This window comes from Scomber scombrus, chromosome 14 (genome assembly GCF_963691925.1).
Source record: "Scomber scombrus chromosome 14, fScoSco1.1, whole genome shotgun sequence".
Taxonomy (NCBI): Eukaryota; Metazoa; Chordata; class Actinopteri; order Scombriformes; family Scombridae; genus Scomber; species Scomber scombrus.
In genome coordinates this window covers 1354408-1413543 of record NC_084983.1, presented here as the reverse complement: position 1 = coordinate 1413543, position 59136 = coordinate 1354408, and the positions used below count along the sequence as shown (strand labels likewise).

The 59136-nt window shown below is 39.3% G+C and overlaps 3 protein-coding genes across 4 annotated transcripts in view; all 3 read left to right on the top strand.

Annotated features, from left to right (window-relative positions):
• The first annotated feature begins 325 nt into the window (after window positions 1-325).
• Window positions 326-10322, top strand: zpld1a (zona pellucida-like domain containing 1a). The gene is made up of 11 exons (XM_062433530.1): window positions 326-382; window positions 961-1074; window positions 1500-1720; window positions 2981-3162; window positions 4033-4105; window positions 4587-4684; window positions 7559-7639; window positions 7746-7917; window positions 8774-8876; window positions 9376-9405; window positions 10147-10322. Exons 2-11 carry the CDS (start codon window positions 969-971, stop codon window positions 10320-10322), a joined length of 1242 nt encoding a protein of 413 aa, XP_062289514.1. The 5' UTR covers window positions 326-382; window positions 961-968.
• Window positions 10323-20301: 9979 nt separating this feature from the next.
• Window positions 20302-24247, top strand: si:ch211-103f14.3 (zona pellucida-like domain-containing protein 1). The gene is made up of 9 exons (XM_062433567.1): window positions 20302-20353; window positions 20643-20863; window positions 20979-21163; window positions 21906-21978; window positions 22415-22512; window positions 22653-22733; window positions 22834-23002; window positions 23110-23209; window positions 24156-24247. The coding sequence occupies exons 1-9, from the start codon at window positions 20302-20304 to the stop codon at window positions 24245-24247; spliced, it is 1071 nt and encodes a 356-aa protein (XP_062289551.1).
• An 11185-nt stretch (window positions 24248-35432) lies between these two features.
• The window catches only part of alcama (activated leukocyte cell adhesion molecule a), a 74799-nt gene continuing 51095 nt past the window's right edge, over window positions 35433-59136 (top strand). For both annotated transcript variants that reach the window (XM_062433731.1, XM_062433732.1), the window contains exon 1: window positions 35433-35657. In XM_062433731.1, coding sequence (XP_062289715.1) covers window positions 35600-35657 — 58 coding nt within the window. In that variant the 5' untranslated portion in view covers window positions 35433-35599. The remainder of the gene's footprint in view (window positions 35658-59136) is intronic.

The following is a 59136-nucleotide window of genomic DNA, read 5'->3' as shown; positions in this document are numbered from 1 at the left end:
GCCACTGGAGCGATGAAAAGATAATTCCCACCCCCCACCGCCACTGGACCTCATGCGGCGTCAAACCATTTGTGAGCAGTGACAGAGCCAGATTGGGCCGAAAGGATATGAGTGGGAAACTTCAAAACCTGCTCATGTTTCTGTGGACGTGAAAGGATTTGTATAACACATTCAGATTTGATGGACTTTCCCATGTTCACTCTGGACAGCCCTTTTTTGTTGACATGTTCAAATAATGAATCTCTTATGTGTAGGATCCCTTTTTCCCCCCCTGCTCCCAAGTCCTGTTTCTAGTTGTCGGGTAGGGATGCTGTGCGGACCATTCCATCGTCTGTCCCAAGCTTATGGAGAACCGCTGACTCGCCGGCTACCAGGAACCAGGGTGAGTGGGTCTCCTGCTCGGTCTACCTTTTTACCTCAAGCTGCCAGGAACAACACCATCTGCTGTCAGAGCTAGAGAGGCTATCTACTAAACTTGGTGCAATTACTCCTTTAATTTAGCAGTTTCCTTTAGGACTGAGTCTTACATCTGTGACTGACAACAATTATGTGATAAGAGGTTTTCACAGGACAATGAGATGAGTACACAGAGATAAGCCATTATACTTTATGAAATGACTGTAGTTATCAGCACATTATGCAGCATCGTTGCTTAGAACTTTGAAGCCAAAGCTGCAGGTGTTCATAGATAATTCAATGTGACATTTGCTTGCTTTGATACTGTTTGGCAGGCATTTGAAAGATGTTCCTCTGAAGTCAGAACTGTTACAAGATAACAGATATCTTTTGGGATAATCTTCCCATGCACACTTGCAGAAGAGAATATCTTGAGTTTTTTCCCTGTAGAATTAATTAAATATATGATGAATTTTCCAACTTTAAAGGTTGCGTTTTGTGAAGTGAAATGAAATACACCGACTGGATTCCTGACATTAAGTGCAAATTCTTACTCTGTTTCAGGTGCTGACATGGAACATATATTTTTGATTCTTTTACTGTTTAGTAAAGCCTTATCAGGTGGAGCTCAATTCAATGGATACAACTGTGATGCCAACTTTCACAGCCGCTTCCCCGGTGAGGAACGACAAAGATTCACACTTATTTCAGAACTACTGGATGGAATTTACAGATGTATATCTTTTTCTTTAAAAAAAAAAAAAAAAAAGAAGTTTTTAAAGGAAGGTTATTCTTAAATTTGATACATTTTCCAAAGGAGAGATGATGGAAAAAAATGTCTACCCACACACCAATTGATAACCACATGTGGATTTGAACAAGATTAGAACTTTAGTCCCTCTAAAACTCAATTTCAGGAACAAAATAACTCATAGTTATATATCACCTAAAATACACAGGATTAGTCAATAAATAAAATTAACTCATTCTTGTGTGTGTGTGTGTGTGTGTGTGTGTGTGTGTGTGTGTGTGTGTGTGTGTGTGTGTGTGTGTGTGTGTGTGTGTGTGTGTGTGCGTGCGTGTGTGTGTGTGTGTGTATGCAGCGGAAAGAGATATCAGTGTGTACTGTGGGGTGCAGACCATCACCCTCAAGATCAACTTCTGCCCCGTCCTCTTCTCTGGCTACACTGACAGTGACCTAGCCCTCAATGGTCGCCACGGAGACGCTCACTGCCGCGGATTCATCAATAACAACACCTTTCCCACCGTGGTCATCTTTAGTATCAGCCTGGCGACACTGGAGTCCTGTGGCAATGCCCTCGTGGTAAGAAGAATGATTTACATGATTGTTATACAGAGTTTACAGAGTCACTGTCAGCATCACTGACACGGCAGTATGTTGATGATGCAGCTGGATTTATTCATGCTTTAACCACCAAACAGGCTATGTTGTTGATAAAGTGTATTAAGACCTACATTAATGCCATCACTTTGAGATTAATATGCTTCACTGTAAACAGAGGATAATGTAAGCTTGTGATTCAGAACAGAGGCATGCAGACAGATGCTGAAAACTGTTCAACAGTGTGTCATTAAGTGACTCACAGTCTTAGGTGACTCTACAATTATTTTTGTAACATTTTATATTCTTACTAATTATAGGCATAGCAGACACTAACTGAAGCTGATATATTTAACCCTTCCATACTGTTTAGGGTCAAATTTGACCTATTTTTAAATTTGAGAGCTATAAAAACACCATATACACATTTATTTTAGCTAGACTTTTCCTAATGTGATCCACATTATACAAAAATAGAAATAAAATGTATTTTTTTTAAATGCATTTAATGTTAAATGTGTGCAGCTGATACAAATTTGAAATATGCAAATGTACAAGTTTGATCTGTGTTTATTTAAATAATCAAATATTAGCATTAAAACATGTTGTTGTATTCATCATATTGTATTAAATGTTCTTGGGACCATAAAATAGTGATTATGAATGTCCATTTTATCAAACAGAAAGATGAATCAAACATGTATTAATGACTGATGGGGATTTTATGAATGTGAATTGGTGCAGAGACTAATTATGAGTGAATAGTATGTAAGGATTAAAAACAGTAAAAAGCCTCCCAAATATTTTGTAAAACAAACAACAACCTGAAAATGATGAGACGGGTCTTTAATTTAAGCCAACTGTCTCCTTCACAGTCTCCATGCTTAGTTGTGTTTACCCTGCATGGGACTTAAATCCAGCGCTGTTGTGGGATCTTAGACGTCCTGTCAGAATGATGAGTGAAAACCAATTCTTAAACAGTTTAGAGCGAAGCGTTGCTGAGCGAGCTGTCTTTCTCACACGGTTAGCTGAGTTGGAGCTGAATGGAATGGGACATTACCTGGAGGGTCTGTTCTCAGATAAGGAGGGATTGAGTTGGGGGATTAGTGAGGTGCATTAGTATGCTCTGTGGTTTGGGTGATGGTATCAAACCCCGGTCCAGTGTGGTCACAGTAAGATAATGCTGGTGGGTTAGTGAGCCAGGATGGTGAATGTTACCCATGCTGATGTTGTTCCCTGCAGGTCTCCACAGCTCAAGGACCCAACGCTTATGGGAACCTGTCGCTGGTGCAGATTGGGAACATATCAGGGTATATTGACACGCCTGATCCCCCCACCATCATCAGCTACCTGCCAGGTCTGCTGTACAAGTTCAGCTGCAGTTACCCACTGGAATACCTGGTCAACAACACACAGCTGGCCTCGTAAGTCTCTCATGATCACTCCCACTGTTACACTGGTTTAAAAGTGTTCTTTAGTTAGTGCAACAAGCCAGTAGGTTACCACAGAAGGCACATGTTTAAATGCAGAACACTAATAATAAAGCAAATGTAACTTTATACTGTTCATATTTTGTTAACTCTGTGTCAGAGAGGCGCTGATTCATCACAGAGTCATTTCTGAGGCTTCTGATATTAATCACAATGCCTACTGGGTGGAGAAAAATAGATTAAAAAATAAATAAATAAAAAAACATGCTACACATAATTAATGCAGTGTAAAGAGTGCAATCTTATCATGTCTCCCAGGATGGACAAAATATAATGTACCTATTAGAATATAATGCAAATGTGATCTCAAAAAGACTTGAATCAACATCTCTCTGACACAGGATCAACTAAACCTGAATATTTAATTCTCACTGAGGACCTATGTGTTGGAGGTTATTGCTTTAAATGTCATCATATTTATAAAAGTAGATCTAGTTGAAGGAAGAAAACCGAGCGTATGCAGCAAGGTCAAACTCAGACGCCTGCCATTTGATAATGTGTATTCATAAGTTTGTTTCACATGGATATAAAAATAGAGATTTTTCATCTGAATTTACGGTTGAAGATGATAAAAATAGTCAACAAGTAGAGGAGGAAAAAAAGGAGAGACAGGGAGATATATGGTTTGAAAGTGCAGCTCACGTTTGCTTTTCTTTATTAATATTGTGCATATTAGCAAATTAAATAACCTCTGTGCTTACTGAATGAAAAAAACATGCAAATGTCAGGAAAATGTCACTTAAACAAAATGTCACCTTTCAAAATGTTTGCAGCAGCTTCGATCTGTTTTTATCTTTATTGAAGGTCAGCAGCTGCAATCTCAGTGAAGGACAGCAATGGTACTTTCATCAGCACGTTGAACCTACTGCTTTACAATGTAAGTTTATAACAATCAAGTCTTGATATTTGTTATTTTGCTGTCATTTTTGGAGCAGAGGCTGTTGCACTGGAGACTAAACTACAGCATAAAACAAAGTCATATTTTCATCAAAGTGTGAGATGCAGCTATATTAAGTTAATCTGCACCTTTTACATCTGTAATTGCCAGAGATTTCTGAGAATAATGATCCATGTATGATACCAGAAGCTCAAAACCCCTTTTATGCAGCTCAAGTAGGCAGCAAATTACCTTTAATCCTGTAATTGGAGAAGATTATACTCAATTTACCCTCAATTCATTTCAAACCTTGTCGATTTGAACCAAACACTGGTAAATGGGATTCTGTGGAAACCAGATGATGGACATGGTGGGATTCAGGAGGCGCAGTGCAAAAAGGACAAATCACTGTCAGTGAGATGAAAGCAGAGAGTCAGGAAATGTAATGACATGCTGACATGTTATTGTGCTTCATGTATAGGACTCATCGTACGTTCAGCAGCTGTCCATCCCCATGGCAGGACTGACCCTGAAGACACGAGTATTCGCAGCTGTCAAAGCCACTAACCTGGATAGAAGGTATTAATCCAGCATCGCACCAGCTGACCATGAACTGACACTGTATATCCCTTTATTTTATCCTTTCTTATTTATTTTCTGCCAGTTTGCATAATTGCATCTTTTAAAATAGAAATAATGCAATCATTTTTAAATAACAAGAAAAAAAACCAATTACTCCATCCCAAAATAAAATCAAGTCCAATGTTAATGCTAACCCAAACCCACAGCCATGCTGGCTACAGAGAACAATACACAGCAATACAACAACCTCTGGTGAAAAGCATTTTTAATATTTCTACATTTGAGACATATTTGAATGAGAAATGCAACGTGGATCACAAAAACCCAGCTACAAATGAGCTTTGAATCAAATATTCTCATGGGACCTGGGAAGGATTACACTGTTAACTGTGTCATTTTGTTCACTTGAGAAGCACCTTTGTGTTTTACAGCCAGTTGCTCCTATTGATGAAGAACAGTGGGCAGAGCCGGTCTTGACTCTGACATGAACTTGTCCCAACATTGATTTAGGAAATGTTTTCCTATTTGATTTTATCATTTTTTACCAAAGCCTCTTAAATACTCACAGACTGCGAAACAGCATGAGAATCCCATGTTGCTCACCTGTTGCTTCACATTTTGATCTAAATTGGATGTAAAATCTCTTCAATGACATTCATAACTAAGACCTTGACATGTTATTCCTGCTTTCCCGAGAGGGCCAGAAATCACCATTTAATATAATGACGGTTGTTGTAAATATATTATGCTCTTCAGGTTTTCAGAGACTTGACCAATTGACCAACACTTTTCACATTTAGTTATTATTTCCACGTGCCATGTTTCTGTGTGAGCTCATTTTGAATACTACTGGACCCATCAGCCGGATACTTTTTGTGCACATTTATCACTGTATGCTCAAGAAGCTGTCATGGTTACAGTGATTCACAGTTGTTGAAACATTTATTTTATAATGTGTTTTGTACTCTTGCACTGTTCTTAGTCGCTAAGGGCCGTGAGATCAACCACTGCAGAAAAAGGCATGTCAAGCATTCAGCTAGGCTAAAATCTTATGATCCACTAAAATGAAGCACGATGCAAGATGAATAAATTCCTGTTTTTGTTATCTTCTCTGCCATTTTGACTGTAAGGGTGCTGGGAGGGATGATTGAGTGAATTCAACTGTTGTTTGTGGGGAGGGCAGAAGGATGTAAGGAGGGGTTTTTAATTTGTTTGGTGTGTTCTAACAAAATGTTCTAAATAATTTAAATTGAGAAGTTTAGACTTATGTTTTAATAATACCTTATTAAGTTTCTACAGTTAGGTTAGGTACCATTACACTACTCTATACACCTTAAAGTAAAGTTACTCTACACACCGGATGGAGATCTGCACTCGACTGCACTCTCCACTCTTCTAGTTATTCTAAATGACTTCTGACCTTCTCCAGTCTAACAGACGTGTCTCTGGTTGGGTTTTGAAAGTGACTCAGAGTGGACTTTGTGAAGTCTTTGTCTTGTGGTCATTCGATCTTGCCTGTAGGACTAATGGTGGGTGGAGGAGTCACTTTGTCTGAGGGGAGGGTATAAACACAAGGACTATTCAAATTTCTTTTGGCAGTTTGGCTCATTGTTTACCTTACCATCCACCGACCAGAAGTCACTTAATGCTAATGTCCAACCCAGTCTCCTCTAAGTTATGTTTATATACTACTAAATTGAAATGGCAACAAAAACATTTTGAAAGTATGCTGACTGAATTACATTTTCTATCAATATTGCAGGATGGTGATAAAGCAGAACACTCTCTGCATATGTAATTGCATTTCCTACAATATCTGCTTTTGCAATACATTTTATATTAGCTCATAGCAACTACAGCATTAGCTTTTCTATAGTTAGATTTAGACGCTTACAGCACTTGATTCATATCACAGAAAGATCCCAGTCTTTGTAAAATATCCCCTCCAGACATGCTTTGAGACATGAAAATACGGCTTTAAATACTCATTTGTCTGATATGGGGTTTTTTTCTCAAAAAAGTTAAAAATTGTAACTAACTGTAAATAACTGTAACTGCATAAGTTGCATATTATTGAATCATGATTTGGCTCAAAACTAGTCGTGATGTCATAAAGTATTTTCACACCTTAAACTGAGATTTAAGAGAAACTTTCCTCCTTCAGCAGATCAGTGTGAAAACAAACTCTTCACATAATTCTGCACAGAGAAGACAACAACACACAGAAAAACACATGTTTGAGTTGAGGTGAACATGATAAATAAGAAACATACAAGTATGTACTTGTACAGCGTATGTTTGCTTTTTAGCATTTAAACAAAACCATGACCTTTCCATTAGCTTAACCTAAGGGCTTTTGTTGTCTTAAACTAAACACTAACAAGAATGTGAAACTCAGTCTCTGGTGTCAAAGGTCTGTGCTTTGTACGCCCATCATCCACTGACCTCCACCTATACACATATAACACTTCTTATAATGGGAAAAAAAACATTGCCAGGGAAGGTAATCCAGGCAGAAATGACATGTAATCGCAACGTCCCTGGTTCGAATCCAGCCAGAGACCTATGCTGCAGGTCATTCCTCTCTCTCTCTCTCTCTCTCTCTCTCTCTCTCTCTCTCTCTCTCTCTCTCTCTCTCTCTCTCTCTCTCTCTCTCTCTCTCTCTCTCTCTCTCTCTTTCTCTCTCTCTCCCTCTCTCTCTCTCTCTCTCTCTCTCTCTCTCTCTCTCTTGTCAGCCTCTCTGCCAGTTACTATATAAATAAAGGCAAAACTATTTTAAACATTTTAAAAGATAATTCAACTTATTTATATATTATGAATAGCCCTTTACATCATTGCACTCTGTATTTACTCATGTTTAATGTTAAATAGATGGAACGTTCTCATGGACTACTGCTACACCACGCCCTCCGGAAACCCTAACGACGACCTCCGCTACGATCTGTTCTTTAGGTAACTTTTGATTAGAAAACAGATCTATGCTCCTGCTCAGTTTTTGATATTTCTCTCACTCTCCTTCATAATGATACTCTCTAATTTTCCCCCTCCTCTGAGCCAGCTGTGAAAAAGATCCCCAGACCGCCGTCTTTGAAAATGGCAAGAGCCAAATGGGCCGCTTCGCCTTTGAAGTATTCCGCTTTGTAAAGCACAAGAACCAGAAGATGTCCACCGTCTTCCTTCACTGCGTCACCAAGCTGTGTCGAGCAGATGACTGTCCGATGCTCATGCCTGTGAGGCCGACAGCACTTCGACACTGACAGGACAAAAAGAACACACATTATATCTCTTCAGTATCTATAATCTATATTTTAAAAGTGAAGCGTGTGACTCTAAATTTCACCTGGTCATCACAAGAGATGAATTTTACATCATTCTTCACAGCATAAAAATAACTTACCTGCTTATTGATTCTGTGTCAGTAGCAGATCAAATTATTAAGGTATTGATTACACCATACATAGTTTCAGGGTCTATATTGTCTTGAGTTCTTTATTAACGGGCTGAACATTAACTATCATCATGTACTTAAGCTACTTGCTCACATTCCCTCGGCTCATGAAGAAAAATATGTCTCCACTCGGAGCAAAACCTGTGATCTTTTTCTGGCAATTAAAAGAAATGTCAGATGTATTTGTCAGATGTTCTAATGAAGAAGGCCATTTATATTCTACCGGCTTCAGCGACAGTCTGATTCCAGCTCTCAACTCCAAACAGTGCTCTACTGGGACCTAACTGACAGGCTTGTAATCTATAAGTGGTCAGAGCGGTTGCATGATATAACAGGTCATCAGGCTGTGCTCCTCTGTCATTCATATTTAAATATGACAAATTGAGGATTAAAACATGTAGTATGTTGTAGAATAATAATTCAAATCAACCATGAGACATCCACAGTGTTTGCTTTTTCAAATTCAAAACTAATGTATTCATATATTACATTTCGTATAAATATGATATAAAATGTAAAAAACAGCATGAATGGAGCATTAAGTATACAGGATGTGTCTACTGAATATCAGGAGGAAGTGGAACACATTACTGGTGTTTCATTCTTCCACCATATCTCTCTTTGCCATGTCTCCATAGATCTGTGGCAGCAGGAAAAAGAGAGACGTCTCAGAGGAAAAGGAATCAAACCAAGCATCTGGAAATGCCGTCCTGACTGCCGGGCCCATCATCACTCGGAGTGGTACAGTTTAATAACACTCCTCCTCCTCCTCTTTTATTCCTTTCTCCTCAGAGTCTGTTTCCTACCAAGCAAGCCTCTCTTCCTGACATTATCCAAACAGCACCGTTAATGTCTGAGCTGCTTTTTCTTCCAGCCTGAAACATAACACTTAGAATACAGTGCCCGTAAACTCTTTCAATTTCTTTAAAGAGTATCATTTTTCTTCTCTGCTGTGATTTCTGACAATCCCACTGGCAATTTAAACGTGCAATGACTTTCAAGTTGCACTGCAGTCTCAGATTTTGCCTCAATGTAAAACCTGAGATTTCAGATGAGGATGTTGATTCATGGTGAGAACTTATCTGAGCAACCTAGACAGTCAGAGAGCACCTGAGGGCATCCTGTTGACTCAAGTACTGTTTCCAAAATCCAGTCATCACATCATCACACAGTAAAGTTTACTGTATTAACTACAATGTCACTGCTGTTACCCTTAAATGCCCTTTGCTGTCTTTCACAGATGAAACGCCAACCAACAACTCTCAGCTGGGTAAGCCTTCTCATTCTGTCTATTGTGTGTAAATGTGGCATTGCCTTTAAATTACATGACATTAAATTTAAAATAGTCCTTCAAATTCATTGTATGGCAGAAGACACATTATTAGCCTTACTTCCACTCAGTCTGCCTCTCCTACAGTTCATTTACTACACAACAAGCACTGACTATTGACAATTGACCCAGAAACTATTGCACTCACACATGTGGAGAGAGCAAGAGCAATTGATTGCAATTAAGAGTAGTTAGATTTGAAAAAAAAAACAATCATTTTTCATGACTGCATGACTAGTTTTTCAGTTGCTCCCATGCTCCTAACGCAGCATGTTATGTGGCTGCTGTTACATTCTGCTCTAATTGACTCTAATATCTGGTGAAATTGCTATCTCTGCTGGTATGATGAATGACTCTCTTCTCCTGATTGTTGAATGTTGATACTGTTTGATTCCAGCTGGGTTTTTTTTTATTTTTTATAGCTGAATCATTTTCTGCTTTCAAACACGATTGTTGCTGAGCCGGAAATATCTCAGCGTGACAATAACAGTTGTGTAATTTTTTCTCAAGAACAAGAAAAATAAACTGTCAAATGAAAATGGACTGAGAAACAGTCAGAGCATCAATAATAGCTGTGTCTTTTATGAGGGATTTTACAGTGACAGTGAATATTAGGGCAAGTATTGTAAAAGTTGTAGAGACACACAGTGATTGTTTCTTTGTGTTTTGTGCTTCCTTTAGCCAACCTGAAAGCTCCAGTGTTTCAGATGAACACAGTGACGAGCGCGCTCATCTCAGGCGTGATCATCCTGGGCGTCATGAGCGTTTGCTTCTTCATCTTCTCCCTCACCCTCCTCAAAGGCAAGAGCCCTCCTGTCAGCACGCTGTCTGGAGTTCGCAACCCAGCTTTCAACTGAACGCCTGAGCGCCGGCTCCCTGCAGACACTCCTCCACAACTGACAACACATGCTGAGCGAGGGGCCAACAACAGATGTGACATGATGTTTGTGCATGTAGTCATTTTACAGAAGAATACGAGCTAAACGTTGATTTAGATAACTGTTATGTACAATGTGCATTAGTGTAGAAGTACAGCATGTTCTCAACTCACTTTTGTGGCAGGTCAGGCTACAACCTGCACGTGATCATCTGTCCCGCAACTTTAACCCACATAGCAGGGACACTCATAACTTAATTCAATACCTCAGCTATACAGCTTTCAATTGCAGGGTATAGGATCATTTACAAGGCTTACAGTACCTTATAATAGTGTATAATCTGCTGGTAAAACTCGCACTGCTTGTTTAGAGAGTGAAATATAACAGTTGTTCATTGAAACTATAACTTGAGTAAATGAGGAAAGCTACTGTAAAAAAAAAAAAAAGAGGAAAAAAAGCAAAACTGAAACCCTTTGATTTGTTGATTAAGTGAGCTAACAGACAGCCTCAGGCTTATAAGCTTAAAGTTTCTTGACGTAAAATCTAACTCTATTGATATCCTAATTGAATAAATCTATAATTTATTAATGTTGCTACATATTAGAGGTCTAGTCATGATTAATCACTTGATAGGCTTGTTTCAGATAAATAGATAGTTTCACTCACTTACTTTAAATATGATATGCAACAGGGTGGCAATACATTTGTTTGTTAAATTTCATTTGTATATGTAACTGTTTATAACTTCCCCAAAATGTATTCCCAAATGCCATTGATGACCTATTTGTAAAATGTACAAATTGTGTACAATTGTGCATATTGCAAATATTGCACTTTGATTAAAACTTGGCCAGTGTCATATTTTGTAAACATACATGAATTTCCTCCAAAAACCTCAACTGGAGATTTTTTGTCAAATGTTCCTCCTTGAAATTTTGTGTTAAAATGGGTTTTTAGTTTTGGATGGCTGAGGGTTAGGGTGGAATGGGACGATCCATTATGGAGACATGCTATTTTATGATAGAGAAATGTTGGGTACAGTAGGTCCAAACAGCATTACCTTCAACATTCTGTCTTTGATTATTCTCCAGTCTTTTTCAGGAGAAGATAACTGTGAATAAGAACAGATTATTTTATCTCTAAGCACAGGAGGTGCTGGTGCTTTTCTCAGCTCAGAGTACTTCTGCCTGTCAGGTTGCATACATTCTGCAACAGGGAAACTGTCACAGTCACAGGTTGTCATTTGGATTATTTTTACGTATGTAGGCCTGGCTCTATCAGCCTGTTAGCTGGAAGCTGCCACAAAGAGAGGAGAAAGAGGAGGAGGCGGGACTCTGAAACACAAGAAAGTTGCTGCAGATAATGGTGTGACTTTTTCTTCAGAACACTCATGGATGACTGATAACCTTCATCCCTATTAGTTTCTGTCTATGTCTGTTAAACTAAAATCTCTTGTACGATGTAAAAGTAAAGTTTGGAACTACTTCTGGTAAAGCATCTATCTCACCTGTGTGTCACTCTGACCTCTGAGCTCGTTCTTCTTTGGCTCTCTGACAGCTGTGGTTCGGGCTCCCTCCAGTGAGCTTATTCTCTGCTTCACTGCTGTGTGCACCCCTCTCAGCATCTGGCTCAGTGTTAACATTTGCATCTGCAACATCACACTTTCACTTGTCTAGGTGGCTGGTTTGTTGTTGTCAGGAGGCTGAGGGGGTTCAGGAGGTGTATGCCGTCTCTCTCTGGAGGGTCATCTAAGGGAATAGTCTCAGTTCCCCATCTGGCAGTGTGTTCCGGACAGCTTTCCACCTCTCTTAACTTGGTTCAGAGCCATTGCTTCAAACTGCTGTGTAGATAGTAGACTCCCATCTTTCAGCTAGTTTTCCTGCTACCATCCTTATTTATCAAAATAACCTGATCTCCCTCCTAAATGTCTGTGCCTTGTCCTCCTGTTATACTAGGTCTTCCTCCATTCTCCTGCCATAGCTGTCATGTTATAGTTTATGCCTGCATTATCATGTGTCCTACAACATTGTAAAACATAACATCCACTGGCAGCCATACATTAGATAATGTAAAGTAAGGTAAGGTAGACTTTATTGATCTGCCTAGGGGAAAATTCAAAATTGACAATTAACAGTAGCCTTGTAATGGTGAAGTGATACAAAATAAAGTAAAACATAAATAAACAATCTCTAAAATAAATGTAAATGAAATTATATAAATCTACAATATACATACATTCCATATACTATATACAAGTGTGCAATGTTCCTGCGATTAAACAGTAAGGACAGCTTCAGTCTTATTAGTGGGAGGTACTGGCAGCTGTGGTGTTGTACAGTCAATTGGCTGATGAGCTGTACAGTTGTGGGCAGAGGCCAATGTCTGCAGCATCTGCAGTCATTTGTACATATCTCTGGGTTTGTATGAAGGTTCTGTTGATAAGGTATTTTTTGATTGTTTTCATAGAAACACTCTGCAACAGCTGTTCAACTGAGTGGCTCTCAAACTTTGCAGTCTAGTCTGAATGGACCCTTTGTGTGAATCTATAGATGCAACTATTCATAGCTTGGCTCCCCAATACACAGGAGGACATATTTATCCCAAACTATAATTGGAAATATGAACACCTGCAAACTTTAGAAACTGGGAACTGGGACATCTTTCAGCTGTTTTTTGTCACCAGTTTAAAATGTATGAATAGATTGTCATAAAATGTAGTGTTGACAAGTGTTGGGAGATGTAAGACAGAATCAGTTTTAGTTATTAATCATATGTCTAATGATGGGGAAAAATAGGGGGAATAACAAAAGGGAAATGAATGTCTCTGTTACTGAGTGTCACTGTAAGATATTGAGCGTTGATGGAGGTTTACACCCCAGAAGCGCCTTCTAGTTTACTCTCATAATTTGAAAGTTCTGAAAATAACTTCCTGCTTCAGAACATTGTCTAAGTCACCTGGAAAAGGAACAGTTCAAAGCAGAGAGCCATGTCTGATGTTTAATTCAAACTGTCTTTTAACTCTGAACCACAGGAAAATGTCTGGGAAAGTAATCTGCAAAATTAGAGGCTTTCTTAGGTAGTGGGGAGAGCAGCTCATGTAGTGAGCCTCAGAAGCACACTGTTGGATATGAGTGTTGTCAAAACCAGATGATGATGCAGCGTCTGATTGCTCTCTCAGTGACACCTGGAATCAGATGGCCTTCAAAGAAATAGTTTGATCTTTAATTGAAATATGCTTCTGTGCTTTCCTGCCAAAAGTGAGATGAAAACATATTTACCACTCTCATGTCTGTGTGTTAACTATTGAACTATGGAGTCTGCAGGTGATTAGCCTAGCTTAGCGTAAAGCATGGCTGCACTGGGAAATGGACTGGCATTGGGAATTGATTCCTCACACCTAACTAAGCCACCTCATAGTCAATAGGCAGACTACAGTCCAGATCCAAACACAAATGAATCTGCACCTAGACTTAAACCTGCATGATTATTACTTATCTTCCACATATGTAAGGTAATTCTTTTTTTTTTTTTAACGCACACAGTTTGGTTTCCACTCAGACAAAGCACATCACAAAGCTGCTCTCATTTTACCAATCACAGCAGCGTAACACCATAACTACAAAAATAAACTGAGTGAAATCATCATATTAGTTACACACAGCAAGAGCAGTGGAGCCCTGAGTGGCAACACAAGAAGCTCTTTTATGATTCTGAGAGGACTACACAGGACAGCAACTGTAGGAAACATGAATGGCTACGTTAGTGTCTGACGTGTGAAGTCAGGGGCCACAGTGAAAATACCCACAGTGTGACAGAGGCTGACCACTCAGTGTAGCGTGAACAGCGATGTAGAGCTGGTAGTCAGAGCTAACCAGCCATGAGCAGCTGCAGTCAGCTGGAAACACAGCTACAGCACACTGATGGCACTTTGTAAATGTTTCTGTGTTGTACCTTTGCTGTAGCTGAGCGAGAGGCTCAACTATAAGAGGCTCAACAGTGTGTATTTGTGGGGGAGTACCTGTGGCCCTGCTGTTCACACTATATATAAATGTTGGGAGCTTCTTTATATTCCCTGAGCACTATGTTCCCTCACTTTTCAGTAACACCTTGACATAATTGTTTCAAATATGGGGTGGGGGGACCATTCCCTAATGCACATAATGTGTATAAGGGAATGGCCATACCTGTGATGTGGGAATGTAGGCCTGAGGGAACATAGGAGCTAATTTTGATGGGAGGAAAATATCTTAGAAATGAGGGAACATAGAGCTGTGGGAACATAAGGATGACCACTAAATGGGGAACGTTTGTCCTCAGGTATAATATGTAAAAGATGGCGGATGATGTAAATAATTATCCAACTGTCAAAATCATTTGTAGGTCTTTAAAGTTCAAAAAGTGGTTGTAATAAAGAAAATATACAGTCATCTGACATAACTGCTTTAATAAATAAAATACATAATAATATTACGCAACATTTTACAGTGGCAGCAGTCGTTGGGCCACAGTAGAGGAGGACACTGAATATTGTTGCCTAATCTGCTGGAAAGGTCACTAACATAAGATTATCAGTCACAGAGCTACACCCAGCCATTATCTTCAGCAAGAGAAATTGAGGGTAAAACCACTCAGTGTGTCTTCTCACGCTTTCCTTTATGTAAACAGAAGCACTCACGTGTCTGACATTTATTGAGATTAAGAAGGTGACACTTCAGTAAACCCTGAGCAAATGACAGCCAAACATTTCAAATACACATTTTTTAAAATGGACTATTCTAAGTAATTTTTTTTGCAATATATTAAGCAATGCAGCAAAAAGAAGCTCTGTTCATTTAACTTTTGATGGAAATAAAACAAAAAAACATTACAAATTATTGTTTTATTAGATTTTTGTTCTATCTGTTATCATCAAGCATATATGAAATGTGTATGTAGATTCACTGTTACACTGTCCTGTGTCCTCCTGAATACCTTGATCAATGTTTTACATTACCGACACTTTATGGTGAATTCTGTGGATAAAATATATTATATGTGTTTAATATCAGGGCACAATGTATGCTGGAAAATTGGATGTCATGAATGCAGCTGGAGTGTTTACTTGAAGTAGCACAGTCATGGATTTGCCTCTAGAAACACTCCTTAGTTTTGCTGTTGATAGTATTTAGCCTGTTATCCCATGTAAAACCTAAAAGGCTTTTCTCAAGTAAGGTTTAGACAGCTTCTGGAGCTGCACACACTGAACTGAAAAGCTAAAGGGAAAGAATATCTGCATAGCAATAGAAGGAGCTTATACAATGGGAAAAAGCTCCTCACGTGTTATGACATCATCAGCTTGGTCACCAGAATCACCTGGAATGAGAATTCTCTCCCAGGTTGGGTGATGGTGATTTCTCTGAAACTCAAAGTATCTCTGACAAGGAGAACCTCTCATTATTATTATTTTGTCCTCTTCCTATCAGTTAAATCCTTAATCCATAAATGCTACAACACTTAACTTAACAGTGTCCACTCATTATGTGCAAGTTTTCACTCCTCAATGTATTTAAAATACCACTGACAAAGGCTTATTGTGCAGTTAGTTAGTAAAATCATAATCAAGTAACATTCAATTTAGTGAAATATTGCAACAACAGTCCAGCTCAGTGTGAGTCCCAGAGCTGGGGAGAGCAGCAGATGAGCCATCTGTCAATCACAGCTGTCAGTCAACACCCACAGAGCAGACTTCAAAGCTACTATAAGTCTTCAGATCTTATTAATGGAGCAATCATTTCCAAAATGACCACCAGCACACTTATTAGAGGGCATGAATGTAGTGATTGAGACCACAATGACTCATAGAAAGAAGTTATCTTTGTATTTCTAGAAAGCAGGTGATGCTCTTTGAATGGGAGTCAGTTGGAGCATTTATTAACATTTGGATTTAGTTTCGATTTTCTCTATTTTGACACAATTAGCCATGTAATCTCACAAATGTACAACTTTATGTAATTTGAAGATTTTTTTAAATCACAAATGTGTTTATCATGAATGCAATGAATTAACAGAAATATCTAGACATTTTATTTGCTCCTGCTGTGGTGACAGGAACAATTACCATCAACAGTCACAAGATCATGAGAAGATTGACATTGTGTGATATTTGTGGTTGACATGCAACAAAGGTTCCATGCCAAAATCAGACCTGTGTAGCAGTGAGTATTTTATGTGTCTCAAACCTAATAACTGCTAGTATTCCCTGGGCTGGACCACCATTTCTTAATGTAACTCAAAACAAACAGTAAATTGTTTTCCAGCCCCTGCTCTCTTTCCCTCCATTACCACTAAGATGTCCTGACGGTGACCACAGTTCTGGGGAAATTTTTTACATCCTCTCATAATTCCCATTTTTAAAGGTGTTGCCAGGCTGCAGTGAAATTATGTGGTTGTAAAAACACATTTGATTATGGAAATATGCTCTAACAAGATTCTTAATGCTCTGGCTACAGATTATGCAGATCCGAATACATCAGCAAGTTCCAAAAATACAGCATGATTGTCTCCCTTCTCTGGTTTAGCTGACAGAATCTGGTGCCAAATGTATGTGCTTTGTAAGCAGCCAGGCAACCCTGGTATTCCAGCTTTTTCCAGCCTTGTGTCTAAGAGCCTATTTGTTAAGTAAGGTAACAGCCGAAGCACCGCCACACTAAAGAATGAAGTATTTAATTTTCTATGTTAAGAAGGCAAAACTGGAGGGTGAAATTGATTGATTCCGCAAGTGTGGAATTTTCCATGTTTGAGATTTGGGATGTAGGAATACATTTATTTGTGAAAGACCCTGCTTACCTCTGTGTGTGACTGGTTGGAAAAGGAAACAATGGAGGAAATCATCCACCCTGATAACACAATTGAAATCCAGGCTTCACATATACTACGACTCTCGGGTGTGCTGGTGTCACTGACAGAAAAAAAAAGAATCTATGAGTCCATACAGGATAGTCATACAGTTCTTTTGAGTGTTCACAGTCTCACAATGCATTTGTTAAAGTATTTTTTAGCTCTTGACTTAATGTATTTTTCTCTGATTTGTATGATGTATTTTCTGAAATGATATGACAAAAACAATCAAAATGAAACAGGCTAATACTAATGTTAATTACTTCAGGGTTATAGTTAAAAGCACTGATGCTTCAATCACTTTAAATAGAGAAGTTCTTAAGCTCTAAATAATTTACAAATTCAGTGATGTCATACAGTTAAATATGAATAAAAACATACAGAAAAACGACTTTTTTATTAAGGCTAAAACAGTTATTGTGAAAATAGAATTTAACAGTCTCACATGCTTTCATTTCAATAAATGTTCAAATGATCCAATATTTCAGCAAAAATCAAAGATTAGAGAAAAAGTCCAAAAACTGAAAACACATTTGTGTATCAGAAACTTAGTTTTTTCTTCTTTCCTCTCCCATTAATCATCTCACCACCCCTCACATTTATCTGCTGACCCTTTGGAGGGGCCCCACCCCTAGGTTGGGAACCACTGGACTAAACTAGCTAACTGTATATAAAGTAGTGTAAACTAGCTCCACCTCCAGCAGCTACAACAGTAACATGCTGCTCTAACACTGATGCTTCACTATTAATAATCTAATGATGTCATAATAATAATATATCAGTCAGAGGACCAAACCACTACTTTTACTGTAATACTGCATACTACATCACTCATAATACTGCAGTACTTTTACTGTAATACTGCATACTACATCACTATAATACTGCAGTACTTTTACTGTAATACTGCATACTACATCACTCATAATACTGCAGTACTTTTACTGTAATACTGTATACTACATCACTCATAATACTGCAGTACTTTTACTGTAATACTGCATACTACATCGCTCATAATACTGCAGTACTTTTACTGTAATACTGCATACTACATCACTCATAATACTGCAGTACTTTTACTGTAATACTGCATACTACATCACTCATAATACTACAGTACTTTTACTGTAATACTGCATACTACATCGCTCATAATACTGTAGTACTTTTACTGTAATACTGCATACTACATCACTCATAATACTGCAGTACTTTTACTGTAATACTGCATACTACATCACTATAATACTGCAGTACTTTTACTGTAATACTGCATACTACATCACTCATAATACTGCAGTACTTTTACTGTAATACTGCATACTACATCACTCATAATACTGCAGTACTTTTACTGTAATACTGCATACTACATCACTATAATACTGCAGTACTTTTACTGTAATACTGCATACTACATCACTCATAATACTGCAGTACTTTTACTGTAGTACTGCATACTACATCGCTCATAATACTGCAGTACTTTTACTGTAATACTGCATACTACATCACTCATAATACTGCAGTACTTTTACTGTAATACTGCATACTACATCACTCATAATACTGCAGTACTTGTACTGTAATACTGCATACTACATCACTATAATACTGCAGTACTTTTACTGTAATACTGCATACTACATCACTCATAATACTGCAGTACTTTACTGTAATACTGCATACTACATCACTATAATACTGCAGTACTTTTACTGTAATACTGCATACTACATCACTCATAATACTGCAGTACTTTTACTGTAATACTGCATACTACATCGCTCATAATACTGCAGTACTTTTACTGTAATACTGCATACTACATCACTCATAATACTGCAGTACTTTTACTGTAATACTGCATACTACATCACTCACAATACTGCAGTACTTTTACTGTAATACTGCATACTACATCACTCATAATACTGCAGTACTTTTACTGTAATACTGCATACTACATCACTATAATACTGCAGTACTTTTACTGTAATACTGCATACTACATCACTCATAATACTGCAGTACTTTTACTGTAATACTGCATACTACATCACTATAATACTGTAGTACTTTTACTGTAATACTACATACTACATCACTCATAATACTGTAGTACTTTTACTGTAATACTGCATACTACATCACTCATAATACTGCAGTACTTTTACTGTAATACTGCATACTACATCACTCATAATACTGCAGTACTTTTACTGTAATACTGCATACTACATCACTCATAATACTGCAGTACTTTTACTGTAATACTGCATACTACATCACTCATAATACTTAAGTACTTTTATTGTAATACTTTAACTACATCATTCATAATACTTAAGTACTTTTAATGTAATACTTGAATTACATCAAGCTCATAATACTTATGTACTTTTACTACATCAAAATAATCCATTACAAGATAAGTATTATGAGCCCATAATACTTATCTTGTAATGGATTATGTACCAGCAGCCTCCTGTGGGATGGTTTCATCTCCCACAGGAGGCTGCTGGTACATAAATCCTCATCTTTGGGTCATGATAATGGATATTGCTCTTATTGTCAATACATAGACTCTCACATAAAAAGGGCATCAAAATGTTTAGTATGATCCCCAGGGATTTAACACCTACTTCATTCTAAAGGCATCTGTATTTTAAAGAAAAGGAATCAGGACATTGTACTGGTCCATCATAAAGACTCTGGCTGTGCTGGGTTGGGTTTCACTAATAACCCTTAAGGTATGGTTCACGGAACAAAAGAATTGTTCCCATACAGTGAAGTTAAGGTAGACACACCAAACTGCATTGACCTTGTTTCTGTCCAATCCTAAGAAAGAGTCATGGCTATAAAAGCATCTCCCACAACTCTATACATTGTTCAAAGCGGAGAAAAGGAAGACAGGAGTGGGACAGTTAAGGTGGGTGCCATGTAAGGTAACAACGATCTTCAATCAAAACATCTACAGGCTATTCGTGTGCATACTTACCTATTTCTTACTGTTACAGATATGTTGACTTCAAGGAAAGCAAAAATGAACCTTCTTAGCTTTCTCTTTTTGGCATCCATGGTGGCCAAAAGCAGTCAGTTAACGTGCCAAAGTGACCTTCGACGTCCAGGTACAGTATGCCTGCTGCTGTGTTCTGATTTGTTTGTCATCTATACTGTATGCAGGTTCTGATAAGACGTTTAAGCTCACTTCCAGCTTATATGTAACTAATAACTTCATTTTAACCTCTGACCTCTGCACAGGTGTAAACACTAAATTATTAACAAAGAAAAAGCACATTTAAAATTGGAATTTGGCTTCCAGGATTTGGTGTTTTTAGCCTCCAGACATAAAAATGTTTTGAATTCAAGTCATAATTGCAGGAAAAGCTTATTAATGGACCTTCCCCTCTCTTATAGAGTACACTGACATCTCAGTTGAATGTGGCACATCCTCGATCAGCCTTGCTATTCTCATCTGCCCGGTAATCTACACTGGCTACAACGAGTCTCTGCTCATAATCAACCAAATGTCTAACAAACCGGAGTGTAAAGGAACCTTGGACGAATCTGTCACCCCACCAGTTGTCCGGTTCACTTTCCCCCTCAACATGACCAACGCTTGTGGCAGCACCTTCGTGGTTAGTACAGTTTTGAGGAGGAGGAGTAAAAATGGGGGAGAATCCATATATTTTCTCAAAGCATCCTCTTTTTTTTGTTCTCTGTGCTTGAACTTACTGTAAATGTTGCCTCCAGACCACCAGTTCACCTGGCACAGGGATCTTTGGTGACTTCTCCAACATCCAGACGGTTAATGTCAGTGGTGTGGTGCGCTCCAATGATCTGACCACGGGGGTAGTCACCTATAATGCTGAGCTGAGCTATTATTACTCCTGTGCTTACCCTCTGGAGTACCTCATCAACAACACCCGGGTGGATGTGTAAGATCTCTTTTTCCCTCCAATTATTTTTTTGACATGGACATGTTGTTACATGGGGACATTTACAGTTTCTTTGACTATTCTCAGGGTAAATATTATGAGGGTAAGTATTCTGTGCTCTTTAAGGTTTTTCCTTCTGAAACAGAGTCAGACAAAGGCATTGTTGCCTTTCAGTGCAGTTCAAAAGCATGTTTAATTGAGATATTAACCTTTTGGCTTATTTCGTCGTGTACAGTCTAGTCATTTATATTAGTAAAGAAATTGGATTGTAACAACATTCTGATACTCGTTTAATTTACATGCAAACACCACAACACACAAAGTTATTAACCTTATTTTAAAACATGCAAAGAATGAAAATTTCACCATTGAAGAAAGTGCATTATTTCTCTGCTTTTGAGACGTGTGACTAAAATAACAATTCCACAAAAAAGATTAACTAGCCATGAACTACATGGGTGTGTTTGGCTGGTATTTGGCATAGTAAATAGAAAAAAAACAACCTCTTTGTGCTCTATGTGTAGCTGTTGTGGTCACCAAAATATAGGAAACTTGCCTTTGGTGATACACATCTGTCCTGATCACAGTCTTTGGGAAAATGAAACTGGTCTCTCAGGCTGTAAATGTATATAGCTTATTCTGTTGTATTGGTGGGGATAATCTCCTGGTGTACAATAACAGGTAACATGCAGTCAGACGTGTTTCATCAGGCAACTCCTCCCTGTTTGCTCTGTTTCTTTAGGTCAGCATCCTCCATTGCAGTGGAGGACAAAAATGGAAGCTTCGTCAGTACGTTGAGCATGGACCTCTTCAGTGTAAGTTAAGACAGGTGTTCTATGGTGAGGTACTGGCTGTCAGGTCAGTATGTCTAACACTGATTTGATTCATTAAAGCTGTTGTATTACAGTTATTCCTTGTAATTGGTTATGTTGATATTTAAGATATATTTCTTCTCCACATGACCCAGTCTGTTGTGTTGCAGGCATTACATAAAGTAGCATACATGCCATTATTTATTGTGAAATCTAAAGCTAAAAGTGCAAAAATGAGACACGTATGTGACCATTTAAACTACTCAATTCAACCTACTTCTACTTTAGTTCAAATCGAATCAGTTCAGTGCAATTCTGGATTAAAACACACTATCACACACTATACAAACCACAATCAGCCAAGAAGGACACACCAGCTTCTCAAATGAACTGTTTAAAACGTGAGTAATAACCAGCAGCTGTAATGTTCTGTTGACAGGATGCCAATTACACCACTCCCCTGGTCATACCACGGCTGGGCTTAGAGCTGAGGACCAAGATATATGTCCAGGTCCAAGCAGTCAACCTGACTGATCAGTAAGAGCACCCACCTTCTGACTCTGGTCTTGATTAGATTATAGAAGCTCTGCTATTCCAGACGGGCTGGTATTATGTTTATCAGGAGAAAAGGGGTATTTCAGCACCACCTCTGATGCCTATTGTTCTTACCCCACTAGGTATCATGTCCTCATGGACCGATGCTATGCTTCTGTATCTCCTTATCCCACAAGCTCCACTTTCTTCAACCTGTTTGTCTCGTAAGTCTTCAAATATAATTCTGAAGACACAGTCAAAGTCAATGATAGGTCAACACTGTTTTAAAAAAAAAAAATATATATATATATATATGTCCAACAGCTGCTCTCAGGACCAGCTGACCACCATGCATGAGAACGGGGACAGTCACCATGCCCGCTTCTCCTTCCCGGCCTTCAGGTTTGTTGAACAGCAGAACCAGACGTTGTCCACCTACTACCTGCACTGTATCACCAGACTCTGTGAGATCAGCACCTGCAGCGAATTTAAGGTCAGTGAAGGAAGTGAGATAGTGACAGAAGATATTGAGCCCTTTTCTCCCCTTCAATGCTGAGAATATTCTTCAGTCAGTTACACTCCTTCTTCCTTTATCTGTAGCAATGTAACAACAGGAGAAGAAGAGATGTTGACTCCACTGGTGTTTCAGAGGCCACCACTCTATCCTTAGCAGTTCCCATTGTCACCAAGAATAAAAACTGTAAGTATTGCAACATTGATCACAAGGCATTACAGAGCTGTTGATATGGTACAGATGGAAAACAGTTAGCAGGTTTTTATGACCCCATCACAATAATCTATTATCATAACATCACATTATAACACCAGAGATGAACAATGCAACCAAATGCACGAGTGTGATTTTACATAATGAAAAAAAATGGGAATATATAACTAAATATATGTTTTGGGTAAAAGTATAACACTTAACAAACTATAAGGTTTCATAGTGTTCATAATGTTTTCACTGAATGTTATCATGGGGTTATAATGAGAACGGCTTACAAAAACCATAAAAATGTTTGGTGGGAAATGACATCATCTCAACTGCTGTATATAAATATAATTTAAAGATACAGCATTTTCAAACTGGGGTATACTGTCATCTTTATTCAATCATTCCATAGGACCCTGCTTGTAGCTTGTGTCATTGAGTGAATAATTAACAGTATAACTGACAAGTTCTCAACAAATGCCTCAGAATCTTTAACTATGTCCAGTTTGAATGCATGGAGGCCCAGAAGGTAACTTTGTGGCATAGTCATACTCATCATTCCAAATACTAATTGTTATTCATTTCTTCCTTTTATCCCTGTCTATCAGCTGTGACAACTGAGGAAGACGGTATAAGTTTAATTCCCTGTAATGCACTTCTTATCAGTTCATCCATCCATCCATCCATCCGCTTAGTTTACCATATGATTAAACATTTAAATTCCTCTTGGAATCTAAATGTTTCATTTATTCCATCTAACTAGTATATCTATGACAGGGGAATGTATTAATAATTAATGTTACCATCAGTTGTCCAGTGGTTGCCTCAAGGCTTTATCTGCCTCAATATGTGAAGATGATGATTTGTGCATGATGATGCAATGATGCCTTCACTGAACATTTGTTTATTTGTATTCTGGTTGTCTTGACAGCGGCTGTATTAAGCAATGGTGTGGACTCGGACTCTGGGATGGGTCTTGGGATAGCTGTGGTCATTGTCACTCTGGCCGCCATTGTGTTCTAACTGTGGCAGCTGTCTTCTACAGGAGGCTCAGACGCTTATAAAGAAGAGACACCTCTTACACGCCACTCAACACTAACTAAAGTGTGGACTGAATTGGTGTAATGGCAACCTTACCCACAAGACCTGTGGTGTAGTAGAATAAAGCTCAGCATAATGTTGCTTTCATGATGTTTATTCTCAGGTAGCATGTATGATTTTGTGGTCTTTTCTTGTGCTTCTAGTTGTGCAATAAATGTTCTAGACTCAGGGAGGAGAAAAACAAAGATGTTTTGCTTGTTTTAGTAGAAATGCTGCATTATATGATGGAAAGCTTAAGTGTTATGCACTTGTGCGCTTTGGCTTTGAAAAGCATAAAAAGGGAACTACTAGTTTGTAGTGAGGGTAGCAGAATAATACTGAAGATATTTTATCAGCAGACACTAATGTACTAGTAGAAATCTATGAAAAACAAAGTGTAATTCATATAGTATTCTACCAAGTTTTACCAAACTAAGCCAAACTAAATGAGTGGTTCTGTTTCATGTGTAATTCAAAGTTTGACATGAGAGAATGTGTTTCAAATGTGAAGCCACTGTTCAATATATTGTTTTCATTATTTAAATGAATACCAATGAGGTAATCTACATGGACAATTCTCATTCACCTACACATATCTGGACTTCCACATTTGAAATCAACCATCACATTCAGTCTCACAACTTGCCATCTTCATCATGTTTGATAGTTTAGGGAGGGGTGTTGTTTTGTTTGTTCTTTGTATTTGTAATAATTATTAACGGTTCAATAAGACATAATATGTGGATGTACACAAGATAATGAATAAAAAAACAATCATAATATCTTCTGCTCCGTCAGACTCTTAGTAAGTGTATTTTGGATGTTTGTCACACTGTGTTTGTGTTATTTGATCTAACAGTGGATTTGTATGTATGCAAGTCCTGAGTTATTAAAAAAACCTTAAATGACATTATAAAGTCAATTTATTTTACCCCACACACCATCCAGTGATCTTCATATGAACTGAGCTCTTGTTAAACTGTTTCAATGTATCTCTATGTATCTCATCCCGTGTTGATAATCCATGTTCACAGTGATCTACAAAGAAAGAGATACACAGAGCTGCTGGATATTGTTCAAATTGTAATTGTCCATGACCTCATTACATTTAAGGCATACTTGTATAGAAAATATAGAAATGTATCTAGTTTTACAACAGATATAAGATCACAATGGAGGTTCACATATCACTGAAACCAGACTCTGTTACTTTCTATAAAACCTGTTCTTTAACCTTTGTGAGGACGCATTAATAACAAAACATCACATACAATGAATCCACACCAACACCAGCTTCTTTTTTGGGTGGGTGGGGTGACTCGAAATTGAATACCACTCTGTCAGAAGTTGGAGTCACAAACAGCTGGTCAAACAAAGACCTTTGTAAATGTCCTAATGAACAGACATCACCACACCTCTCCTTCATTGAACCAGGATACTCAGCAGTACTGTGTGTGGAGAGGAGTGTGTTTTAATGACTCAATTTGTTGCCCATAATGTTTATATCACAGTTTGGTTACCATGATCATGGTCGGGCTAACCTCCTATAGTGCCGCATAGCAAAAGTTTGTTGTTGGGCCACTGATGACCCCAAATATACAAATAGTGGTCTAGAAGCCGCACAGTAATGCTATGATGGAATAGTACCACCAAGCCAAAAATGTAAAACTATATGTAAAGAAAAATGATTAATGCCTTAAAACCTGTTATAGTTGATATTGTACCTCAGTGATGCAAAGTTCCAACTCATTTTTAATGATTTGCAAACCTGGACTTTTAGGGTCCCTGAGCAATGTGGCCTCTGAGCAGTTGCCCTGGTCATGATACATGTGTGCATACAAAGGGCTGTAATGTATGCAGTACATGGTAGCAGTAATGTGCTGTTGGGGAAATCACAGGTCAATGCAAATATATTCTACTCCTCACTTACAAGATCCTTCACAACCTGCCACCATCATATCTCTCTGAACTGATTCACATCTACACACCTTCCTGTACTCTCCGATCCTCCCCCGCCAACCAGCTCTTTGCCCCATCTGCCAACTTAACTACCATGGGGTCAAGAGCTTTCAGCTGATCTGCCCCCCGCCTTTGGAACTCTCCCACCAGACATTCACACTTCTGACTCTGTCTCCACCTTTAAATCCCGACTGAAAACGCACCTATTCAGAGTGGCATACTCTGTCTCACACTAACTATGCATCACATTCTTGTTTATTTGTTGTACTGATGCACTTTATAGTCACATTCATATTGATTTCTTTATCTTTGCACTAAATGTTACCTGATTTATATTGTTTGATGTACTGTTGTTGTGTTTTATGTGCCTTGTAAGGTATCCTTAAGTGCTTTGAAAGATGCCTTTAAATAAAATGCATTATCATTATTATTATTATTATTAAATAATGCAGGTGTTTTCTTTCTTTTTTTAAAGTTCAGCAAATGTTCTATAAGGTAAAAAACAAAAAACAAAGCATCCAGCATGTTTATAAAGCCTTACAGATAAACAGAGTGTTTTAATTAATAATGTTGAATGTTTAAAAAAAAAAAGGGGAGTTTATAATGAAAACTTGGCATGTTAACTTTATCTCCATCTCTATCTAACTGTGTTGAAGACATAATTGCAGGTGATTTGCAAAACGTGTTTGGGTCATTCAGGTTGGGCGGTCATGAGAAGAGAGAAGATCAGGTAAGCTGGCCATGCAGGGAGGACACACATCTGCACCCACTACTGCACTCTGATGTACCAGACAGTGGGAGGCAATGTGATCACTGTGCCTTTTAATATTTCACTTACCTCCCATTTTAAAAATCATGAAATTCTAACTTTGAGGGATGACTGGAGATTTTATATTACTTGTATGCTAGAAATGAATCGATGTAGGTCACCAAACTATCAGCCTAGATGGAAGACTAATCCCAGGTGATACAGTCCAAATGTCCTCTAAATTGATGTTTGGCAATTTGTGCCAGATTTGCTCTGCATTGCAAATATAAAACTGATAGATCATATATAGATCGCGTCCATGGACTCATACATTCATCTTATCACAGACTGAATCACAGAGTGAGGCTGCAGAATATCCCATCACCCTTCACTAACAAAACTGCACCACACATGCTAATGAAATTCAAATGTCACTAGTGTCAAATCTTCTGGGCACAAAAATACCGTTAAGAACGAAATACAAAATGGTCAAAGATAGAACTGAGTCTGCTGAACAGAAGTTACTGAGCTCTTTAGTGAAAACTGTCTTTAAACAAAAGTTACCTGGTGTAGCTTCAAAGCTGGTGCCTGCAATGTTATTTAGTGTGTGGGTGAAGTTATCATTTACAACACTTTCGATACACGTTCACTCTGAGAAATGAGAAATGTCGATTGACAATTTCCAATTAAGTCTGTTTGAAACAGTCCGTGACTAAGAATCCCATCAGTATCAAATGTTACCACAGGTTATATTTCTCCATTAGTACAACGGCCTTTTCAATTAACAGCTTCCGAACGTCTTCGCAAACAATTCATCTTTGCTGCAGAGTGAATGCATCACATTAAACATCTCTCATCACTGCAGAGGTCAACAACAAGCAGAACATTTCTCATTTTAACTTATAGGAGAAAGAAATAGAATCTAAACATCCCAATGTTAAACACACACTGAATTAGCAGCAAGTTAGCACTGTGTCATGATCTCAAGAAGAATTAAAGTTAACCCCTTATTTCATTTACAGTCTTTATTATCATTACAGTCTTCATCACAGACAATTGTTTGACAGCAGAGTTGAAATCAAATTGTCACTGTCCAATAACCGTGAACTTAAGTATAATAGTTCAGTACTGCTTTATGGTCCTAAAAAGAGAGGTTCAACTGTCATGAGAGTAAGCAGATGATGTAAAGTATACGGAGGCCTTTCCTGACCCATAAAAATGCCGTGAGCACAGAGAGAGAAAGAAGAGAAAAGAACTGTGAGGAGCAATAAGTCTGAATGTAAAACCACTGAAACACTAGAAAGCAAATCTGTGACTAAATCACAGTTAAATGAATTCTGACAGCAACCACTGTTCTGACAATCTTTAGTCACAGCAGTTGCACTCCTTCAGCATCATTTGAACAATCCCTCGCTGGGATGATGGAGGGATGTTATTTTTTTCTTTTATGACCAGAAACTCAAAACAAAATCTGCAAATAGAGCACACGGTGTTTTTTCTGTGTTGTGCAGCCTGAAACAGCATTGCTGGCTTACATTACAATCTGTACTTCACTCTACACATATCCATTCTTATAGTGCTACTGATTTTATGTAGTTATAAAGTCAAGGAAGACATCTGAACTAAAGATGTGTAACTGGAACAAAGGAGATATTATGTCACAGATGCAGCCCAAAGTCCTAGTGAATCCTTCTGCAGCCTCCTAAATTCAGGTTAATGGTTTTTACCTTGTCATGGCTAAATTAGCAAGGACAAAGTTTCACAGTCCTGCCAACCTGACTCTTGCTGCACTGTGTTTTGTAGCTGTGTTGGTAACTTCAGCCAAACTGGGTGCTTGTACTCGCACTGTTTGCCATTGACTTTCATCCACATAACAAGCTTTGTTTGACTCTGCCTGAAAATAATAGGATGGAATTCAGTTCTGCTGAAAACTGCAGCATGGATTCAAAGGGGAACTCTGTCAGCAAGATGCTCAGTTACTGAGACGGAGAGAAGTTGAGGTGTTGTATAAGAAAAGGATGACAAGAGAATCATTGAGACTTTCAACCTGCCAGCAAGCAGAAGTGGGCAGCAGTGAGGCTTCAAAGCAGAACTCACCTCTTGTTCTCTGCCCATTGTCTCTCTCTCTCTCTCTCTCTCTCTCTCTCTCTCTCTCTCTCTCTCTCTCTCTCTCTCTCTCTCTCTCTCTCTCTCTCTCTCTCTCTCTCTCTCTCTCTCTCTCTCTCTCACACACACACACACACACTAATGTTATTATTGGATAAAGCTTTGGATAGCCAAATACTAAGTCTTCAATCTTATTTGGACAGATATGTATATATGTTTCATTGTGGTAATACCTTACAACAACCAGTAGGAGGCACTTCGATCATTCGTGTGTGTGTGTTTAGTTTGTGTAACTCCTCACTTACTGATTAACTATAGCTCTAAATCAGTATATTCATCACACTTTACGATTTATTAATGTACTCCCAATACCCCCTGTGTGTGTTGAATTTGAAAGTCAGACTTTTAATTAAGGCAGTCTGCTGGGTGTTTACATTTAAAATGAAAATCATTGGTTTGTGCTTTAAAGTCTTAACTGTGTATAGCAGTGGGCCCACAGGGGGGCCTGGAGAAGGTTCCAGGAGGGTCCCCGGCAAACAAAGAATAATAAGATTTCAATTTTACTTAATTAACACAAGCCTAATCCAAAATATAGAAAGGCAAAAATATCCCAATCCCAATTAAAGAGTGTAACAATGTTTCTCTCTGTATGTTTCACTGTCTGCACAGCTGCATCTACCTGGAGACATCACAACATTAAACCAGTAATAATTAAAATCCTCCTTTATGGGGATTTGTGCAGCTGGACAATAATATACAGCCTGCTTTACATATTGAAAACTGGTTTTGCATATTGATTTTTAGTGTAAAATATGTCTATCATGTTTTTAAGATATCAAACTGCTCCTGTATTGGATCAATTGTAAATGTGTGCTTTGTTTCTGCACAAGGGGTACCTGCACTGCACCCTATCCTCCTGCAGCCTCACACTCTCTCTGCATAGTCTGTGTGCGTTCATTTTTTTCCTTATTTCATATATTGCCTTGGAAATCGATCAGGTGTGCCATCATTACAGACATCTCAATTGTCTGTATGTTTTCCTGAGGAGGCAGGGGCACACGTGAAGGAAAGATGTATGTGTAATCTTCCGGAGCCAGTTATTCCATACCTGTCCACTAGATATCCTCAGTGAGTTTCCCTCCTGCTGTTGACCCGACTGCTCTTATGCTCATTAGCTCCCAGCACGTATAGAGAGTAGTTTCCAATCGGTTGTTGTTACACGTTTCTGGTGCCTGCTGATTTCCTGAAACACTCGCCTGATCCTGTGACCATGTGAACCTGATCACAGTAAACTGCCTTTTATGCCACCTGCTGTGTCTCAGACTGCGTTCCAGTTCAGTGCATGGTTTCTCCAAAGTCTGTGTTTCTAAACTAAAATAAACCTTTTTCACAGTAGACATTATGACAAGTCACAGTAGGAGAAGCACAGGTGTAAATATTAAAATTAATGGTGCTTTAATTCCATGTAGCTGATTCAGTTTCAGGCGTTTGATATTGTGCATGCTGGCTCACTGTCAGGGCTTACTGGAGCACTTGAATAAAACTGAGCCATCGTTAATGTTATTAGTAACACCTGAGCTCTAGAGACGAGTCAACATGTCTGCTGGGAAACCGTCCAAAAGGCTGTTCCATTCCAAACTCTTTTCTGAGATATGCAGCCCTTTTTTGCCAGACTTTGTGGGACAAACTACATTTTTCTGGAGACTGGTTGCACATCAGCTAATTCAGTTGATTTCATCAACTTTTACAACTCCAAATTGATTGCTGAATGCACCCAGTTTTGGCCTGTGAGTCTAGACTTTTTTACAGTTTCAACCTGGCCTACAGATGGTTGTTTGCTCCTCTGGACTATTTGAACTCTGGCAGGTTGCATGTGGAAGGCACATGGAATGTGGTAACAGAGACTTTGCGTAAGCTTGTGGCAAATATGCAATGCAATTGAAGTGGAAACATTACTCCAGTGGTCATGGTTAGTAGCAAATAACTTATGTTTCTACCAAGGAGAATCAAATGTCCTTGTGTGAGAATTGCATTTACAAGCGATAAAGCATTTGGATACCAGACTTTATCTCACTCCTATGCTCCATCTAATCTTTTCCATGGAGAAATTGAATGTAAGGTGACGAACAGAAACAGCAGCAAAGCACAAGGTCAGTTTGACTGAGTGTGACACACGATCCTCACTCTGTTCATTATTCATGCAGACTGGGTTTGGTCACACGGTATTTATATATGTATATAATTAAGAATATGTATATTTTTCTGTTTAAGGAATTCCTATTCATAACCAATATCTTGTGAATATAGCGTATAACAGGTTTAGCCCAATGCCATACATTGTTTTTGTCTTACTTCAGTGGCACTCAAACTCTCTTCATATATGGATGTGTTGCACATCTTCATTTTCAGAATAACCAGTAGTATCTGAAAATGTGTGGGGCAAGAACAGTGACAGTTCCATTAACGCATCAAAAATAAGTCAGTCTATATTAAATTTAGTTTAATTTTATTAAGTGTCCTCTCTTCCTCCAGTTTCAACACAGGAATACAAACAAATCAACACACATACCTGACTGTACTGTGACTAAATCATCTCAACTCAAAGCTCCACCAACACTTTTTCCCCCCAGGAAAAATAACCTCATTGACAGAGATGCAGTAAATTAATTTTAGTTATTCAGTCTGTAATGTAGCTATAATAAAAATCCAAACTCCTATGTAGCTTAATAAAAAGAAGTATTATGTAGACTGTGTTCATGAAGCTTCACTTTATATTCAAACTAATGTGGCAGCTGCTTAGTTAGATTTCATCTGTGAGGCCAACATTTGTCTTCCAAAAAAAATGATATCATATATCAAAATGCTACATTAAGACATTAGAGCCAGTGGTAAAATACCAAAGAGCTGAATAGATCAGTTCATCGGATCATGTTCTTCCTGGGATGATGACACAGGACTCAAACTGCTGCTGTGAGATGACAGGCTGGTATCTCTCACCTCTCAACATGTGGCATCAGATCTACAAACAGGTGTTATTTAGATAAACTGACCACATCTTCTATAAATCTATAAAGTAGCTTAATAAAGTTTAATAAAGTGGTATATTAACAGTCCTAGAGCAAAAATGATCAAAATCTCCACCATGATGTCATCGCCCTCTGATATCTTCATCAGACCCTGAGGCATACTGGGTAATGTAGGCCTAACAAAGGCCCTCCTCTCTACACCAAAACAGAAAGTTAAAACTGATAACCAGTGACACTGAAAAAAAGACACAAAGAAAAATATCTGAAGATTGATACTGAAAGAAATCATATTTTAAAATATATTAAAATAATATTTAAATGTATCATTTTTTAATGCCAGTTTTATTCTTCAGTGGAACTTTCAGTGTCAAAACAACTTGTGTTTCAATGAAAATGTTTCCTTTTACAGTTTAGCTTTTGTTGTCTATGCCAAATTAAATTTTCATTGCCTAAATATAACAATGATCAACAATGTGTCAACAGTAATCGCTCATTTTAGACACAACTTTCTGATATCTGAAGTGAAAATGCAACAAACATTTATTCAAAGTAAATTTTACTCAAGTCAAACCAACCATGCCACTGACCATAGAGCTCCACTGTCCAACAACACATCAATGCAACACAGCACTGGGTAACATGTTCTTACATTACAATGAAAACACACACACACACACGCACACACACACACACACACACACACACACACACACACACACACACACACACACACACACACACACACACACACACACACACACCGTAGTTTATTTAGATTCAGACCACACATACTGTCAAGTTGCCAGAAATTCTCAGTAGACCAAATGTGGATTCATCTATCACTGAAAATGTTTCCCAACAAAAGCACTATTTCCTCTTGCTTGTGTAACATTTGCTAAAAACTATAGTATATTATCACTAAATCTTTGTTTAAAAAATGAAATGATATATTTGAGAGTCATTTTTAACACTTACATCTTTAGTAGGAACCAATGAGCTTTGCCTGAGGGCCACAGACAAGCTGGCAAAGTAAAGTACTGAGAGACAGGCTAACACATTGTCAGCTTAGTTTTGGTCTTTCCATAGGATTTGTTGACCATAACAAAACTACTGAATATCAACAGTCTTATCCATTAAACAAGACATGTTGTCTCTGGTGGTGTCTGCTCCATCTTGGCTGTGCCCTCAGGCATTTTCACTTCAAAAATATTAAACACCGACATATACTGAGGAGGGAGCATATAGCACAAAAGCCAACTGGGGTCACATGATTTGATTTTATGAATTTTACAAAAACTGCAGTAGACTTTTCAACTTAAAGTACCATAAGCTGTATTCTCTCATCATGAGCTACAGAGAGCAGTCAGCAGGAATCTTGGCTCCAACCAAACTATGTAATGACTTCTTGGATTATTTAAATGTATTTTTATTCATTGATGTTGCTTGAAGTTTTATCCAATGTTCCACTTACATGTAGGTGACTTGTTGTTCCAAAGACAGCTTTTCAACTGAATGGTTTGGGTTCAAGGATTCTGACAGTGAAAACCCACGCAGCTGAAGTATCCATGAGTAAGCACTGAATGCATACCAGCTCCAGTGTCCAGTGTTGCAGTTAAAACTAAAACTGACCCCTGACCTCTCTGAGGAAATATGTAAGCAAAATACAGCAGTCAATCAAGTATAACCTTATTGCCACACCATGGAGATATGGGGAGGAATGTAGAAAATGAATTTTATTGAACAACAATGAGATTAAATTAAAATTTACCTCAACAGCCAGAGTCTAACCTGGAAAAAGCTCATAGAGATTCAGTGCACTCATAATACATGTATTGATTGTGTAGACTGTGGCAGAAAAGAAAATATAAATGTATAACCTATACGCTACAATAGAGCATTTTATCAGCTCTCTGCTGGCCTAATCATAATCAATGAAGTTTTTTTTCCCCCCATTCCTGTTTATGTCCAACAGGAGGCGCTATAATGCCCTTGTTTCCTCATGGTATTTAGTGGACATTATCTTGATTTGAATCACACCAGGTGACTATTTTTAAACTGAGTTTATAAAGAGGACTATGACTTATTCAATAATCTATTTGAGGCTGATTTATTTAAAGTAGCCTACATTTTTGCAAAATTGTGGGTTTCACTTACTGTTAATGGCATATTATGTCCAGAATAGAAGTGAACAAGTTGTCAGTGAAATAACCCTTTACATTAGATTTAGATAACATTGTATGTTACTTATACATGAATATCCAGACTTAACCTGAAGTTAATGCCAGTGGTGGTTTATTCAGAGAAACCACACATACAATACAACTATAATCATATGATCACTAATAGCTACTCCTGTTTGGGATGCAATCATTTCTCATTACTGCAGGCCTTGTGTCACTATGGGAAATAAATAGTAGACTAATATGGTTATAAAATACCCTCCAGTAAGGAGCTCACAGGCTCGCAGGGGATTGCTGGGGAAATAAGTCAGTGGGCGGGTTTAGGAGAGCCCCTGGTTTCTTAAAATGAATTGTACGGGGATTCTTTTTTAATAACAGTGAATAAATGAATAGTGTCTTTATTGAAAGCGCTGACTAGAAGCTGGAGAAAAAAAAGGCGGAAAGAATGCTGCCTTCGAGTGCCTCTCGTAAACTGTTTGCGAGTTGTCAGAAGAAGCCATGGAGAACACTCAGAAAACCAAATGCCTCATAAAGCAGGTACAGAGCAATACTAAACCTAGAAGAGGGGAAAAGCCTATTTCAAATAGGCGACACTATACTGATATTTGTCTTAGATTGGCTTAAATAATTAACTGCTCGATGTATTTCCACAAAATCTTAGACTATTTTGAGGAAACATTGAGCCTTAAAACTTGATTTACAAGTGATTTGCCCGCATAATGATCAGCTCAGTAGGTAGCTAGTCAGTCATCAGTCTGAATGACAAAGCTCGTTTAATGAAGCCTTGTGACAGCTTAAGTGTGACAGTGAAAGTGAAAGTTTATACTTTACGTGTCTTGTTTTTGTTTATAAATGCGTCACGCACGCTTCTGCAACGTAACATGCTCTTGAAAAAAGGGAACAATCTAGTTCCACTTATAACCTCCCGCTTTGCTTTCTGACCTTATAACCGGTGATGTGGGAGTGCCCGCCTGTCCGACGGCACCTCAAGGCAACATTATTAGAAGCAAAAGGGAGCCTCCTCCTCCCTCTCTCTCCCTCCCTCTCTCTCTCTCTCCCTCCCTCTCTCTCTCTCTCTCTCAGTGAGCTCACTGGGTATTCACCTGCGCTCCCTCATTCACACACTGACGCCGGTATCTTTCGGACTTTCCGCACCACTTCTAAACAAGAGAAGCACCTCTGCCGGCTGTATTTAACCAGCTCACACCGACCTGCGCTGCTCGTTCACTGAAGCTCAGCAGACAACATCCACCAGCCTGAAAGCTACTTTATAAGGATGGATTCACCCGCGTTACTGTTACTGGCTCTCATGAGCGCCGGCACTCTTCTCCAAGGTAAGCCTCATTAATAACACAGCAGGGACTGGATGAAGTCTGAGTGTGTGTGTGTGTGTGTGTGTGTGTGTGTGTGTGTGTGTGTGTGTGTGTGCGTGCGTGCGCGCGTGGTGTTGTTTTTAACTGTGTAAGCTTTTGTAGTTTCTCTCGTAACTTACCGGTCAGCGCCAGAGGGTGAACAACTCTCACCTGAAGTTCCAGACCTCACTTTATCATAGTGTAATAACGCTGTGTAGTCGTATTCACAGTGTGTTAACGCTTGTTTGTTACTGCTGTGACTGAACAAATTACACGTGATGCTGCGGAAAATCCAGAGGCAGTATCGAGGACTTTCCCCTCCGAAAATAAAAGCATAAGTGTTGGTGAATAGTAAAGCGGGTAAATGGTCTGTCACAGCTCATATATTAACTCTATAGTCAGATATTCATTCATGAAGAACTCTGTCAGCTTAACTCGCCCCCTGTATAGAAACAGGTGGGTAAAGTGAATACAGGTGGGGTTTATCCTACATATACCCTCCCGGGCAATTACTTTTAATGAAAGCCCCCACCCCCTTTCCTCTTCCCCCCTACTCCACCTCCACCTCTTCCACTTCCCCACCCAACCCTTCCTTCCCCCCGGGGCTCCGTGGAGCACCGCTGTGTGTCAGCGCTGGAGTAGAAGCCCCAGGGTGAAGATGTGGTCTGCTATCAGATCATTTGTTTGTAATCAGGGATGTGGTTGTTTAAATTTAGTTGTAATCCAAGCCTCTGTCTATCTTAACTGTGTGTGTGTGTTTGTGTGTGTGTTTGTGTGTGTGGGGGTGGTTGTGTGTGTGTGTGTTTGAGTGAGCGTAGAAGAAGCCAGAAATAACAATGTCACACACATTTCTTGACCTCAATCGTTGTATTTTTTCCCCTTCAAGCGCTGACTGATTCAGACCTGTGTTTAAAAGGAAGTTTGCCTCTCTTGATAATGTCTGGAACAATGAAATATCTCGTTCAGTTAATAAGGAAATTGAATATTCACCATGCTGAGAGGTACAACCTAGAAACCTTAAAAAGGCCCCCGTGGCTTTGTAAACCTCTATTTTGGGAATCTGTGGTTCAGCCCTGTATAATCTCACAGGCTGATAGTGAATAGCTTTTTTTCTTGGTGAGAAAACAAGAGCCAGGCTTTGAAAGAGTTCAAACACTTACTAAACTATCAGCAGCGCCGGCACCGCTGACATCGTCTTGTGTCATTTAAGCAGCAGGAGTCACAAGAAATGTTATTTTTTCTCCCAGCTCTTGTCTCTGAGTTGTGTCTGTGTCACTGGACATCTCTCGCTGTTCACAGAGCTGCTCTTTGTCAGAGCGGCTGAAGGGCGGGCAGCCTGTCTGGCGGCTTAGTGTGTTAGTTGGTGTGTGTTTGTGTGTGTGTGTGTGTGTGTGTGTGTGGTACAAGGGTGAGTGGGTGGGTGAGGGTGATTGGTGGTCGACACTCCACACAGCCAGGGGCTCCTTCTCCATCACTTGATGCTATCTGCTCTGTCTCTGGATCAGTGACTCTACAGGAGGAGGGAATGCATGCTTTTTTTTTTGTGGTCACATTTCATTCATGATGAAATCCATATTTATCTTCAACATAATGACAGATAGCAGCACAGTAGATAGCAGCTGAAGTCAGTTTCCAGCTTGATCTGTAGCATTCCACACATCAAAGAGGGAATACTTTCAAAGGAGTTTCAGACTTAGAGGTTTGAAGCCATACAAGGCTTTTCAGGGTGACTTTTGAGTGGTAAGCTGCTGGTACATACATGGCATACAGGAAAGTGTGGGCTGTTAAAAAAACAAACACACACACACACACACACACACACACACACACACACACACACACACACACACACACACACACGTGAACAGTAAACACAGTTTGAAAAAGTCATCATTAGTGACAGAGAATGACATTTTAAGAGAGAGCTTTTTTCCCACCAGGAGGAATGTGGGTGAATTAAGAGCACTTTCACATAATTGAGAAAAGTTCCCTGTGGTGTTAGCAAGCATTTAAGGTGTGGATGGAGCATTTTAGCGCTGAAGACATCTGAAAACTATTTAGCAGATATAGTGTGTGACTCTTAGTGTCCTATATAGGTAATAAGAAAGTTCCAGGTTCCACACTTAAGGGTGTGTAGTTCAGGATTGGTCATAAAACTCATATAACATAAGGCAAGGCAAGGCAGCTTTATTTATGTAGTGCATTTCATACCCAGGGGCAACTCAATGTGCTTTACATGAAAATAATCATTTAGCAGTAAGAATTGGAAACAAAGAACATACAAACATACAATTTAAAAAAAAATTAAAATAAAACCCAATAATAGTAAAATATCTATAGTTTAACTCTGAATATCCTCTGACTATTATAAACCAGCAGCAACGTTTTTACATGATAAGCCTTGAAATGGATTTATGATTCAAACTGGACTTGGTGGATCGTATTTCATATTTCACCAGTAGCTGAAACAGCTTCTAATGCAGCCTCTACATGGTGTGGTCTGGTTCTGAACACCCACTATGGTAGTCAGTACTTCTACTACAGAGCTGATTTCGTTGTCCTTGTCCTATTTTTTGTAATGGCCTTTGCCCCACTAACGTCAGTCAGGCATTGTAAAGTGTATTCTTCTTTTACTTCCCCTTCTTAAAATATTTAAAAAAAAAATACATTGTGCTTTTCTGTCCTCCATCTTGGTTAAAACTCTAAGGTGCTGAGGTGTAACTGTGCAGTACAGCTGTAGATATTTCCATAAAGTGGGAATTTTGGTCATAAAACTCCTGTGTGTCATGTTACTGCTTTTCAGAAAGATCAGTGAGTGATGAAGCCTTGATGCAGGCTGCACAGAGACCTGAAAGCTGTAGTGGAAGGCAGGATTGTGGCTCTATGTTGCAGGCCAGATTTGGACTTTGACTCTTTCTTGTGTCACTGGTGTCAAACACCAAAGCTCAGTTTATGCAACACAGAAAAAAAAGCTCATAAAATGTAAGTTTGAATAAAATTTAACTGGAGTTTGACAGTATTTCCTGTTGGCTTAGATCCTGGGAGAATTGAAATGATAATTTATGAAACAACTCTTGGTCCTGCTACCTGCCAGACAGCTTTTTACCAACCACTTAATAATACTCTTAACAAATGTGTCAAATTGGTTCTTTGCCAGGTAAACAAAGGCATGATGTCTGTAGATCTTATTGGAATAGCATCATTTCAATTGGAACACTTCTCATTTTCCATTTGGAATCACAGCACTTCTCTCACAGGACTCATTACAGTACCTGGGCCTTCGGTGGCGAGCTTTGATTCTTTGTGAGCACTGACTATATTTCATCCCAGTCTGGCTGTAATTATATTCCACACATGCTCTTTGAAATAGACCCAAGCACCAAATGCTTTAGGTTGTGTATAATATGCACATAGATGGAACTCGCCTAAACCAACCTGTCCTCCTTAAAAAAGAAAGGAGCGCTTAATCTGCTGATAGTCGAGCAGCCAGACAAGATAATGGGTGTGGTATGCAGTTGCACTTTAAGTTGTCTTAGGTGGGGGGACGGGGCGGTTTGAAATGCTATCTCCATCTGCCCTGACATGTAGAACGGCTTGTCTTTTTCTGGAGGGAAAAAATACCTTGGTGGGGGTCGGTGACAGTTAGTAATGGGAGGGGGAGGAGAGGAGGAGGAAAGGGGAGGCTTGATGGATCGGTGAAGGCGGAGGGGTGGGGCAACTACTTTCAACTACCTTCCACTACCTTTACACAACAACTCCCAGTAGCCAATTTCTAAAAGGTCAGAGTCTGTTTGATGTGCCACCTTAATCTCTCTGTCAGATGGCTTTAGTTTGATCTGCTATTCAGAAAGGCCCCCCCCCCTCGCACCCCACCTCTCACTCAACCCCTCCCACTGTTCAGACACATCACATAAATGTCTCATAATTTGCTATTGTCATGTGAACGGGGTTAAAGGTTTACAAGGTTTCTCCGTTGGTTAAGAAAAATTGCACCTCCCGCCGGCTGTTGGGGGGAAATGGGTTTTTAAAACAGTAGATGACAAAGTGTGCTGGAGCTAAATGCAGCCTTTTGATTTCAATATGAAAAGCTGACATTTTGGGAGAAACAAGGTTTTTCTCCTCTGGCAGCGATGACATCTAAAAAGCTGAGACGGCTTGGGATGTCACAACGATAACATCACCAATCAGAAGACACACTAAATCAAATGTTGGAGGTAATATGTCGCTGTGGTATTAAGTCTACAGGATTAACGGTTCAGTCAGATGCCTTCACAGCCAGAATGTGGCTCCGTTTTCATGAATGCAGTTGTTTTCCCCTCATTCACATGTAAATGCCAACATACTGTCAAATTAAAAAAAATTAAAAAGATCCTTAAAGCGATGCACGATGGCTGGAATGTGGACGTATTTAATAATCCATCCTCTCACTATTACAGAATACGTCAAGGTGCTTGTGTTCACGGCTCCATTAGGTTCACTGTGTGGTAGTGAAACACAAATCGTTTTTTTTGAAGACCTCCTGTGATGTTTGGAACAGATGTGCATAGTATACAGTCATATCATATAATGCATCTTCTTTCAAAAGATCTTTTCTCAAAGGTTTGCATTAGAAAACATTTTCTAATCTCTGTTTTTATATAGAAATAGCACAAGTCATATTTTGCATGTTGTAACCTTTGCATCATAAACTGCACAGAGCCTGGCCAGGCTGTGATTCTGTCACCAGTTGAATTTAGGTGGTAGTTAATATTGATGGGATACACTATACTATAGTCACTATTTAACCCTTGAACAGGCAACATGCACCAGGAGATACGGGCTCTTAAACACCCTGCTAGGAGCATGATTGGTTAAGGCGGTTGTTTGATTGTATGTGCCTTGAATTTGGTAGAATTGAAGCTTGTGGTAGGTTTATACTTTAATAGAAATGATACATACATGATCAGTTTAGAAAGTAGTATGTGTGATATTAATGACCAGGGAAAGCAAGAATGTATCACCATTATGACCATTTTATACCTTAATAGGGGCAATGTATCCTGGTGGAGTGACAGCTCATAAAATCCAAAATATATTTAAAAAATAATAATAATTAATAAAAAAATAAAAAAAATAAAAAAATATATATATATATATTTATGGACATGTTTTACTTAGGTGCAAATGAGATAACATCTAACCTCCAATTATTTGAACACATCTCATTTTCCACTCCTGCCGGTTCAAGGGTTAAGTCAGTATTAAGCAGGTACATACTATATACAGTCTTTAACAGAGAAACCTGGGACTGTATAATACAAAGGGGGACTACTGAAAGAAGAAAAACAGAATCATACCATCTTGAAAGTATATGATTTGCTCAGCAGGGATTAGTTCTCCCAGTCCCTTTGTCAAGGTTAGAAGTGTGTCTAATGCTGGGGCCTCACATGGGGCTGCCATGTGTGCTGGTCACTTCAGAGGGATTTCCCTGCTACTTTCAACTACTCTACAAAAATCACCTTACTCTCAGAAATGTCCAGGAACAGTACACAGTAGCTGAAGTGCTGTCAAAAGTCAAACTAAATGATTGATAAACCCACTCACACACACACACACACACACACACACACACACACACATGACTCACATTCACATGAGGAAGTGTGACTCACCGGTGGCTTTTTTCCCTTCTTGACATTGCGGTGAGTATCGGGTTGATTCCATCTATTAATGATGTCATGGTAAAAGTCATTTGACATGTCTGGGGAAGCGTGACCATATCAAAACGAGAAGTTAAACACTGGTTGCCCAAATCTCAGCGGGAGAGCTCGAGCTTTGTTTAATGTGCAGGAAAATTAAAATTCGATGAAGTCCACCTTGCCAAGAAGCAACTCTGTGGGGAAATGCTGATGGAAAGAGGCAGCAGTGAATGAAAGCAGTTAAATAACTTGTGTTATCATGCCTCTGCATTTTGATTTATTGACTGCGCGGGCGAAACAGGAGTCAAGCAGTGTGTTCTGAATTTAATCTAGGGTGGGGTTTTTTTTCTTTTTTCTGTGTGTAGCAGTAATGTTTTTTTTTAACCCTCGTAGAATTGTAAGATTGATATGCTGTTCACTGTAGAGCTGTTCCTGAGGACAGGATGAGATTCATTTTCCCTCTGTCACTGCATCACGCTCACAGAGACCTGGACAGAAAAAACAACCTGGTTACTGAGGAATTATTAGATTATCTATTAAGGGATGTCATTAGACAGTAATAGAGAGTGACAGGTACGATGGGCAGTGTGAGGGGCTGAGGAGGGAAGGGGGGGTTGCTCCACAAGTTAGACTCAAAGGCAATTTAGCATCCATATCTGGTAATAAAAAAAAAACCAAGCACTGGTAGCAGCAGCATGACAGCATAAGGAAGAATAGTTTTTTTTTTTTTTGCCATTCTGCTACATTTCTGGGGACACGCTCTTGGTCACCCGCTGAAGAATCCCCCCCACCCACCCCCCAATCCTGTCTGCGGCTTTTAAATGGAGTCATTTCAGCTGTAACAGTGATGGGACCTACTATTAGTTTTAGTTAAATGACTTTAGGGAAATCTACTCCCTTAATCCCAGTGGAACCACAGTCACTATGTACATGCAAATTAAAAGTTTTATCATCAAGATTGTTATATTTTTAATTGGCGGTAAAAGAACAGCTGTGAATATGCTGTTTCAAAGAGGGTTCTTTTTCTTATTTGTATAGTTTTTGGTCCTCTCTCTCTCTCTGCCTGTGTGTGTGTGTGTGATTAAGGTCCTGAATGGATGACTTACATTCTGAATGAGCTTGCTGTACGTAAAAAGACAATTATTTATGTAGATAAGAGGTTATTCCTACCCAGGAGCCCTCGCCACGCAGCGCAGAGAGGACCACTGAGAATCTCTGTGAGATAAGATTTAAATAAAAGATAGAATACATGTATTTGCAATGTGCTGCTCACTTTGTAGTCGCTGAATATATTAGCCAAACAGAACAGAGAAGGGGCGGAACAAAATGTGAAGACACTGATGTGCTTGGCGAGCCACCCTCGGGGACAGACACACTTATCAATGTGACCAATGTTGGCTGATATTTTCTACTGACACTGAACCTTGACCTCTGACACGGACTGGACTGAAGTGAGCTGAAATACAAGTCTTCAGCCTGTAGCTGAGATATTTGTAAGACTCAGCATCCTCCTTTATAGAGGAGAGAGGGCTCTTGCTGCTGTTGAACTAAATGGAGAAAAAAAACCTCTCCTGGGATCCTGTTAGGACTCACTCAAAACACAAAAAAATCAATAGCCATAAAAGAAATCTTAACTGGTCTTGGACTCCCATAATCAGTGGTCGTTATTGCAGCCTTAGATGTCAATTAACCGGATGCAGTTGAGAGTGGCCCCTAAAAGGAACCAGAGAGAAGAAAAAAGCTCTGTGAGGTCAAGAGGAGAGCCATTCATTACTGTTTCCCTCCCTGGAGATTTTATAGGCTTGTGACTACAGCTGCCTATTGAGCCTGTAGTCCAGACTTATGGGTAAAATTAACTCGGACACTGAACATAATGGAGACATTGCACACAAAAGTGCTGCATTCAGGTTCATGAAGAAATGTATGTTTCAGGATTAGAATTGATCCCTGAAGCATCCGATTACTCCACTGAATAGACATACTTGATGCATTTATGGGGATAAAATAACCCAGCCTACGCTCATAGACCCATTTAAGCAGCAATAAACATAAGACAGATGAATAATAAGCCAACATAGTTCACCGATGAAAATGAGACAGCTGCAGAACTCATATTATCCAATACACGGTATTCAGACTGAGCAGCACAATTGTGAGCCGTACATGATGTACAATAGAGCGATATATCAACAATTTTACCAGCAGGACACAGTTGCTCAGATTTCATTGTGTATATCTTTGAGAAGCCTATAATGGCTGAGCAGCTCTTGTGTAAGCTTAACACACACACTGGCATGTTTGTGAACATGAGTGAGCCTGATATTTGAGATGAAAGCATTTGACTCGTTGTTTGACCTCCATTCCTGAGAGGTGCGGGTCAGCATACTTTCTGCTGCGCTAAAAATGAAGTTATGCAGGATGAGCACGGTCATTAGCTTCTGAATTCTCTCTGTAACTTCAACCCCCCTCTTCCCCCCTGGTGAAAAGATGCTGAAATATGGCGGCTAGGCAGGGTTGTACTTTATCAGCCCGGATCTCTTTTCTAAGCTGGTCCAAACAACTGTGGCATTTAAAGAAAGACACCAGGATGGCCACTCTTTTCAACATAATTAGATTTCCCTGCACGGCGGCTGCTCTGTGACTTGCTCCAGCTTTTATTTCACAATATTTCATTTCTGCACAAGCAAGTTGTCAGTCCACAGACTGGTCCTGATCATCTTAAAAGCAGATGGATGTGACAGAGAAGCATTCCTCTGCATGCCATAGGATTGTGTTACACAGTGTATATGTAGGTAGGGTACAAACATGCCTTGGGGCAGAGGTCACAGTGCTGTTTTTTGGACTAATACTGTACAGGCAGAGGGGGATGTGGTGTTTGTGGGTTGCCTTTGCTGACAGAGAGCGGTGGCTGACAACATGGGCACAAGAGGAGACAGAAAAGTGGGTCATGTTGACATTGTTTGCTACTTTTAATTGGTGCGTCTCAGTGGTTTCACAAAGCATGCATTCATCGTGTTTTCCCCTGAAGGTACCTAATGCTTGATGAAAGCACTACAGTTGTAGATCACCATGTTTGTGTTAAACCACTTCCAGCTAAAGTGTCCACCACCTTCCATGCCTCCAGCACTCGAGCTCTCGGATTCTTTGTAAGCATTGAAATAATAGAGCTGCTGTTGCTCTTCAGTGTTGTAAATTAACAGTCAAGATGCTCTGGACTCAATAGGCTGACTTGAATGAGTATGCAGAGGTTTGAACGACAGCTTACAATGCAACTTCATGTTCTTTTAATTAGGACATGCCACTGCAGACATGATGAATAATTCCTGACTTAACATTATTGTGAAATATGTAGCTTTAATTTCTTGGGGCTGCACATAGAGGAAGAGATGCTGCTGTGGGAAATGCTATGGCTACACTCTGGATTTCAAACTTTGGTTAGGCCTAATTAACACAGAAATGTGTGTGGAGGAGAAGCTATAGTGGCTTTTTTTACAAGGTCTATTTATGAGTGCAAATGCAAGACAAATCTTAGAAATGTAGCATTACTCTAAATAAAATCCTTAAGAAGGAATGAAAAAAAATAGACAGCAAGTAGGTCAAGGGAAGACTGCACTGTTTCATCTGTGCAGCTTTACTATAGACGGCTAAATTGCCTTTCAGTGGTTGTCTAACATTGCACGAATGATAAACACACCTTGATCCACTGGGGTAGTTAACATTGGGATGAGAGAGGGGAGGGGCGGGGTTAGTTGCATAAACATGTGTCTCCTCATTTCCAAAGATGCAGACCATTGAATAAACATATCCTGGTTTCAGAAAGACTGTTCGCTCCATGCAGCAGCTTTAGAAACACATGGGAATAAAACGTTTAGATGCACAGAGCTTAATGTTGCCTAGAGTGGTGTGACCCCGTTAAGAAAGATGAGGATTTAAAAAAGCAGGAAGAACTGAGAGTGCTGACATTGGGCTGCAATAGGACAACAGTCTATATTCAGCTTCCGTTAATTGGTTATTCTGTTTTATTGTCATCGTGACACAAAATGACACCAGCGGGAACCGGACCTCACAACGTGTCTTAAGACGCAGCAAGGTTACAGCCTCTTTAAATTGAAAGGAACAGCTATTAAAGCTTCTGCTTGTTTTTTCTCCCTCTGTTTTCGAATTGCTGCAGCGTGAGCGTGGACAAATTGCGAGCCTCTAACTGTAACATCCTGACTGAGCCGAGTGCATTTGTGAGATATTGGACATGAAAGATTTGCCATCCCAATGGGCAAAAAAACTGCACTATCTTTTGAAATATTCCACCCTGCAACATGTTTTAAAACAACACATATAGCAATGTCAAAATTGTATATGTGGTTCATGTATTTTTGACATTAAAGTCAGAGAGAACCTTAAAATCACAAGATTTGTGTTGTCTGTTCCCTCCTTTACTGTCCCTTGAAATGTTGCGGGTGTATTTTGCAGTTATCCCTCCAGCATGCTGTTTCTGTTGGTAATCCTAAACCTTCTGCAGTCTGAAGCCCGGGCTTTTGGTTTTAAAGCTGACAGACACCTCTGTGCTTGTGAAGCTGTTGGTGGTACAACATGATGCTTCACATATGACATTAGTTGTGGCTCCCCTGCGCTGCAGAGCTGCTCAGGTTTCAGTGCTGTGAAGCAGGAATGCTGCCCAGTCTCAAGTTCACACAATCTGCAGGAGTTTCAAATACATCCTAAGGGGATTACCACTAAATTTCAGCTTTGAAGTCATCCATTACTGTGCTGTAGAACATTAAGATCTGTATTTATTGAGCATTAACGCCTTGAAGAGAAGATTGGAAGAGAAAGGGTTTGGTCTTAGCTCTGATCTGTGATGACACAAGAATGTGGAGCTCCATAAAGCACAAAGCAGGAAAGATAATAAAAAAAAGGTGTCTGTCTGTCACTGCTGCTAATAGCACCATATTTTAATATAAGACACAGCTGAATGCTATAATTGAGACCATTTTTCTGTATGTCACAGTTATTGTTACTGTGACATTTTCAGGACAGACAATGGTCAGGACCTCAAGAAAGATCATTCATTATATTGAGTGATGGTCTATTTCTAGGATTCCTGCCTTTAGATACATTTTGTTCTTCCTCCATAATTGTGCTGGGTTCATTTGCTAGTGGAATAGTTTGAATGTCAAGACTCCAGCTGTTAAATACTGTAGAATTGCACTATTATTAGTTTTGAAAGTTGGAGAAGTAATAGATGTTGACAGTGGTTTGAACACTTGAGCTGTGGTTGCTAAAGGTTGTTAATATTAACGTTTTAACTGTCATGAATCATGCTAAAATAATTGAGCGTTTCTCTCCTTTAAGGAAGGACTCAAACCACATTTTATTTTTGTAAGCTTTCATTTTCAGTAAACAGTCCTTGCAACAACAAGCACTTCAAACTGGACCTCCTAGCAAGGAGAGAAAAGTGCAGGTCTCAGGGTCTTCATCTGGAGCACACCCACCAACATTAGGATGCTAAGAGTTCCATGGTACGATTGATTTTCAGTCAACGGCGAATGCACAACTCATCGCTGGGCTTTGTGAAAAATGAGGCTGAGGGAATTGTAAATGCTCGCCCTGTGCACCCCATCATCAAAAATGAGTTTGGCATTCTGTTTAGATGTTTTTTTTGCTGGAGCTACACTGTTTGTTTACACAGTCTATACAGTAATTGAGAGATTATTCCTTTGGATGGTGCAAAGACCCACAGTAAACCCTCAGTAAAGCCTCATGCTTGTCTTAAACTTGTGTTTACTGCCATTGGGCTTGTCTCTGTGGATCGTGGGTGTAGTTCTCCTTTTTTCTGACTCGTCCCTGTTTCTCCTGTTTTCCCTGCGTCACTCTGTTGTTTCACGGACAGGCTTTATTCTGAGAGGAGAAGTACAGTCAGTGTCACAAACTTCTGTTTTTTAACTATGCAAAAGTCTCTCAGGGAAACTTCTGAACTCTGTAAAAACAAGTTGACTTCCTGTGTAGGCTATTTGTGAGTTTAATCTCTAAAAGGGTCTCATCTCTTGCATCTTTATCTCCTTTTTGCTGCCATCTCTTCTTACATCCACCCAATTTATTAACCAGCCACACTGACAGCTATCTTTTTTTTATTTATTTTATTATGAATTTGATATATTAATCAGGTGTGGTTTTTTGTTGAGATTCAGTGCATTTAACCCTTTAATTAAATAAAATAGATACTTTATTGTCTTTGCACTGATAAAACAATACAAGAAAACTTAGGTCAGCAGCATTCATATAGCATTCCATATAGCAACAATACTAATTGTCTTAAAATAATAATAGCTTAAAATCAATGTGTCCTAAAATAAATCATTGCCTTATAATAGTCATCATAAATAATCATTGTCATTTAAAATAGTCAGTTTTTCAATAATTCAGTTTTTCAGTGTAAGAGCATAGAGCTTCAGGAGGCACTTCACCACTTCCTTTCCTTTCATTCATTCATGAATGTATAAGCGTATGCAGGGAGCTCCTCATGGTGAGGGGAACTGGTGGTGATTTAGTGTTTTCCCAGCCGACACTTAAGGAAAGCTGATGTGTTCTGACATGGAGCAGAACTCCAGTTGAAGGATGATCTGTTCATAAATGCAGCGCCCTGCCACTGCTCCTCTCACTGGAACAAGTCAAAAGACCCAGAGGAAAGGACCTGGAGAGTAATCTCACTTCATATGAGATTACCAACAATCTGCATTTTCCATGTAGAGGCCCACCATGGTCTCATTTATGCCGCTAATTTGTAGTTTAGTTATTTGAAGAAACACAACGTGAATTTAAAACAATGTAGAAAAAGATGCTTACGGAAAAAATGTCATAATCTAAGAGCATTTGATATGTTCCTAAGTACTGAACTAGTTGTAGAAACGAGTGGTTGGATAATCACTTCTGCTGTCTTTGATTCAGAGCTTAAATATGGACATTAGTCTTTTTTGATGGTTTGTTTGGAACATTCATGAACTGGTAACATTTCTTTCCCATGCTGTGTGGGTGTCACCATTCATACCTCAACCGGTAGTTACATTACTAAACACTAACATTTTTATTAGATATAATCTCTTAATGTTGCTCTCAGAGTGCAGTAGAATGATTCATTTGATTTAAAAATGTAAAAAAAAAAAATTCTGGGCGAGCATCCCCCCCCCTGGACTTCCCTGAGGGTCACACTGAGGACAAACCACTGAAGAACACTGAACAATGATGGAGTTGTGTCTAACAATGTCCTCTTGTTGTGAAGATATATTGATGTGTTCCGTCAATGTTCACATGACTAAAACTGGAATTGATCTTTTATCGGTAGATTTATTTCCTACTGTCTGATCTTTCAAAAGCAACTTGATATACTGTGCACATGTTACAGCCTGCTGCGTACCTTAACTCTCAAAGAGGAAACACTGGAGCATTATCTGTCAGAGGATGCTCCAGGAGATGGTTTTAGCAGTGTTTCTCCTGGCCGGGACTTCAGTGGATATCAGCTGACACACGAGAGCACACATCTCATACTTGTGCCGCTCCTCAAGCCAAGTTTTTCCTTGACTTGTGTAGTCAGGTCCCTCTTTACTCTTTGACGGGATTTTTTTTTTTCCAGAGACAGTTTAAGAAATCACCACATTAAGTTTCTTAAGATGGTATTAAGGTTGCTTCATTTCAGAACTGTGTGGACAAGACAAGACGAATAGTATGACATTTTAAGATTTGTTTCTTGACGCCGCCCTGTCAGAATGTGTCATGTCATTCATTAGCACGCTGCCAGAGACGGTCAATTATCTGTGATGCTGGTAAACAGCACTCCACCCTGTTACCTGTCTGAAATGCTAATAGTGTCAGAAGTTGTCATGTCAGTCCAGAGATTGAGGCAGCAGCATGAATCTTTCCCACAGTTAGATTTTTGGACTTGGCTAGTTTGTTTTCCTGCTATGCCCAACTGAGCATACAGATGGAATTGTCTACAGTTTCTGTCAGAGCCTGAAATATCCTCCCACCTGAGGGACACAGTGGCCGATAACGTATATTTTCTGAGTGCTAAAAACGCAACTTTGATGCCTGTGAGAGCACGTATTAGAAATCATTAGCTGTGAACAGACAGAGCAGCGACTGTGGAGACAAGACAGTGTTTCAGGCACCGTTGCACAGGCAGGATTGCTTGTCATTTAGAGTTATTTCAGAGTTAAACTCAGGCTAAAAACTTGGCCTGAAGATCTAAGCTCTGCTTACTCATTATCAGGGCTGTCCCAAACCGTAGATTTTCCCAATCAAGCCATTAGTTGACTAGTTAATGCACGTCTATATTAATTTGGTTATTTAAATCTATCTTCTTGCTGGCGATGGTGGTGGGGAGGTGGGGGGGGGGGGGGGGGGGGGGGCATGAGTCATGATCTCCGCTGGGTGTCACCGCTTACTTTGTCCATTGTTCCAAATGAAAAGCCCTCTATGGTTTCATACACGGTCCAGCCATACTAGATTTGACTAATCCTTGATAAGGACAGGACGCAGTTCCTGAATGGAGTTTGAGGGTTTTTTTTCCTGCAACTACGTGACCAATGAAAACTTTGTCAACTGAGAGTCTTCTCAGTTTGGTTGACTAATAGGGGGGCAGCCTTAATCACTAAATAACCATACATAACCAGTGCATGTATTGCATTGTGAGCTAACTGAGGACCAGATAGATTTTTTTTCTTTCTTTTTTTCTTTATTACAATAATTTCAAATATACAACATTATTTACAACTGCAGTGCATAATAATTTGACCCTCTTGTTGTGTCTACACCCTTAGTGTTCATGGGTCAAATTTGACCTGTGTTGGAGTTTATTAACAAGCACTGAAAAACCCCCCACTAATTATCATCCAGTAAAATGTTTTCTCTTTAATAACCATAACCGTAATATATATACATCTACCTTACTCCATACAAATATACGATTCATTTTTTACTTTAAAATAGGCACAATTCACTTATTTAGTGTGCCAGGTATGCAGTGAGATGTGAGAAACAAAGCAAGAGAAATCCCATGCTTATATACAGCTGTACAGCTGGAGGACAGGTGATGACAGGTGATGATTTGGTAACATTAACTATGTATTTCTCTGCAAAAACAACCCATAATTACAACTGGTTCAAATTTAACCCAATTAACAACAGATGCAACTTTTTTTTTTAAATAGGCGTTTCAAAAGAAGAGAAATGATTAAGATGTGTTAGATTAGTATTAGTATTAATATGTTTCACACATATAAACTGGAAAATGGGTCAGGTTTCAGTTTGGTGACAGTAAATAAGAGTTGTGGTCTAGGTTAGCTGTGATGCTTCAGATCATATGAGAATGATGATCTATCACTCCTAAAGTCAAACGGTTAAAGATGTAGCTTTCAGGCATGATTCACTGCTTTAATGGAGACATTCTGTACTGCACGTTGTAGTTTACAGTTCCGCTATTAGCTCGAGTAAGACCAAAGCAAGTCTAGACCTGCAGTACCCTGATGTTGTCTGCTGAGCCCAGGGGTATTAAGGTCTAATTTTAACTTTGGTACTGGGTGGGAACCTTGCAAAGCTCGGCCTCTTTTGGTCTTATTGAGGAAATACCAAGCTGATCTCCTATGGACTAGTCATAGATAACACCAACCATCACCAAGCTGTCTCTGAGGATAGTCTCATCACTCTGGTATTTCATCCTGTACTGCCCTCTCTTTGAAACAACATTCTTAACTCAACCACAGTGTGTAGCAGCAGTAGCTCGTGGGTCAGTCTCTCTTGACATTTCTGTTCCTCACCAGGTATCTTTTCAGAGCTTTCTCTAAGTGTGTTTACCACTGATAAGAAGGCATGGTGGTATTTCTGTTTCAGGGGCTACTTTTGGCAGGATCTATATCTCTGTTCACCTAGTAGAGCGAGACAAAGAACACACACGGTCGCATTGTTTGCTGATACTGAAACCGGCGGCACACTTTGGCTGCATGCTTCCGTGGCCACCCAAGAAAAGAGATGAGGCAGTGAGAGGAAAGGCATCTGTTTCTTCATTTATAAAGCAGCCCACACAGCTACAGAGCAAAGGTGTAGCACTTTCCAGCCATTCCTGTGTCTCTTGCTGACATGTACAACGACTAATAAAGCTAACCTGAGGCCACTGAGGAATTGGCTTCTCTCCAAGCTTGACTTCTTCCTCTGTGTTCTCTCTGCTTCTGCTTTGGCCCCGCTCCTGTCCTTTCTATGGCTCTCTCTACCCTATCTACTATCATCTGTTAGTACAGTATACCCCTCTCCATTCACTTCAACTACTGTTTAGTATTGTGTTCACATCCGTTTTGCACTCGCTGTCTCTCTGGACAACAAAGACAAAAGGTGAGCTCGCTGTCACTTTTCCTTTGAGAAATACAAAAGCGTCTTATGTGGAAAAAAAACGAATTCTGTCAACATGGACTTGGCTACATCTATGTTTCATGAGCATTGTTGAATCCAGGAGCCTTTCCCTTCATGTGCTGATTCCACCAACACAATGACTGTGACTTTAAGAAGAGTTTCAGAGGAGATGCAAAAGGATTTAAGGAGTTGCTGTTTTCAACCTAACATGAACAAACTGCTGCGATTCTGTTCAGTGTAATCAATAACTTATGCTTCATAATCTCTTTGTTGAGATATGGATCGATTTAGCAGTCAAGCTGTTCACCTCATCAGTGGTGTAGATGATGTGATCGCGGGCTGTTCACATTTTTCTCATCCTTTATTAAGAATATCTTGTTCAGAACTGGCGTGATGAAGCCGGTGACAGAGCTGTCATTTCAAATATTAAACGTTAGAAAGGATCGCTCCCATCCACAAAAGAAGAAGAAGAAGAAGAAGAACAACAACAACAACAAAAAAACTGTGATATGCAAATAAGCCCAAAATGCAGGATAGATAACTTGAGGCTTTTCAAGCTTTGTTCTACCTCTCTACCTCTCCTTCACTCTGGAGGCTGGAGCTGTGACATGTAGCTTTGAAGAGAGATGCTTTGGTGCAGTCAAGAAGCCTGATGTTGCCCTGATAGGCTTGTTTACTGTTTTGATGCTCATTGAATTCAGTTAATCATGTGCAAAATAAATAAATAGACAGCCTGGGGAGCAAAATCATTTTATCCATCTCAGTCTCATTTGAATACATATTCGCTCCAAATCTGGGCTGTCAAAGTTGGCCAAAATGAAGCTTGATTATTCCTTCTTAACACGTGGGTTCAAAACCATTCAGATATATATTTTTGGGTATTATGAACACAGTAATCACACTTGGGTGCCGACCAAAACAACTGGACCAAGACCCTGTTGAAGAGGTGATCCAGGTCCATTTACAAATGAAGTCTGGTATGGTTCATTTGTAGAATGAACCAACCCAACTGCATGAAGTGTTGTACTTCTTTTGGACTAAACCAGCTCCTGTCTTCTTTGCATAACATGAAGCAAAACATTGTTCCCTAGACGTTGCCTTGAAGTGCATTCAAATGTGCCATTCAGCGTGCATGTTTTGGCTTGGTGTATGGCCCAAATGACTGGGCTGGATTATCCTTATATAGCATCAAGCGAGTGCCTGGGGACACCAACCAATTTGCTGTGTTTAATGCATCAACATGAAAAAAAAAGAAGAAAAATGTTAATGTTTTTGTGGTCAGAAACTGCAGGTTCAGCGTTTATAAAGCACATGATTTAGCCTTTATTCATCATTATTCTTATCAATAAGAATATGAATAATAAGAGTTAAAAAACAGTTGAACAGTAGCTGCTGCTGTGTGTGTTTCAGAATCACAGAAGCGTAGAGAGAGAGAGAGTCTGTTTATTTCAGTAATTACAGGAGTATACTTCACTGATAGAAAATATGCTAAAAGACCATTTTTCCAATTCACCCTCCTTTGTTCATCATCATATTCCTGAGTGCTACCTTTAATTGTATTTTCTTTTAGAAATCTCCCCATGAGATTTATGACCAATGAATTGAGTGCCAGCTTCCAAACCAAACCAAACCAAAGTGAAATTGCACAACTCATCAGCTGATTGGGACCAAAGCACACAGGTGTGAAAATGCCTTTAGACTGCTTAGAGTGCAGAGCTGGGTTGTGAATTCTCTGTGGTCGTTAACACACAGTCTCTGTTGAATTATTGGTTTGTGTCAGCTGGACGTACATTAAATTTTCAGCCAATAAAAGTGATGACTTCTGTCCGTGCATTCATTGCATTCATTGAAGCGCCCGTGCAAGAACTGGCGAGTGCTACTTGGAATATTTAATTTTCACAATCAAATGTCAAGTCACGTCTATTCTAGCTGTACTGTATGTGGCAACCTGGAGGTGTGATCAGTCATTTTCAAATCATAGGATCTTTACGTGTGAACCGGTAGTATTGAGTAGAACAGTATGTTTCTTTTCACCTTTGGTCAAGTTAAAACTTGCAGAGTTGTGATCATAGAGAAAACAGTGGTTGTGCTCGAGGGTAAAATTCCAACTTGTCTTTGGAAAACCAGTCTGTCCATGTGTGGAACAGAATCCTGAGGGGCAAAGACAGCACCTGCACTGTATCAGCTACTCTACAGTTTACAATTAGAATCAGTCTTTGATGGATGTGGGAACTTTATGAAGCAAGTGAGGATTTTAACCTAAGGCTGTACCGGGTTCCTTCACAATATCAAGTTATTATGTGGCAGTTAAAGGGAAACATTCATATAAGACATATGTTATACCTGTCCTCAGTAGATGGAATATATTTCTATGTGTCACATGAGTGATGTGTAATGTTGCATTACTTTAGTGATATTCATTGAAAAGCTGCTCCTTATCTTTCATTAGGTTGTTTTTCAACAGTCTGCTTGTATTCTACAGTGACAGACAGGAAACATGTGGAGAGAGAAAGATGAGTATGAGTCAAACCCAGGATGTCATTACACCAGTGGTGCTAAAACTTTTTTTTATAATGTACTCCCTTTGATATACTTTTCAGCCTGTACCCCCTGACAGGACGGCTCCAGACTCACTTTTTTCATCACCGCCTTGAAACCATCCCCAATTTTTTTTATTTATTAAGCATCCTCAAGTGACTGTAAACTCCTCTAAAATCAAATTGTTGTTTCTTGACTTTGTGAAGACAGAGTTCGCCTGGAGCCCTCAAAAATTCCATGGTTCCAAAACAGTTTCATATTTATGTAGCTACTATGTCTAATCTCTCTTGTATAATTGTACGAGTTCATTGTTATGTAAGTATGTGTATATTTGTCAGTGTTCTCTGTTAGTTTGCTTAGTTGTGAGTGGGTATTTCGTGCCTGATGAAAAGCTGTCCGGACCTAAGCTCTGTTCAAATTTTACAGAATGTCATTAATATTTTCCTCATTAATGATAATTATTCCATCACCTGGAACCTGACGGCCTCTAGATGGCTTACACATAAGTATAGGTTGTTTTACTGGCCTGAATTTTAGACTGCTACTTTTGTTGTTCTAGTAAGGACAGGCTGCAGTGGCAGTGAGTCAACTGCATGATCAAACTCTTTTCCAGACAAAGTCTGTTTCTTTGCTTTGTTTTGATCAGAGTCACTGCAGAGAAGAAGACTTCATACACATATATGGATCCAAAGGCTAATAGCTGCTCCAAAGCTTTCCATCCCAGCTCAGGGTGTTCCTTCCTCACACACATCCAACACTGTGCTAGAGCAGATGTGTCAAACTTCATCTGCAGGCCACAGTCAGGTGACGCATCCAGATGTTTTTCCTGATGACAGAAAGCTTTCTTCTGTTTGCTTCAGACAAAAGAAACAGCTTTCTCACCCAATCCAGCTGTCCACCTTTCTTATCCATGTCAGGGAAGTAAGAATTAAAAGCACCAATCAAACTGGCCAAACTGGTCCCTTTATGATCGACTTCACTGCAGCTCTCTCTTCATCTTCACTGGAGAGGAGAGCAGGTAAAATCCCCCTCTCGCCTGCTGTTTATCACAGCCCTGCTTTCTTCAGGAAACCACCCAGCTTGTATACACTTTCAGAATGCTGGTGTCCTTACCCTGCAGACACACATTCACACTGAATATTTGCCAGATGGCATAGCTTTTCAAGCCAGTCCGTGTCATCAAACAAGGTGGCATGAAGTCTGTGTTCTGACAGAAAGGTGTGTACTTCAGATCCTAATTCTAACAGCCGGTTCACTATTCCCCAAGAGAGCCAGCACACCTCTGTATGTAACAGCAGTTGTGCAGGTTCAGCTCTCAAGTGTTGACAAAGGCGGTGAAACAGTCTCACATTAAGTGCTTTGAATTAATATTTTCTTAGTTTGACGCTGTCGTTCAAAACCTCATGCAACACAGGACTGGTTTTCTTGGACAGCAGCAGCAGTGCTTCCCTGGTGCTTCCAATGCTCTTCAGGGTTTCCAGTCTGAAGTTGTGCCATGAGCCCCTTCACTAATGCAGCTGCCTCAGTACAGACACTGGTATAAGATTTATAGTTCAGACTGTTTTCACAGAAGAATGTATTAACAACATCAAAAATGTTGCTCTTGTTATTTTACTCTCCAGAACTCCTGAAGAAAAGAATAAGTTCACAGATGCTGTCAGTGTTGATGTATCTCAAGAAAGCAATAAGCTGTGTGTGTGTGTGTGTGTGTGTGTGTGTGTGTGTGTGTGTGTGTGTGTGTGTGTGTGTGTGTGTGTGTGTGTGTGTGTGTGTGTGTGTGCGTGCGTGCGTGTGCGTGCGTGCGTGTGTGAGAGAGTGAAGATGACTCACAAAGTTTTACCACAACTAGATCAACAGTGTGTTTTGTTCTGCGGGGAAGGAACAGGTTTCATTTACAGTATGTGCTGTGTTTTTGTCCAGCTGCTGGTAACAGGTCCTCTATGGTTAGTGGCTTTGTGGTTGAACTATGAACAAAGACACCACATAAGAAGCCTCGAGTGTTTTGGTAGATACTGTGGAGAATGTTCTCATTCTTTCTTGGGATGATCTGAATTCAAACAGTTTTTCTCTTCAAAAACCTCTGACGGTTTACCGACATGACGTTGATGTTCTGTTTTGTGCTGAGGTGTCGTTATTGCAGTGTCAGCTTTATTGAACTCTTGGCTAATTTCTCTCTTTAAAAATAATCACAATGCCTGAGGAGGGTTGCAGCTCTCATTAAAACATGTTTTTCCTTGATGCTGAAGATATTTTATTGGCTCTGCTCTCGCTTCCTTGTTTTCAGCTGTATTGCTGCCATATTTCAACCATGAAAACATTTTTTAAATTTTCATCCGTCATTCAAAATTAAAACTGGCTTCCTGTTCCTAGTGAACAAACATCATCATGATTACAGAAACAACGGCATTGAAAATAGGAATATTTCATATAAAATGTGGTTTATTGAACTTATTGTACTGTAATTGTTTTATTTATTTATTTAATTATGAATGATTTTTTTTAAATAAACATTTAAAATATATCCACGTTCTCCAAAGTACACCTAGGGGTACACGTACCCCCATTTGAGAACCATTGCACTCGCCCATCAGGATGTCTCTCTCCCTCCCTTTTTATCTTGACAGAGGATTATTAAATACCTACTTTGGTATATGACTTGACCTTTTGAAATCTGAACCAGATCAAACACACATGGGATTGTTTTTGATGTTGATTTTAATAGAGCAGAAATATTTCCATGTGTTCCTCTGCTTCTGATGGAGCTCCTTTCAAAGTGAAAGCTGCCTGTAAACGTGACTCTTTTCTCCTTTCATTGCACGGTAGCATTTTATTCATTCTCACCGTGTCCTGCCATGAATAATGCTCTCCTGCTACACACTTCCAACTTCTCCTCACTATTTCTAATCAGGCCTTCAGAATAGACCTGACAGCAAAGATTCAGTGAGTACTTAGGAGGAGGGTACGTGAAAGGAGGGAGGAAGCAAGGAAGCTAATGTTTAGGCAGATATATTTCCATATATATATAGATAGTGGCTCAATGAGCAACGGCACAAGTGTAATGTAGAAACTGTAGCACACATGCAGTGAGAATGGACATCAGTTAACCTTCTGAAATATAGAAAATGCATGTCTCAATGTGTGTGTGTGTGTGTGTGTGTGTGTGTGTGTGTGTGTGTGTGTGTGTGTGTGTGTGTGTGTGTGTGTGTGTTGACTTCTGTACATCAGGGTAGGTGAGTCAGGGTTCATTTGAGACACTGTAAACATTACAGGTACACACACTACATTGACAACAGGACCTTCCAGTACAAACTAAACTGCACATTTCATCCACAAATACATTCAGCTTCTCTGGTGCAGTGCAGCAATTGAGCAATGAGACTGGGAGTATCTAACAGGAATTTGGACAGTGCACAATGATGTGTAGCGGATATATTTCACAAGTAACTTTAAATACTCAGAATTGTTGAAGAACAGGTTTTTTCCAGACTAATGCTCCAGAAGGTTGCTTCTCATCACGCAGCTACCTACATGATCAGGACTAGTGTTCACCTGATCATGTGATGTGTGATAACTGAAAAGGAGATGACCTTTCGGCTTGTATGATTACATACACAGCAGTCAGCCTGGTCACTTTATAACATATGCAGGCTAGAATATGGATACAATTAGATGAACACTCAACATATGGAACTTGCTTAATCACATAAATGTCTTTTTTAAACATACCAGACCTATCCAGATATTATTTTGCCTCTGACTTGGTTATTCAGGGGGAATGGGAAATGATAGTAAAACTGATAGGAAGATAGCTAAAGAGTTGCAGAGAGAAATGAAGAGAGGAAAAGAAAAAGAGGAGGATATAGATTGAAAATTGGAGGAGGAAACAGAGGACAGATGATGACTGATAAAGTTGTAATTATCATTCAGTGCTTAGACTGAAGTGATAATGCACATAAATGTAATGTGGGCCTCATGAAATCATGATGTTCTGCTGTTAATAAACCATCACAGAGTTCTGTAGGCATGTTTATACTGCAGTCTGTCACTTTATGATTTGTACAATTGTTTCCTGTAAAAAACAATACATTCACATCTGTCAGAAACAAACTGTCATTAACAGCTGATTCTGAGTCCTAGAACCACTCTGTCTGTCAAACCCTTCCAGAGGAAATGATTCATTTTCCCTCAATCTGCTGTCGCCATTGTATAAATTGGTGCCATCACCTTGAGGATACATCTCCTTCTTCTACTTCTACTTCTTCTTCTTGTGGTAGAACAGATTGCTCTCAGCAGTTGTTGATTTCCTGTCATTGTCTCTTTTTTAACTCACAATGACAAACCTGAAAAACATGATTTGCTACATTCTCTCAGTGCAGCCAGTGTAATTCTAGTCACTACTGTGTCACATCTTACATGTCACATGGCTTAAAGCCTTTGTCCCTCTTCCCTCTCCCCTAGGCCTGGCCTTTGTCCCATTTCAGGCACAGTGCTGTTAAATACACATGACTTTTTATGCGTCTAGAATCAGGCTGAAGTCAGCCACAGAAGGGAAAGCTGAAGAGAAGTTGATAATATTGTGTAATTAGGTTAAACAACAGTCATGTAAAACTGTGTTTGTGCTCTCATATGATCATATGATATTGTGTTTGATGAGGAATATGATGAATATGATCTTTCATTCTGGATATTTGTTTGATCCGTCATCTGCCAGGCTTTCTCAAATTCAAGTCATATTTTCATCTCATCTTATAATAAGGTGCACAGTGCTACTTTTTACCATGCGAATCCAGTTAAGCAATTGGCGTGACCTGTGAGGACACCACTCTGTTTGGATAATCCTTTACATCTCCTTT

What these genes read in the sequence shown, in the direction of transcription:
- zpld1a (XM_062433530.1), top strand. Translation starts at nt 969, where the DNA reads ATGGAACATATATTTTTGATTCTTTTACTGTTTAGTAAAGCCTTATCA. An exon ending in AACAACACACAGCTGGCCTC is followed by an intron (nt 3,163 to 4,032) that starts GTAAGTCTCTCA and finishes TCTTTATTGAAG; the next exon opens with GTCAGCAGCTGCAATCTCAG. An exon ending in GCCCATCATCACTCGGAGTG is followed by an intron (nt 8,877 to 9,375) that starts GTACAGTTTAAT and finishes TGTCTTTCACAG; the next exon opens with ATGAAACGCCAACCAACAAC.
- si:ch211-103f14.3 (XM_062433567.1), top strand. Translation starts at nt 20,302, where the DNA reads ATGGTGGCCAAAAGCAGTCAGTTAACGTGCCAAAGTGACCTTCGACGT. An exon ending in AACAACACCCGGGTGGATGT is followed by an intron (nt 21,164 to 21,905) that starts GTAAGATCTCTT and finishes CTGTTTCTTTAG; the next exon opens with GTCAGCATCCTCCATTGCAG. An exon ending in TTCTTCAACCTGTTTGTCTC is followed by an intron (nt 22,734 to 22,833) that starts GTAAGTCTTCAA and finishes TATGTCCAACAG; the next exon opens with CTGCTCTCAGGACCAGCTGA.